Below are 72,089 nucleotides of genomic sequence, written 5' to 3' on the forward strand. Positions count from 1 at the left end.
CTGTTTATTTGGACTTAAGAAATACAATCAGTGGAAGAAATTGACCTTTTAAGGGGTCTTTTATGTCTCATCTGGGTCTGTTATGCATTGCAAAACAATTGTCAGGATGAATGCTGTGTGCTTTCTCTGAATCTAAGCATGCATGCTAAATCAATTCAAAGATATAAATTATTTGTTCCAAAAGCAGTATCCTTACCTTTTTTTCCCCCTTTTTTTCCCCTGACTGAAAAGCAACTGAAATAACACAGATTTTTTCTGACTTATGTGAGGATTATACGGTACATTAACTTTGTTCTTATCCTCTGCAGCAAGGTGAATTTAATCCTTTTAGGGTGTATACAAGGCATGCTTTTAGATCTAATATATGTTGCTTTATTATTCTTGCTGATAATAATGCTATCTATAGTAGGTAGATGGTCATTTCACATCTTCTGCATCTTGTCTGTATTTCCCTGTAGAAAAGAAATGTAAAGCTCTATTGCAGATATTTTCATTCCTACAAGAATCCTTCAAATTCAGTGTATTCTAATATTATTGCAATTAAAGCCATGCAAGGCACTTTACTAATTAAGTTTACTTTTGAATAGATCTGGCCTTAAAGCACAGTTCTTCAAAGAGGAGTCAAATGTAGCACCTGGCAGTCTCCTCTGTTTCAGACATTACTGTCAACTCCAGTCAGTGCTGATGTCCTCATTCCCAGTGACAAAACCCTCTAAGTTCATAATGAAATTTCCATCATGTGACAGTGTCCTTTTAAGCTACATCCCAAATTATGTTAGCTATGGCAACAAGTTGTTAAATGTTTCATAAAAAGATATCAAAACAGAATGCTAATGCAAAATATTTTCTTGATGCAGATGATCTTGAATATGAATCTCACTTGCATGATATCGTGGAGCACACTTCCTGCAGATGCCCTCCCGCTGAGAAATGAGGCATACTGCATCTACTGTTTTGCTGAATGTTCTAATTTCAAATGAATTATAAAAGGGGACAAAGAAGTCCAACTACAGCAAAAATAACCCATTGTTATAAAGACTTTCTCCAGTGTAGTGGCAGGTCTATTTGAAAGAGTAATCATGGGTTCCCTTGGGAATATAGTAACTCTTGCCAAGATACATAGTAGGCCTCAAGGAAGCTGAGAGGACAAACTGTGAAGTGCAGTGACTGCTTATAAAAATAGAAATGTCCTGGGATTCTTAAGAATTATATGAATGTTAGAGGACTTAATAGAGACATGAGCCATTTTGCATACACCATAGAACACAGACTGACCATACCTGTTGTTTTTGGGGGGTTTTAGCATTGCCAAGATCCAAACAAAAGACCAAAAGCTTAGTATTTTACCTATGAAATACATGCAGCTAAGCTGGCATGGTCAGAACATACTGCCAGGCAACTGTAAGCAGTGTTGTTCAGGGGCTTGGGCAATGGGCTGACACTCAGAGAACCTAGGTCTACGTCCAAAAGAAGTTGTTGTCCTGTCAAGCTATTTATGTCTGAATTTCTTCTGTTTCAAAGAGGGAAATAATACTGTTTATCTTGTAAAGTTCTTTGGCTCCTTGGGAGAAAGCGAGATAGTCACGAGCTTAGTGTCTTTATTGAGGTTTTGCATGCAGTTTTTGGTATTTTTATTATTGTTATCAAACACAGCTTGACAAAATTCTCACTCAGTAAGTCAGTTCTTTTAAAGCTAAGGGATTTCATCCTCTTGGAGTCCCCAGCTATATAAATTGGTTATTAGCATTAGGCTGAAGACTGTTCTTATTTGGCATCTGATTCTCCAGACCTCAATTTGTGCAGCTTATAGCAAGGAAATTCTTTCCTCCTAGGAGAAGCTTATTGCTTCCAAGCATGGCTTTGGAGCTTCTTTGCTGTTGGAACTTATGTTCTTATTTGACTTGTTGATACACTTGAAAACTGATGCTCCTCAACAATCATTAACCACTTGCAACTTCTCCAAATCCCTAATCTCCACATAGGTAGCTGACTGGCATAAAGTGTGAGGTATGAATCTCTCAGTGTGAAAATGAGAATTCTAGAAGAATATAAGAGAATAAACATAGAAAGTTAGTTCATAGTTATGTGGGGTTTGTTTGTTTGTTTTTAATGTTAAAAAGCAGTCCAGCATTTTAGAGGCCTTAATTTTGACCCTATTGTGACAGTGTCTCAGAATAAAAGATCCATACAGGTAAGAAAGTGTCCATTGCCTCTTGTCCTGAGGTACAAAAGTGTCTATTGCCCCTTATCCTTTCACTGTGCACCTTTGCAATGGGGCTGTGCCTCCATCTTCTTTACATCCTTGCGTTAGGTAGTTGTGCATGGCCATAAGGTCTACCTTAAGCTTTCTCTTCCTAATGCCGAACAAACATGACTCTTTGAGCTTCTCCTCATAAACCAGGGGCTCCAACTCCCTTTCTATCTTATTGGCTTGTCTCCTGAGCTTGTTGCAGCATGTCAACAACTTTCTTATCTCAGGGAACCCAAAACTCAATCTCAGTACTGCAGAGGCAGTCTCACAGGTGTCAAGTAAATTGGAGTTGTCAGTTGCCATGATCTGTTGTCTACACTCTTGATAACACAATCTGGTACACAGTTAGACTTCTCCACAAGGGCAAATTTTTTCCTTCCATTTTCATGTTTTGTGTTACAGGACTGACAGTTGAAGAGCCTAAATACCCTCCACAACCATAAAATAACCCCCAAACTTTCATAAACTCTAGTCTGCGTGGTGGCTACTGTATAGGGCTTACATGATGCCTTGCTGTTCGCAGACCATTTGAGATGAGTGGGAAGTAGGTGATGTGCTTTAAAAATGCCATGTAAGATTTGATGTAACTAAGAGGCTCTTTCATATTTCATGTACTGCTGATCTCAAGACAAAATGTCATCTGTTTGTTTATGTCAACTACTTAAGAAGAGGTGAATCAAAAATCTCTGGGTCAATCAGTCCAACATGTTATTCTGTTCCTGGCCACAGCACTAACAAGTTCACTTTTTGAGGTGCAGCCTGAAACAGAAACCCTGAGATGCTACAGCACCACACTTGATGCATTTTTAGCCTTGCATTTTATCATACTGCTGTCCTGGTTTTGCTGTGATAAAATTGTAGTCCAGCCATGGGCTGCAGGCTGTTAGCAGTTTCCAGCCAGGACAGCTAAACCAAGTTGTCTCACAGGTGTATCCCAGATCGTAAATGTCACTCATTATAAAAGGAGAAGTTTGCTGAAGTCTGAGGCTCTTCCTCTCGCTTCTCCCTATCCCTAGAAGGGCTTGCTGACCATTCTGCCCCTGAGGACGGTTTTCTTGTACATTCACTGGCCTGAGTGTAACTTTGTGTTCTTTATATTTGCCTTGGTGTCTTGCTTTGCTGTTTAATTAGATCCCTTTACATTTCAACCCACGGGTGTCCTCTCCTTTTCCTGATCCCCCCTCTTGGTAGGGAAGGGGTCACTGGATAAAAGAGCAACTTGTAGAGCTTAGACCCAGATATGGGCTAAACATAGACAACTGCTCAAGCAGTTACAACTTGGAAATGTCAAGTGTTTAGTCAAGCATGAAGCTGAGAGTTGGTCTTGGCATAACTCATGGAATTTGGCAACCAGCAATAAATTCCATTTATAGGATACCTATCTGTAACTAATATATTTAGAGTCAGTATTTTCTAAACCTTAGGATTTCCTGTTCAAATTCCAGTACAAATAACATTTAGAATAGTTTACTGCATTTTATCATAGATGCCTGATTGGCATGGCCACTCTGGTCTCCTTACAGTGTCCTGTGACTACCTCCTTGGCTTCTTTTTATTTATTATTTAAAATTTGTCCAAATGCCTCTTCTACTTCTGTGGTTAATTCATTATTTTTTTTTGTAATAAAACTCCCAAGCTATTATAAGTATTTGGGTAACAAGCTGCACACTTTCCTTGAACATTTCTTTATTATATTTGTAGAGTTACCCTAGAATGTATTCACAGTATCACAGTATCACCAAGGTTGGAAGAGACCTCAAAGATCATCCAGTCCAACCTGTCACCACAGACCTCATGACTAGACCATGGCACCAAGTGCCACATCCAATCCCCTCTTGAACACCTCCAGGGACGGTGACTCCACCACCTCCCTGGGCAGCCCATTCCAATGGCGAACGACTCACAGTGAAGAACTTTCTCCTCACCTCAGATCAGACCAGGGCTCCATCTTATCAAGTATCTTTTCTCTGTGTGACTGCATAGTACATTGAGAGGTATAAGATTAATTACATCAGATATTGTTCCAGGCAAAGTTTTCTTCTAAATCCAGGCAGGAAACTAAAAGAAAGTTTTTATGGTAGTAAGGATCGTATATTATACCATCAAATTTTGTGGTAGTTTGACTCTGGATCCCTATTTGACCATTTTTTTAAAAGCCATCTACATTTTCTTCATTTTAAACTTTTCTGTAATCCAATTAATGCACATCTTTCTCTTTAGCAAGCTTTGTTATTTACTCCCTTTTTAGGTTATTTGTAAATAAATACTAATCACTGAATCTTTCCAACACTCTTAGCACCTGCTGTGCTAACCACTAATGCTTTCTGTCATTATAATCCTATGGGAAAGCTGTATCCATCACTCAAAGCAGTTTAATTTCCTGAATATCTTCTCCTAGACTTTTCAAAAATCCAAGCTAGATTCCCCCTCCCCCCCCCCCCATTTTGTCCTTTCAGCTGATAATTCTTCAAAATCTCTTAATTATTAAGAGGGACATTAGTTTCCACTAGCAAAGCCATCTGACTGCAGAAGTTATTTTATTCTACATATTTAATACTTAGAAATGTGATGTCAAATATTTATACAATACTGAAGTAGCAGCCACAGTTCTGCCACTCCAGAAATTTGCCACGTGTTAGATGTCAGCAAAATGTGACTGTACCTATGTTTGGCACTCAGATGTGGTAACAGATTTTCAAACCATAGCTCTGGCATCAGGTTTGCCTGCATCACTTCTAACTCCGTATCGTTTAGAGTTTGTGTATTCACAGTAACAGTTGGTAGGTTGATCTCTTGTTGTAGCAAGGCACATTTGTGTTCTGCCCTGTTTTTTCTGCACTGTGTACAAGTATCTACATGCCTTCAGTATATGTCCAGTAGAAAAGAATTTTTGCTATTACTAGTAAAGAGACAAAGGCTTTTTATTGACCTAGGAATACAGGGTCTTAGAATTTGTCTGGGCTTGTCTTTGCCTGAGTTGCTTGTAACTTGTTTTAGAAGTGTCTTGATAACAAACACCAGCCTTTTCTATTAACTGGGATAAAGAAAAATGGTTAGTTCCAGTTCTTCTGAGCAAGGTCACCTGCCCCCTGCTTGTTACAGAAGCCTGGAGTTACTGACTTTAGGACCTAGAGGACCATTCAAAGAGTGTGAGTAACATAGGAGAAAAGGGGTAGGCATGGCAAAGATGGTGTATAGCTTCCTGTGGTATTGAGAAGGTTCTTGTGTAGTACTTAGATTACTTAGGATGAGTGCACTGGTATAATTATATCTGTGGGGGAGGGGGAAAAATAGCCCTGAATATCGTGTTTTGATTGCATGTTAAAATGTTAACTGGACTAGCAATAAATTCCTAACTAGGTATTTGAGGTGTGTTCTTATTTTTTTTTTTTCACTGATAAAAATATCTTAGCATAAAACATGAACAAGCTTGTCAAAGGCTCAACAGTATGTACATGCCAAGCTTTGACACTAAGTGGTTGGTTACAAAGGTGCTCCAAGTTTTTTTGTTGTTCCGTTGTTGTTCTCTTTTTTAAACTGAGTCTTAGAAGGATGTATCTTCATTCTTGATGCTAACTCTTAATGGAAAACCCACCTTTACTTTTAGCAAGTGGCAAATGTTATTGTTCAGAAAGCTGCAGTATCCCTAATGAGTAGTATCTGAACCTAATCACTCGATAAATTGCAAGTGCTGTTTTGCTTCTAATACCCCAGCAACTCTATCAGTGTGGTTGCCTCTTTATCTTCATTTCTGTGTTCTTCTGTCTTTGTTTCAGTTATTATAGTCTCATTTGTACTCATTTGAAATCCTTTGATATACAGTCATCATATATCATAGGCAGTTTTGTGAAGTTCAGAAGGTTTTGGTTTTTTTTCCCCTTCTTTATACTACAGTTAATACCTCATTGCAAATGTGATTTCAGATCCTTTGTATTTGCATAGGATGACCTTATCCAATGCTATGGAATTGGTGGGAGTGGAAGGGACTTTCCATCACCAAACAGTCAGAACGATCCCAAATTGCATCATGGAATTGCATCAGTAAGCAAAGGTGCCTTACTGTTGTTATGAATGATTGTTAGTGTGCAGTGGTGATGGAACCCTACTTGAGGATCACAGCAGTTACATGAAGTACCACATGAATGTACAGCAGGTGTTTAGGCATCTCATATGATGGATTGTGTCCCAACAGCCAAATGTGTGCTCTACTGCCCGTGAAGTCATGGGAAAAGAGGAGCTGCAAACACCACTTCAGCTTTTTTTTCTGTTCCTTTGTAAAAGTGGCATCTTGCCCTGTAAAGAGGAATTTCAGCAGTGAGTATTTTTCATCCTAAGGATGCTAAGAGCTTTACATGTGCCCAGTTCCTTGCTTGCTTGCAAGTTTCCCAGTGAGACTATTTGCCAGGCAGATGTAAATACTCAAAGACAAGCAGGAAATGTGATGGTGAAATTGAGGTTGAATTACAAAGACACTGAGTATCTGCTTGTTGGACTTGGAATTGTTGCCCGGTGAGCATGCTGTAGTTGTGGAGACCTTCTAAGTAAATTGTTGCTGCTGTAAAAGAATGCAATGACGCTGCTGGATACAATGTCCTCTTTTAATCAATACTACGTGTGCCTTGTGTTTTGTTTACACTGCCTACACAGATCACATTGAATTTGAACAAAGGAAATACAGCAGCAGACAGAGCTTTGGCTCTAGAAGACTTATGAATGCTGTTACCAAATAAGCCAGGAGCAGCTGCTTGTATTAGTGAACTTTTTGGTGTCCAGCTCTTTCAACAAACTGCTACGGTACTGAAGATGCACAAGTGCACCTCATAGGACTTTTTTCAGTAAATTCTTCTTGTGGCCATACCTGAAGTTATCAAAAGGCAGTGAAAAATTATTGTATAGCCTCAATATTCTGGCCAAAATCTCTGTGCAATGTCATCACTACAGGCAATCCTGTGCCTGCTCTTCCACATGGGTGTTACACCCAAGTATCTCTGGCCACATCCAGCCAGCATGGCAGTCTTGGTTTCATTCAAGTCCCATAACCAAAGGGGTTCTAGCTCCCTGTCAGGGAACCCCAAAGCCCTACCACTTGTGGCTTTAATTGTTATTCTGCAGTTGCAAAAATCATGGCTATATTTAGTTTGTCTGAAACACCGCTGAGAGGCTGGGTGACCTGCCAGTAAAGTGTGCTATCCTCTGTAGGAAACTTATCTGCTTCTACAGTGGTGTAACAGTCCAGTGGAAAAATTTCTAGTTAACTCTACTAGGAATGGGAAGATCACTACCATCTGTGTTATGTGAGTGGGATGGGCAGAGGTTCCAACTCAGTTCACTCATCGAGTCATTTACAGGGATAGACAGAGTTTCTCCTTTGGCCAAACCAAATGGCCAGAATCCCTGACGTATAGTCAGTTTCAGGCTTCAACAGAGTTTAAATCTGGGTATCAGGACCTGCTGCATCAATCACCATTAGTGTTTGTCCAGTGGGAGTTAGCTGAGACTTGAATATATTGAAGTGTTGTGCATATGTAAACATTAGGGAGATGATTAACAGTGGTATTGCTTTTGCAAAGAGAATGAGGAACTCTTTCTTATAAAATGAACTTCCTCCAACTATTCTGCAGGACTTGTTTCATCTTCCACTTTGAGAGCTGCAAGAGTCAGAGTTATTTTAGGTTTGTCACAAATTAGCAGGGAATTATGCTCTCCCTTGTTAGTATGGAAACTAATGGATTAGGCCAGGTTCTGTGCTGGTGTTAATTGCTCCATCTCTATTTGAAGTCAATGGCACTAAATTATTTCCTGATAACAGAGGACTCAACCTTTAATTTTTCTTTTGACACAGGCATTGGTTATGCAGAGTTGGAAATCTCATTTGTGAAGTTTTATAGAGTAGGGCTGAGCTGCTTTGTATTCTAACACCAGAGCTCTTATCTTGTATCCTTTTCTGTGGCTCTCACCCTCAAGTACAACCTCCCATTTCTATTCTAGCCTGATACAATTTCTGAAAAAAAATGAGCAAGCCTTTCAGGAAGGAGGGAGTGTCTCTTCCCCTCATCTTTTGTCTCAGCCCTCTCCAGCTTTCTTCATCACATCTCTATTTCTAGTGTGCAATCTTCTGTACTCTTACTCAAATTTTCCATTTTCTTTATTTTTCCTTTTTCTCTGGTTCTGTTTCAGAAACCTTACCAGTGCCACATTCTCTACTTTGTTGCTGCATGATTAGAGATTTATTTCTAGTTATTATTTTGCTATGTGAATCGTTTCAAGAATATCCATCACCTAGAATTGCATCTAGTCATTTAGGGGATTTCCATTCCTGTCCATTTCCTTCTACCCTTTCTCCATCCATCATAGCCACAGTGATTCAAATAGCTTGTTGATAAGAATTAAATCTTTCCCCTACTTATACATACCCAGATGGAAATGTTTGCTTTAAATAGGTCAGGCATTTCACTGATACCTGATTATCAAAGGTGTATTTATTTATTTATTATCTGGCTATAAAGTAATGAAGAATATAATACTTTGTTTGCTATCTACACAGGGACACTTTCTACCTTAAAAATTTCAGTTTAATTAGGAAATTCCATTTTATCTGCCAAATCCTTGTAGTTCTTTGAGACTTTTTAACAGATTAATAGCTGACTAATTATAATAATGGTGTTAATATAAGCAGTTTTGTAAAAGTAGTGGAGAACTGAAGCTCCATAAGGGTTTGGCTGGGACATTCTTATGTAGGGCACTGAACTGTTACCTGCTTAATGAAAATATGTTGAGTTTGAATAACAGGATAGAAAAACACAATTCCAAGGGGAGACAAATTTTCGATCATTTCATGATCCCATTTATAGCAAAGGCCTGTAACCAATTTTATTGACACAGGATAAAGGAGAAGATGCTGAAGGGAGTATATTCTGCCATGCAGAGGGAAGGACAGGAAGTTTAAGTAGGAGGTGGACATAGGCATGGAAACTTACTTCTTGCTTTACTGTTCTTTCCATTTCTGAAGAGAAATAGGACCTGGTGCAGTGAATTTGATCAATAGCTGTGGTATATCATCCATTGTTTAATCAACAGAAGTAGTAAAAGGTGGCCAATGTGATATCAAACTTTCAAATGGAACAGAAAGAATCCTAAGAAACTGAGGGTCAGTGAATCTGGATTTTGTCCTAGACAAAACATGTAGGTTCATATTTTAGGCTGTTTAGCTGAATCTAAATGCCAGTATGGGTTTTTTTTAAAATATTAAATAAATGTTAAGGATTCTCCTAAGGAGATTGTAGAAAGGCAAAGTTCTTCATAACAACCAGATAAATACACTTTATAGAGAATTATGTGCAGCCTGTATGCTAGAGTTAGTAGAGAAATGGTTACCTGAAAGAATATCACTCTATAGGGACAACTCCTAGGGTCTTCTAAAGTCAATAGCATATCAGTAGGCAGGATCAAGCTAATATTATTGAACAAATGAAACTGTCACAGGGGAAAAAAAGTCCCCTTGTAGGTCATCGACTGTTTAAAAGATATGAAACATAGGGTAGGAGTACATGCGTGGTTGTGACAATAGAAGTTACAAGTGAGATCCAAGTACTATGTAGCATATTTTAAAATGTCTTCATAAGGGATAAACAGGTAAATAGCAAAGTTTGTATGTGATTCAACATTATTTCACAGAGACAAATCTGAAGCTGGTTGCCAGGAGGTGCAGAAAACCCTTATGCTACCCGGCTGATAGAGTGACAAAAGTGCAGAGAAATTCAGTCATAAATGCAAAGCAATGTAAATGAGTAAAAGTAGCCCATGATAACATACAGGTAATTAGGGCTAAAGCCATTATGAATACCCAAGAAAGAGAAAAGTTCTTAATTTTTCAGAAACAGCCTGTAAGATGAAAGTAGAACTTCTCATTAGATCTCAGTGCTCAAGAGAATCTGAAGTGAAACTCAAGTTCTGACTGCATTTCTTTGACTAATCTTAAAGATGAGTATGCAGCATCTTACAGAGATATTGTCAGTTACTCTCCACTGATACACTCATGAAGCTGGAAAGGAATTTTTTCTCTAATAACAGTTCAGCTCCAAGGACAGAGAAGAAGCTTGTCAAAGCTGCACAAGCAGCAGCTGGGCTTCAAACTTCACTGACTTCCAGTAGAGCTGAAGTGCCATATAAACATATGTGTCTTTATTTATCTCCTCCCCCCAGCCACCTACACACAAACTAGCCTAGTTTCTTATCCACACTGAGTGGGCAGAGAATGGGAAAATAGCTCCTGGGAGCTGCTCCTGCGCTTTCCTTGCAAGAAAGGGGGAAGTCTTGATTGCTCCTAAGGTGCTCTGACTGCATCTGCTGAGTAGCAAAACAAGAATCTGCCCTGCACATCCTGCTTCTAGCACAAGTGAAAACCTAGGTCAAGCACCTGGGTGTCAGCACAGCCACAAATATCACCCTCCCCTGACAATCAGCTAATGGGTATAGCTGGGATTTAGCACTTTTCCTCCTCCCACCTTATCCCCACCCCCAGACCATTGGATTTCAAATGGATGAATTAGCTTCCCCTAGTTAAACAACTTCAAATTTCTAGTGAAGCAATATGGAAGCCTTATTCAAAGTTACTCACTGGCTTTCTGTACTATGAGAACATGGGTTTGCCTACCAAAATGTATTTATGCCTACCTAAAGCTGATTAAATAGTAGGCGGTTTATCTGGAATTTCTGGAAAAGAAGATTTCATTTGATCTAAACCAATTGTATTCAACACACAATACATTAAGTATTCTTTTAAATGATGAAATGATATCAATGAGATCAAAGGACACTGCAAAATGTTGCATGAAAATCGGTGTTTTGATTTGGAAATATCTTGCCATTTCCCCCCAATACTTTTAGAATGTAGAAACTGAATGATTATCCAATGTTATTAAATATTTTGCTCAGGAAAAGAAAGCAGTGGTTGTAAAACCTCAACTATAATTCAAACAGTATCTCTCATCCTCAGAATCTACCATTAATAATAATTTTTAGAAGCTGAGACTTTATTCCAAGTTTCCACCTTGGGGGAGTTTTCTTTTTATCTTGGCATTGCAAACCTTTGAAAAGAAGCATTTCGAATGGAAGGCATGACAGATCTTTTAAATGGAATATGCAGCTACTGAGCTCCACATTATAATTACTGTCATGCTGAAGAAGGTTAAATATTTATGAAGAATGTGCTTTTTATCATTCAGTCTAATTTTTAAACCTGAATTTTCTAATTGCATTGAAATGCCAATAATCAAGGGGGGGGTGGGGGGGTTCATTCTTGGAAGGCAAAAGAGTTTTGCCAGTCTCATTTATTTGTGAAGTGTGACCGATGGAAGGATATAAACAAAATCTGTGGAGTTTCTTCATATTGTATCAAAAAGAAACTGAAAACAGCTTTGCTAAATAACTTCTTAGGTAATGCCTAGCTGATTTTATTTCATTTTATTTTTTTCCCCTAGAAATTAGAAATCTGGTTTCCTTCCTGCGTGTAGATTGAGTTTTATGTTTGGTCCCTTGGGTTTATTTTTGTTTTCCTTCCCAAGTTTAGTTAGTTAAACATCACAATGAAAATTAATCTTGCATTCTTCCTAGCCTAGATTGCCACATTGAGAGAATACAATAAACACCTGAAAATTTTCATACCAAAATTTGCTGCATGACCTAAATTTGTCTGATGCTCGAACGTAATATTAAGTCCGTTGAAAATGTGATCCAGATTCTGGTTGTATCAGTGCTATTACAGATACCTTTCACCTTTTTTTTACTGTTCTGTAACAATAAAATAACATAATACAAATAAGCAAAAGTATTTCTCTTTAATAATTTATTGCACATCAAGCCCTACCATTTTCATATAATAGTTTTATTATATAGGAGAAATGTCTGAAGAGATTTACTGGAAAACTTAACCTAAAGGATGCATAGATTTTGATTTTATAGTTAAGCTTTTAACAACTTTTTTAATCTATAATTTGAATTGAAGGTTTGTTATTGGGAAAGACAGTGGGTTCTAGGCATCTGATACTCTATCTAACTCATGACCTCAACTCTGCTCACACAGGAACTAGGAGGCATTTAGATGGTTTTTGCATCACTCAATAGTTCTTCAAGTGTAATTCATAAAGTGAATTTTGTGCATTTATTCTTTATCCAAGAATAAATGTCTAAAGAACGTCAGATTAGCCAGCCCCTCCTAATATTTCATTCATTCCATTGACTAGAAAGGGACTCTGACATAGTTCACTCAGCCACATTTAAAGTTGTATGAAACCAGTGCAACCTGCCCCAGCTTTGTCCCTCAGTTGTGTGAAACTTATGCCCTTGTCCTCAGGAGGAGATGCTAGGTCCTGCTTCCAGGAGAGCTGGAAGGACCTTCCCTAGAGTCACAGAAGGCAGCACTCCATAGAGCAAGTGTTCCCTGGTGGGTGCAACTTTCTACTAACAGCATGTGGCAGCTGTTCTGAAAGATCTAAGGTCTCATGCATTAGAGAATGTGTAAGTTCCTTTCAGGGAAGTGAGGCAAGCATTTACATCCTAAGTAGGCCTGGATTTTCACAGCTTCCAGAAGACATCCTAAGGGCTATAAGCATCTTCTTGGTGTCAATAAATTTGGGCCCCCAAGCATTTTGCATTTAAAACAGATGTTCTGCTTTTTCTTGTTACAATTTAAGTGACTGCTTAGAATAAAAACAAAAACAACCAACCAAGATGACATTAATTGGCATTTACAGAATGCATTTTCTTCTATCCAAGCTATAAAGCTGGGAATATGGACTTTGAGAATTTGTTAGGAATTCAGTATTGACTATCTATCAGTTATGTTCTGTTGGCAACCTGAACGCGTAGAGTTAAATCAGGGGAAATGACAACAAGGTTGTTAAAGGCCTGAGAGGGTAGAACAATGACACAGAAAAGGCAGCCTAAGGTATACAACTTCAAAGAATTTTAGGTATGAGTTGCTGCTGGACTATTGGGAGACAAACTGGCTCTGTGTAGGCTGGAATGGGGTACTCTTTCCTAAGGCTATGCCTGGTTCAGCAGAGATCTGAAACTTCAAAGATTAGAAAGTGGGAGGGGGCATGAATAGATTAGGAAAGGCTGTAAGGGGTGAATCAGTGGGAAGCTGTCAGACTGCAAGAGACAGTGAAACATCTTGTAGTGACTTGAGTAGGGTGTTGTCTTTTGTTGTTGTTTTTCTTTTTGTTTTGCTTTACCTCCAGGACTGAGGTTAGCTCAGTTGAAGGGAAAATCAATGCTCTCACATAGTTCTCGAGATGTTCCTGCCTTTCAAGATTTTGTTTTGCTTTTTTTGTTTTGCAGCAGTGATCACTGTGTCATACAGCTAACAAATCTGTAGATATGTTTGAGAAAACAGTTATGACCAACATTTTATTGGGACTCAGATCAAGCATGGGAGAGGTTAAGCTGTGGATAGACAGGATTAAGGTCTAGGAAGTCTAGGAAGGTCTAGGAAGAGTTTCAGATATCTGTTAAGCTGTGAGGCTGACAGTCATTATTGTTTCTTTAGCGTTAGGTAAAACCAAACCAAACCAAACCAAAACCAAACCAACAAAAGCATATAAATCTGGATTCTTCTAGGGATCAGACTCAGAAAGGCAGACTGAGGACCAGCAAGATGATGACAGACAGTTTAGATTGTGTCTGTTTTGTCCAACGTGACCTTGTATGGAAGTTAGTGGTGTTGGGTAACACATGATACTAAAATTTTATGTTGTTTAGTCTTTGTTATCTATTAATTTTATTTTTTTAACCCATTCTTTATCCAGTAAAAGAAAGTCTCTTGAAAAGATGTTCTGCATCCTTTTCTGCTTTGTATTTGCAATGCATAAAGGATTAACTTTGAACTCTGTTTACAGTGTTTACTGTATTTATTGCTGATCATCTTCCAGGAGGTGCAAATGCCTTTGTGGCTTTTTGGCTCCTTTAATTTTGAGCAGAACAAGTGTCCATGGGACCATAAATGCTGAACTAGGTTGCTACAATCAGAAAAGTGTAGGCAGAATAAAATAAAACTCTACTGAGCTAATACTCTTTTAGCTTAAAAAGTGCTACCCAAGTCTCTCTGTTCTTCAAAGCAATTCCAGTGTCCTCAAATTGTAGGCATTATAGGCAAAGTATAGAATGTTTGAGGAATTCAGAAGAGAGAAAGGTTTAGCATTTGAGTGGAGTCCTTTTTATATCTCTAGCAAGCACCTCATCTGGGCTCTTGAACTCCAGCTACATTGCTTGAAAACCTACTGATTTGAAAGGCCCTAGGAGTTGGGGGGAAAGTGGAATAGTGACAGCGTTAGAAAGATATGATTTAAGGGGTCTAATTTACAGGATCCAGAGCAAAGCTGTTTTCTTCCCAAAATGTCTTTGTGGGGATCCTTAGGAGAGAGAATTCCCATAATGTCTCCAGAATCCAAATCTGTTTTCATACTTAAGTGCTCATGCAGTTTCAAGGAGCAATGGTGAGTTACCTGCAGATTTTTTTATTCTATTTTGGAATGTTGCCTGCCAACATTAATGCAAGCATGTTCTAAATTACACTTAGAAGAAAGTATAGCACAAAACCTCCTCAGCATTGTATGACTAATTTTGCAAGTAAAGCTATGAAGATTTTTGTTATACATCATCTGAAATAATGTTGTCAAGGGCTTTTAGATGTTGTTTAAATCCTGTAGGTGTTCTTTGCCTCCAATCAGGGAGAAAAGCAATGGAATAACTTTTGCAAACAGTACTGCAAAAGGTATGGCACAGTGCATTGCTTACTTCTTGAATGAAGACATAGAATCATAGGCATGGAGGGACATCTTCCTAGGAAGTATATAAGCTTTTAAATGATTTGATGCCAGTTCACTTAGGTGAAAAATTAATTTTCATTCTGGTGCTTACCACAAAAGTCAAGAAGAATAAGACTTTGTATATTTTATGGGACCATTAACTATAGAATGGCAACTTACGTTTCCTATATTTAACCTTCAGAACAGCAAACTACAGCCAGATCTGTTCAATTACTCTCAATGATTTAAAGGAATGCTGTTACCTCCTGCAAATGAAATATCAATACAAGCACTTCAAAAATATTGAAAAGCTTGATCCTTGCAGCAGCTTATTATTTTATTTACAAACATTTTATTTTACTATATTTTATCTATTTGTTTGCTATTTAGTTGGCTTTGTCAGAAAAGAATGCAGTGCTATCTTTAGCTTAACTTAGTTAAATCTATAAATCTAATGAAAATACTAGTTGACCTCACTGCTGCAGCACCTTCTTCTTCCTGCCTGCTATACTCTTCTCCTCATGATTTCTACAGAAGCAGGCAGAAGCAGGGCAGTATAGTCCCTTTTGTCCTTACATCAAGGTTCACCTAAATCTACATTTTGCTTTCCTGAAACTTTGGGTTTATTTTCCAGTCAAGACAAGTGGTCTTAGCATGCACTCAGTAAGAACAGCACCACCATGTCTTAGTGAGACCATAACTCCATGATTTTGAGAGAAAAACTTCATTGAGGTATGCACTAAATTGGAAGGAATGACTTAAAATGTCAGCTTGTTGTGGGATAGCTACTAAAGACTAGTTCTGAAATTTGTGATAACTTTTCACCTTTTCTCCTTGAGCTAACTTGCATTTGATGGTAACATCTTTTGTCAGGAGAGATTCCGTTTGACGACACCTCTTGATATAGACCAAACTGAGGAAAAGTAGTTAGAGAGTCCACAATATTCCTCTGGGCATGTTATAGACAGAGCTGGTTCTCTTTCTTCCATGAACATCTATATGAATTATATAGTAAGAAAAAAGAGCAAAAGCTTAGCAGCTCTACTATGTCCTCTGCTGCAACTGGCATCTGAGCATATTCATGGCCTTGATCTGCAGTTTCTGGAAGTCTTTGTTCACCACGTGCATCATGTGAGAGACCTCTTATCAGATCAGCATGATCTTTCAGATCGATGCTTTTCATCCAGTAGAGGGTAGTGACTGTGGTTGCTCCTGATTTTCAAACTAGCATTTTAACCTGCTTTCTCCCAGACATTGTCCAAGAAGTTAAAAAGTTGTTAGGAGACATTTAGTAGATGCCTTTCAAAGGATTGGTGATGTTCTTATGGTCCATATCTGAAACCTATCTGTACTTGTCTGCTTTGTCCTATTGCTGTATTGCTTGCCTGCAAATTGGCATTTGAGATAGTAATAACTCCTGCATATTCTTTTGGTTTTGTTTTGAAGTATGAAATAAAGGAGGAAGCTGGCATTTCTTTTATATGAGGTTCTCAATACACTAAAAAAAAGGCAAAAATCCCTGATAACTTCTTTAATGATAGACGAGCTCTGAGAAAAGCAGAAGAAAGAAATCTGTTTTCATTCATTAGCTGTCTCTCTCTTGAACTTGAGTTACAGGTGTCAAAATATGGATAGCTTAGTAGACTTTTTTAGGGATAAGAAAGAAAAATAACTTGACTGACTCTAAATCTTTAGTCTGGCCTGCAGAGCAAACCATCAGTGAACGGTAACTACTGAGACTTTCTGAGTCCTTCTGCTGCGTTTAACTTCATTGTCTTTTTAGTGATAAATTGTAAAGCAACATATCAAGTTAGCAGATTATTGACTGTCCTGCTGGAAAATCTGTAGAGCAGGCATGGTTTTAAATTAGCTCTGTAAAAGAGTGAACATGTCAAATCTGTGCAAGGAAAGTTTGCATAGCATGCATTGGATTGACAGGCAGTAATGAAATACTGAAATGTGCTTTATTTGGGTGGAGGAGATTTTATGAGACACGAGCTGTTCTCACGAACAATTGGAGCCTAGCTAATTTCTGCATGATTTCTTGTTCTTTGAAAGATACCTGGCTCTAGTCAAGACAGATCACAGAATCACAGGATCACCAAGGTTGGAAGAGACCTCAAAGATCATCGGGTCCAACCCGTCACCACAGACCTCATGACTAAACCATGGCACCAAGTGCCACATCCAATCCCCTCTTGAACACCTATTCAAGGGAATATTCAAGGGAAGACTTCAGTCTCATTTTTATAAAGTTCTTTACATTATTTCAAAGGGATTATGGAACAACTACAGATACATATTTATTTTTTCAAGTTCCCTTCTCAATGATAAACAAGTATATGATAAGAAAATGAGTCAGCTTTAATGAATCTATATTGATTTAACTGAGTTGAGAGCTTGGTTTACCATCTGGAAAAGTCTAGTGTACGTCTTATGTCTGTGTATTTTAAGTAATGATTTGAATGTCTTCCATTATGTCACTTCTTATAATCCTAAATTTGTATGATATGATTGCAACTGTTCTGCAGAAAGTAGAGCTTTCTTCTCTGCCCTCTGACTGGTTTTCTTTTTAACTTCTGCCTAAGAAGAAATCAAGACTTCAGAAAAGTTTTGGGTATGCTCCAGAGATCTTATCACTGGGGATGGCACAGGCAGAAAACTGATCAGCTAGACACTGAAATGATTTTCCTTTAAGTGTTAGGTGTCTTGAAAGATTGCAAGGTTTTATTTTCATCCCTTCACTGTATAGATACTTAAAATCTAGCATTTTTTGCTACAGGTGTGGGCTCCATATTTTTCTTTGGTTATTTTTTTCCAGAAGGTATAGCCCATTTTCTTGTGGCAGTATTCACAAAGCCTTCTGGAGGCTAGCAGAGCCACAGCATTCAAGTCCAGTATCTGCAGCAGAAACCAGAATTGTGCAGATACATTTGTCTGTAGAGTTTGTTTGATACATTCCCTGCTTGCCAAGTTAAGAACAAGTTTTCACAGACTGATTTTACAGATAAGAATGGGAAATTTATCAGGGTCATTAATGGTATTTAATGTAGTCTATGTAGAATTCTCCTCTGAGAGGTACAGAGCAAGCCTGATATTAAATATAGTAACAACTACATGTTCACCAGCAAGGGGAAAAGGCAGCATTCCTGCTGTCTCAGTACCTAAGAAGATAGGATTGCATAATGTAGTTATGTCTGTGGTCCTATTGTACTGTCTCCTTTTCTTCAGATGATATGGATAGAGGGCACTAGGTTTAATCAGTGTGTCTGAGAGCAGAGCGAGGTAACAATCTTGCTTATTAGAAAAAGATTTTCCTGATTATTAGAATTTTGGATAAAGATGATCAGGAATTGTATATGCTTTTAGATTAGGAAAGAGGGGTTTTTTTTTGGGTCATTCTTTTTTCTGGTTGATTGTACCCACCACTACTGTAAATAATAAGCTGCGTCACAGATCTCTTGTGAACTTGGCTGAGGGTGATACTAAAGCTCTCCTTTGAAACAAGAATATTGTCTTAGATCCTCTACCCTTTGTTGGAAGAAAAAGATATTAAGGATTGAATGGAAAAGTAAATGGAACTCATTGAGAGATTAATATTTTGTGTGCTGTGGGGAATTCTGCACTTCTGCTGTGTCCTCACAGGCAGGTTTGGGGGTCGTTTATCACCCATTCCTCACCTAGAATGCCTGATACTATTACATCTAACATCAGTCAAGAGTTAAAGTTAGCTTGGGGAATTAATTTAATTCAAACTGTTTTTATCAAGAGCATTTGTCAGTTCACAGGTTGGTCTGAAGAAGAATCTTCAATGGGTGAAGACAGGGTGTGCTGCAAAACCCAAGCCCACAAACAAACTATAAACCCAAACCAAAACCTTGAAAAAAAACAAAAACTCAACACATCAGTTCCCTCTTCCAGTTCACAGGATAACTGCCCACAAAGTTGTAATAGTCCTAAGGCAGTACAAATAAAAGGCAGGAATATCCCTAGGTGATAAAATACCTGAAGACATCTGTAGTTTAATAGACTAATTTCTGGTTGCAGAGTAGGAGTGAAAGACTTTCTCACACTCAGGTCTGGTCAGGGTTTTTTGTGTTTGCAGAACTGTATGATGACCTGAACCAGGGACCTGATGCAGCTGAAAAAACAGGTTTTGTTTGGATTCTTTTTGAGCTGAATCCACTCCTGTTCTGGCACAGCTCTGACCAGCTTTGGCCAGATTAAGCAGTACCTCTGAGTATTCAACTGTGACTTCTGTCTGCTGAAATCACACTCTGAATCACTGGCTTGGGGAGAAAGAAATTTAGGGGCATCATCCCCCAGCAAGTAGTTATTACTAGACAATCAAACACAAGAGATAATGGTCTGTCTGTCAAAGAAGTGGCCACTGAGGTCCTTCAGTTAGCAGGAACAATGCCAAAGCTTTCTCCTGAATAAGGTAATGAAGAGTTTAGCAGCAATATCAGTGTAATGTATTCCTGATGCCTGCGCCAGGCGCATTGTCCTCCCAGCTGGTTCAGCAGAACTGTTTATAAGGCAAGTAGTTATGTAGGTGGAGAAGAGAGCTGATTCTACTAAGCTGCTTTCTCCTTGATGCTTAAATTGTTATTTCCAGTATACTCACAGCTAAACAGACCAGTTCAAGGCTGGCAACCTGGAGCACAGGACAAGAAAAAGTATCTTGTGGTGACAGATTTGAGGCAGTAAACTCTTGTGCTTGTGATAAGGTGGAGGGAACGTGCCACAACTCTGGAGGTCTCTACAGAGGCTGTGACTCCTGTTTCACCCTTGCTCTGAGAACAGGAAAGGCTTTCCTTTTCACTTTCCTGAGCTGTCAAACCCTATTCAACTTCACGGGCAGTTAATTCACTTGCTAAAATCCATTTTTCATGCATTGCCCTGTTTGTAAGGGATAGCAAATCTTTTCCTTTATTTACCCTGTTTCACATTTAACCAGCATCCAGGAGGCTGCAGGGAAAAACAATCTTGTATGACTTGGAGAGAAAAAAAAAGGAACATCTGAGGCAGTTCAACTTTTACATTATTTTATTTCTGGTATATGAATGTCTGAGCATTATCTTGTTCAAGTTTATGAAAAAAAAACCACACCAGGATTTCAACCCTAATTTGACGTTAAATAATTAACTTAGAAAACCAATGCCAACATCATATGTGTGATATTCAATACATAGCTACATTCAATAATAAATATCTTATGGAATTTTGTATAATTGAAGCCCACACAAGAATAAGGAAGCTGCCAAAAGTAGTATCATATCCAGTTGGCTTAGTCAACAAGAAACCAACTGGTCCACAGATGCTCTTTTTTTCTATGAGAAAATATCCTCTTTTGCAAGTCTCCTGTCTGCAAAATGTTTAGTATGAACTCTCCTCCTCCTGCAGGCTGTAAATCATTTATTCATCAAGCCCTTTTATTTGAAGCAGATGGAAAAACTTGGTACAAATTTAAAAACAAAAAAGGGGAAGATTAGACACTTAGGTGAATAGTCAGTGTAATTGCATTATACTGCTGTGACTTCTGGAGAAGGCCTTAAGGCACAGGGATCGGCTAATACTCGGATAGACTTGGATGCCTTTTCTCTCTTTGGGTGATACAGGCAGAACTGGGCAAGAAGCTGTTTTTCCTGAGTGCTTATACATTATGTGCAAGGATGTGAACACAGGGAATGAGGCTATGAAAAGATGTTCCTCTGTATCCAGTGCTCCCTTACTATCCACTTCTAGTGTCGTTGTCTGTTTGTGCTGCTGTCTAGCCCTGGTCTCAGCCAATGTGACAGTCAAAATAGACTAGGTGTTCTATTTCTGCAGAATATGTCTTTTTTTTCTCTCCCTCTCATTCCTCTTGCAGAATAACCCCCATGTTCAGGCAAAAAAAAAAAAAAGGATGGGACACAAAACTAAACAAGACATGGTATGGTTCCAATTGCTTTTATGCCAGCATGTGTACACTTACGTTACCTTTGGTTTAGCTACATTCCAATGATTTATTTATTTTAATCTGACTATATAAGATGATTTGTATCTCTGCTCTTTGTGCTTCACCCAAATTCACATGAAGAAGGCACCATTCCTACATGGGTCAAGAGAATGGTTCTTTGACTGTTTTAGCTGCTTCAAAAGAAACACTGCTGCCATTCCTGGAATGGGTGAAAGTCTCATAATACCGCCAGTAACATAACTGCTACTCTAGCAACAGCAAATATATGTTCCTTTGAGTGTATATTTCTATGTACCAAATGCATTAGATAACTACTTGCACGTGACAGTGTGACAGTGATGGCAGTCTGTGTAGTGTAATGCAATTACACAGACCAAATATGCTGAATTTTATTCAAAGTTTAAAATGCAACAGAGCAAACGTACACAAAGTATGTGTTAGACCTCGTAATGCTGTGATTCCCCATTCATTTGAACAGTGTCACTTAAAAATTCTATCAGACCATCAATCTATTTTCTTATAAAATGTTGATATAATAAATGATAGCATGGATGTGACACAGCAACATACTGGAAAGGAATGAGGAATTTCACAACATTCAGTAATGGCAGATATCCTGAGAAGTCTGCCTGGTGTTTAAAATGCTGCAAGAACTCTCCCTTTGGAAATTGTAATCTGGACTGAACTGTATTGAGCCCAGGAAGATGTCCTGATCCTTTTTGTTGAAATACTGCTGGACTGATTGATTGAAAACCAAAGAGAGGAAAGGAGGGTATGTTAGTTGTTCTTCTGTTATCTTTGAACATGGACAGCTTCCAGTTTTGCTAACGCTCATCTAAATTAAGAAGAATTTTGCCATTCACTTCAGAGCAGTCCTTTGCTCAAGCCAAAGTGCCTTCATAATCAAAGCTATGTGTCTGAGTTGTATATATATGTTTTAAAATTTATTTATATTGAGGGATCCCTCAGGTACCTGGTGCTTGGGGTTTCACTCTTAAACTGTATTTTGGCAGAGCATAATGTCAACAGCAACTAAAAAGATGATGTCATTATGACAGGATTATTGACTTGGAAGTTAATTGAAGACATTGCTTTCACAGACAACGCAAAGTGATATCCAAGCCAAAAATTTCATGTCCCTTATCATTAAAATAAAAATATTCTCAGACCAATGAGACCAGCTGTTCCTATGCATCCAGCTGCTCCCCACCCTGACTTGCATATTTTATATATCCCAGAAGGCATTTAAAATCTGCAGCATCACTGTTGAGTTTATTGCACTATTAACTTTAAAACTGCATCAACTGTTGTGTGGTAGTTAAGTATCAAATTTACTATGGATGGGTTAGTGCTCAAGAAAAGAGAGTACTGCTGCTCTTTGCTAATATTTTAGGAGTCATAATTTCAACTGGTTTTGGTAAGGCAAATATTAATATAAGGGGGGTTTATTTTTTTTTTTCACTCAGGTATTTGCATGGCTTCCACCTGCAACTGGTCTTTCCAATGCAATAGCAAAATGAAGGAACTGGCATAGAACATGCAATCTTTCCAGCATAACTAGGCATTTATGCAGTGCCATATGAAAAACAGGGTTAAGAATGAGAAAAGAATAATGTCACAGTTGTAGGGGCACATACTTGCAACTGCTTCCAGCTGGTATATATCTAGTAGCAAGGTCAACACACTCTGTTGACATATGTTAGTTTACTACTTTTGCCTTATTGTACTTTTATTACTTTATTAATGTATTTGAGAGCATCTGCTAATGTACTCCTGCAAATCTCCATTCACATTGTAAGCTAACTTAAGACTTTCAACTCACAGACTTCAAAAAAGAGAAAGGAGAAGAGATATTCCCCTAAGAAGTATTTTTGATGTAGAGCCTCTTACTTAAGGGGTGTATGTGGCAACTTTCTTAAATGTTTGGCCAGCCATGCTAGATAAAGCAGAGGATAAGTGGAAATATGCCTTACCCCATCTTACTTCTCCCTGTTGTTGATGGTAACAGGGAAAAAAAAATCCTGGCCTTCTGCAGAAGCTGGGTCTGAAAATTTGTTGACAAGGAGAGATGAAATGATCATCTTTAAGCCCCAAAGTAACAGTTTTAATCTAAAATATCCTGTGGTGGTAAGTCACACACTCTTCACTGACTGTGTTGATAATACTACCACACTCCTAATGCAAATAGGCTCAAGCAAGATTTAAATAAAGGATGGATTTTTTTTGTCTGAGATGTTCCAAAACAATGTTGATTTATTCAAGCACAGTGGATGTTATTTCACCTAAGACATTAGGAAAAAGGATCATACAGCACCAGCAGTAGATAGATGTAGCAATATTCTTGATGAAGTAATAACTTCTGTGTTTTTTCCCTTGGAGAAATTATTCCCTTTCTATACTCTTTCAGTAGTGTTCATGGAATAATCATTACAGTTTAAACTTTGTCCTCTGCAGGTGCAATATCTGGCTTTCAAACACTCACACTAATCTGTGTTGTGAAGGCAAAGGGCAAGACTTAGTCGTGCAGTGCCTCCCTGATTAATGACTTGATTGGCATTTCTTGTACTCAAGGGGAGAGGTGGACTTTGCATTGGCCATTGAATTTCCATAAAGTGTATTTATTTTATGTTTGCAAGAGTGATCATAGGCTTGGCTAGCTGCCCTGAGGAAACAGACCTCCGGAGCAACACTCAGGTGGTTGTACTTTAAACCTGAGATGGTAGAGTTTTACAGAAATAAACACCTGTATTGCCTAACACTGGAAAGGTATTTCCTGGGACTTTTTGCTTCTATGAATATAAGTTCAAACCTTGCTATTAGTGCTTCTGCAGTCCCAGTCAGAATGTGCTTCAGCCTCTTTCATTTTCTCTTCACTTGCTGCTGTTGGCTTTTGTTGGTGCTTAGCACTTCTTTAGAAATATTCTAGCAAATATATTTCAATACAGTAATGCATGTGTTGAAAGTGAATGCTGCTCTTGTTAAACACACTTAGAACCCTAGTTTTATGTATTGTAACTTTTGAACTTAAGGCATCTATGGCAGGTAAATATTACCATTAGTATTAGTGTGGGCGTGATTTATTGTCCATCATCATAGTTGACACATAGCTAGCTGTGCAGCTTCCAGGATAAGGTACCTGTCCAGTCACGCCATGCCTGCACAAGGCACACATTTGACACGACAGCCTGTGAGCAACTTTGAACTTAGAGCATGAGTCCCATGAACTCCTAACCCTACAAAGAATATGCTACGAGGTCCTAGCACTAACACAGTAATAGTGACCCAAGGGCTCACGCTCTACTTCTCAACCCACATTGGGCAGGGGGGGAACATGTATATGTGTCTTGCTTAGGGACAGGCAAGATATTGGTATGAAGTAGCATTATAAATCTGTCTAGAAGTATTGTCAGCACCAACATCAGGTGTCAGTATCACCCTGGCACTCACAATTCAACGCTTACATCCTGTGCTGCTCTGTATCAACTTCTGCAGTAGACCTTGATGCAGTCCTGCCTTCTTGCTGCTCTTGCTCTTGATCACATTCCCTGGCAGTAATTCTCTTTTTCCAGCAACAAGATAGTGAAAGTGGTGTGCTTAGTCTAGACTGTAGGAAAGCACCAGTGAAGGAGGGGCTACAGTACGGTGCAGGAAACTTCTTCTCTGGGACAAAATCCCTTAGGTCCAGATGGCTCCTACAGAGATCGCAAGGTATAGAAAGAAAAAGGGAAAAAGAGTGCCCCACTCCACACAACCCTTCTGATTTTCCCTTGTCTAAAACTTTAACAGGAGCATGACTGTACTAGGGTCCTGTTGCGTTTGGCATCTGCCTCATGTAAGAGTTGGCATTATTGCCACCAGCAACTTTGCCTCTTTGTTGTATATTCTTGGTCAGCAAGGGACTGTGCAGCCACAACCCAGTAACGAATGTTCTCCAATCAACTCACTGGGCTACACTTAAATTCTTAAGTAACAGTAAACTGGAATCTAAACTGGAGTTCAATCCTAAATTCTGGTCTTGGAAACTAGAAACTGATGAAGAAAAGAGAAAGGAAAGATGCAATTCGGAAAATATTTTATTGAGTACAATACCATTTCATTGTAGGCTTTTGTCAAAGGTCTGCTTTATAAAACACCACCAACCTCTCTGAGGCTGAATACAGCTTGGGCAGGTACACAAGGAGTAGGAGAGAGAGAGAGACAGCATCTGCAAATTTTCATGCAAACAGCATAATACAGGAGATTTGCATCCAGACGGAACCTTGTGGTAGTGCCCAAGTTTGCACCATCTCACCAGAAAAAAAAAAGGAATCTACATTTAAGTTTTATAAAGGACTGTAACAATCAGTTACAAATTCAATTTTACAGGGTGCTGCCCACTGCCCATTTAACAGCTAAACTCAAGATCATAAAAGGAGAAGTAGGAGCTCACAATGAAAGTACCATAGCAAGCCTTGTGTGGCAACAGGATAAACTCTTAACTCCAGAAACTGATGGCTAATAAGACATCCTAACTACTGCAGACAAGGAGAGCTGTAACTGTTACCAACATACCAATATCTAACTTCCATTTTTAGCAGATGGAAGACCATAAAGTTCCTGGACCTGGGGTTAATCCCACAACACACGTCTAATCAAGACTTGGCATCATGGTTCTTGGAAGGAGATTAAATGAGTAGCAGTCCATGGGCAATTTTCAGTTGCATGAAGCATCTGCTCAGTTCATAGGAAACAGCATTAGATGGGGTACAAGTGTGATAATATTTATATGATTGAAGTTGTTGCTATTTGGAATGCAGACCAACTAATTTTTCTGATGCAAGTGCTCGTTTTCAGTGATGGCAAAGCATAAATGTGCCATAAAATGTAGGAACAGTCGTAAGCAACCTTGAAAATGACCCTATATTGCTTAAATTCTTCTCTCAACCCTCCTCCTTTACGAAGCATATATACATTCAAAGACTGTAGGAAGTTTTCAGGTTGACCATATTTCTGCAGCTAGCTGGATTTTATGAGTTGGTCCCCACAGAATCTTTAAAAATCTGCCGTGAAACCTGCACTGTACTGCCAAAGAATTTGAGGAGCACTTGTTGTAACAGCAAACATGAAGGTAACTACAGCAATTAATGTGCCATATTACACACAGATTTCCATTGTCCTTTGGGTGAGCATGTCCCAACATGTGTAAGTACCACCACATTACCAGGAAATACTTTTGTAGTGCGGGATGGAACAATTTGCTAACTACAACAATATCTTCAAGTGAAAAAGAAATGATTAAACCTAATTTTAAAGCAAGGGGGGGAAAAAAAGGGTGGGGGAATGTATAGTTTAGAATATTCATTAGCAATTAGAGGAGCAAAATCCAAACCAGTACAGGAAGGCCAAAGTATTCAAACAATTCTGAAGGGCTCTGCTGAAATGAATTTTTCACTCCTTAGAAAGACGATGCATTCTCGAGACAGCCTCTTCTGCAGTGAAATAATTTAGTTTCTTTCATATAGACACGTCACCCACAATGTTAACAACCATGAAAAACAATACAAAATGCTTTCAAATTTAACAAGTAGAAAAATATAACTAGTATATATGGCAATTGTGAATCTAATACTGTACAGAAGTATTTATGGGTTTGGTTTTGTTTGTTTTTGTTTTTTTTTTTTACAAATAAATTATAGCTTAAATGCCCTTTTGTAAAATTTCTAACTGTACACCGGAGCGAAGGTTCTGAGGCTCCCCACTAGTGCCAGTCAAATGTTCTGCCCACGAGCTCAAAAAATTTCTTGTTGGGCTCGTGGAAATATTCGTGCAGTTTCTGGAGTAACCAGGTATCTACCTGCGGGTGCGCTCGTCCTTTCGACTCGTGCAAACAGCGCTCTCTGCCACTGTCCCGGAGGCAGTAGAAGCCTTTAGTCTTATTGAAATAAAAGTTTGAGGCGTTTATCTGCGGCGACAACTTCAAAAATCTCTCTACCTTCTCTATTTCTGGGAAGGGGTCTTTGATTAGTTTATCCCCATCTACAATGTGGATGTGATCAAGAGGAAAATACTTCAGCCAGTTTTGCATGTGAATGTAGTACAAGCTTCTGTTTATTGCCTTGTAGTCCACATTGAGTTCACCACCTTTAATCAGGAACTGTTCAATGGATGGGTAGGGCTTGTGCTTCTGCATGTGATTGTAGAACACTTGGGTGTAATCTGATAGTACTCTCTCGCTTGGGTCTCTTAAAATGAGGAGTAGTCTCATTGATTGGTTCATGTTATAAAGTCTTTCAGGCACTTTAGGTGATGTGAAATACGCTGGAGTTTTTTCCACGGTGATCTGATGGGGATAAGAGAATGGCATTTGATTAATATACCACTGCAATCCATTTCTGTAATGATCTTCCCAGTCAAAGAAGTGAACTTCACTTTCTGCTGCCGCAATATCTGGATGGAGACTCAACATCTCTAACAAAGCTCTCGTTCCACCTTTTCTCACTCCAATGATGATAGTCTGTGGCAGCTGCTGGCATGATCCATTAGAATGAATGTTTTCCTTGAAGTCATTTTTTGGAGAAGTTTTCTTTAAAAGCTCTCTCTGAACAGGCTGAGAAGTCGTCTCAGCCTTCGAATTTATAGCCGGTCTGGAAGGCACTATCTGAGGTTGAACAATAAGCAACACAGCTCCCAGCAGAAAAGCTGCCATGACAGAAGTTCTTAGTCTGGTTTCACTCAGGCAGGTAATGGGGCATAGAGTGATTTCCACCGAGAACAACCTTTAAAAGTTGCTTTTGTTTTGCTGAGTGGATGTGTATTTCTCAAAGAGAAACTTTGCTGGAAGAGGGAAAAGAAAAAGCAGCATGTTATTTCATACTTAAGACTTGTCACTGCTAAAGCCACACTGCAAGAATCTTTTGCTTTTCACAACTGAACAAATTTCTTTAGCTTTCCCAACTCTAGGCTCATAGATCATTTGGTATCATTAAATTCCATAACAGACAGGCACATACAATGATGCCATGAGAAAATGATTTCCAGTCATCTGAAGCTTTCTGTTGCACCCAAGATTCAGCCAGAGTTTATTATTTTTTAAAATATGATTTTATTGGAGTTGAGCCACAATCACAAGAGAATTAAGTGGGTTTTTATCTTCAAGGGCAGGCTTATCTTAGAAAGAAGACATAAAAAGGAAAAGGTATGGACTGGACCAAAAGAGCATTCCTAAAAGCAGAGGATCTTGTGGGAGTTACAGCCTCCTAAAGGACCATATGACAGCAACCTTTGAAGCAAAGCCTCCTGCGAAAGAGGCTGATGCAATTTAGATAGAGTTGCCCAACTGTGGGAAGGTAGAAGTCCCAACTGGGACTCCTAGGAAGAAGTTAGGAAGAGCTCTGAGTGAGTAAGCAGATCAAGAAATAGTTGAGATTTTTTTATCATTTTAAAATGAAGTTAACATTTACTTTGTGCTTAGAATTTCTAAGCACAGAGTCAGGCAGTGCATGCTCTGGCCCTGCAGAAAGGTATGGTGATGAAACCACAAACTACAGCATTGCTGCATCAACAATATGCCGAAAGAGCAGTGGTTCCAGTCATGGTACTCAGGAAAGAAAATACCAAATGGACACTTGTGAAGGTCATTTGGAGTTAGCCAGCAAGTTGCTGCAATGCAAACTAACTTTACACTTTACCAGAAGACTACTAAACAGCACCACTGAACTCTGTCTAAAGGTCAGGATTTTTTAATGCAGTGTCTGAAGTGAAATCTTAATGGTCTCACACATGGCATAGCTGTTAGGTTGTCATGTAGGCTGTGTATAAAAGCTCCTTGTATTAAGGTGCCTTCTAAAGACTTTATAATCTCAGTGGAGGGCTGTGGTTTAAGTATGATTTTTGGCATTGTCTGACTCCCTTTAGAAGGGGAAGCCACGATGGCAGAGCACCTGAGTGCTGTGCTTTAGAAGGCTATTGTAATTATGAATTTAAGCTTGGAACAGTGTGTACTGTACCGGCTAACAAGGGCTCAAATATGAAATTACATATGAACAACCTAAGGAAATGCAAGTCTAGGTTTTGGAAAGTCTCCAGAGCACCTAAAAAGAAACTAATGACTTTTCCACAGTAAGCTAAGCCCTAGTGTGACAAGGACTAATGATGTGTTTCTAAATGATCTAGAAAGTTCTATTTGATGGCTTTGCAGTTACAGAGGTCACGACTCCATCCTGAATGGTGCAGTTCTGCTTCCTGATGTTTGCTACTGATGATTACTTTTATGCTTTCCTATTTTTTTCTCTAATCACTTTTAAAGTGCTAGAAGGCAGCGATATTGTTAGGAAGCAGAAATCAAGGTTGGGAGGAAACTGTCATGATAAATGTGAAGTCAGAAGTGTGTGCTTCCCTGTATGCCTGACAGGCTTTGAGCCCATGGACAGACCTTGTCTTAGATAGAAGGTCATGCTCGGGGCTGTCCTGTGACATCTGATGTGAGGCAACTTTGCAGTAGAATTTCTTGTTCTTTCATTTTGGCGACTGTGAAGTTTTATCTGGGTGAAAGAGCTTCAGTTTGGCTGTTGTCACTAATTTTCTCTCTCCCTGTCCTCACCATTCCTGTTAATCTTTTGAAGCTTAATCTACTTTAGTTTTAACAAGAAATAATCTTAACTATTGGCCCCAAACTGAGTGATGGGGTGTCATTGGGTATATATAGGTAAATTCATAGTGGATGTCCCCACTGATCTCTGCTGTCACCATATCCAGCAGCAATGGGATAAAATGGTGTAGCACCAGCCAGACTGGATCAGGGATTGATGGGCAGCTCAGTACATAAGAGCAACAAAATATCAACTCTTGCTGAATTTTAAGGTCACAGATTAAAGGAAGAGCTACTTACTTCACAGTATATTTTAAGAATCACAAGCTCCAGAAATAGTTAGCCTGACAAGTTAACACCTTACTGGAAAAGCATAATAGGATTCCAGTGAAGAACAGGTTGAAGTGTTGTTGCAAGGAGTTAGGTTAAAGCCAATGGTAGGAACTCTCTTTCTTAGCAGTTAGACTGAATTACGCTGTGCTCATTGCCACATTCTGCAACAGGCTGTCTCTGGCAAGATTAACTTCTAGCTGCTGGTCTCAAACACTAGCGACACCACACTGCTGGGATTTGTTGTATATTTTAAAAGGAGCTATACATGCCAGTTCATTGGGACTGCTTGGGTTTGATTTATACTTTGCATACTACTCAGCTGCTAACTTTTTTTTATCCAAGCCTTCCTGTGGCTGTGCAGCATAAGCATATTTAGAGGAAATGAAAGACACAGCAAGGTCCCTTCACTGTAGCTCTACTCTTGTTTTGGCTGGCATTGCCCTTTCAAAACAGACTTGTGGCATATTACAGGTGTAGTACTGAGGTCCTCCAATTCAACTTTTTGAGCCTTAGTGTTGCTCTTCCTCAGTCTCTTCCCATTCTTAACTCATATTTTGATTGCTATTCCCAAGTAAACAAAACCAACTGTTTTCTGTTGCAACCTAAGATCTCAGAATAAGATGGGAGTATCTACTCTTTCAGATAGAGAATTTCATTGCTCCTCCCCGGCTATTTGTTCAGGTGTGTGTCAGGTGTTCTTGCGCTGCAGAACGCTGCTACGCTATCTGTAGCATTTACTGGCTTTACGCACACCCAACGAACCATATCGGCAATTATGCCCATCAAACTACCTAGATGCATTGCTGTTTTGCTTGCCTTTTATTACCATTCTCTTGTTTCTCTCAAGCTGTACAGGTTTGATATCTGGATAATTTTGTTGTTGTTGTGTTAGACTAACACAACACAATAGACATGAGTGTGCTTCTAAATTCAGCACAAAACATATGTTGTGTGGGCAAAGCGGTGTCCAGGAATAAACCAGCATATAAACTGGTTGTCATTCAGCTTTCTTATGTCCTCTTTAACACTTTAGGCAGATCTGCAGTTTGGTGGCTAGAACCGTATCAGTTTATACAGAATGATGCAAATGTGTATTCCATAGCTTTGTAATTCCTGAGTCTGAAAACCTGTTTCAACAATAATAAGCATTCACTGAAGAGTTTATAGCAGCCACTCTGCCAAATTACTTTTGTGCTTTAAGAATTCTCTTCAATGCCTCCGCAAGTCATGCAGAGCATACATGACTTCACTCAATGGCTTTGTATTCCAGATTAGTACAAAAATTCAACTGACAGTCATTACTATTGTATTTGCTACAAATAAATGAGCAGGTTGGTAAAAGAAACACAGTTTATGTTAAATGGTGCTTTGAAGATTATACCAAGACTTTTCAAAAAGTCTGATTGCCTTTGCTTAATCTTTTCTTCAGCTTTCTCCAATTAATTAGGAAAATGTGTTATCCCGTTTATTCAACAAGATTTAACATGGACAGTGCCAATCAAATCAGCTTTCACAAGAAAAACCTCTTCCAAAGTAATAGTAACTTGGAAATAAATGGAAGCCTTTCTCAGTAAATGCAGTATGAGGGCCACAGATGCTGTGTTTCATAGGGTTTTGAGCACATCACAGTGCTCTTTGAAACATGTCACTGTTTTACAACTTCTGACTGTCTCTTACCACATTACCACATCATTTTAATGCTTTGGGATGTTTATCTTCACTCAGTGTCATGTCCTGAACTCCCTAGATTATATAATTGTTAGTTTAATTGTCATTAACAAAATAAGGCAGCTTTTGCATGGACTGATGACTTCATTTTTGCTGACGGTGGGATAGAGCTGGATTTAGATCTGAACTTTCATAAGAACCTCTGAGTCAGCTGTCAAAGCAGGTAGTAGGGAACATAAGGAGTGTCTGTAGGGCAGTCAGCAAGCATCAGGTAGAGTCTGCTGGCAAAGCTGACTGGGGGATACTTCACAAAAAAATCCCACAGAAACACATTGAGAGGTTTAGCAGAGCTAATGGACAAATTACTGTCAGGACAGGGAGAGGGAAGACCACATCCTTCCCGTGAATGTGCTGGTGACTTCACCTTCATTAAAGAGAAGCTGTGTTTTTATGATTCTCTAGGGATTGAGGATAATCTGGTTAAGCTTCAGGGGTCCTCACTTTCTCTCCTTGGAGAGCTGAAGCACTTAACTGGAGAGATCTTTTCTGAGACATCTCAAAAAACAGTCTGGCCTGAATGAGAACCACAGATAATAGAATTTTCAGTATTCAGTCAAGCTAAGAGGGCCAGCAAGAAGACCTCCACTCTGGACTTCCGGAGGGCGGACTTCAGGTTGCTCAAGGAAACAATTCAGAGGGTTCCTTGGGAGAAAACCCTTAAAAATAAAGGGGTCCAGGAGGGCTGGACCTGCTTCAAGAAAGAGCTGATGAAGGCTCAGGAGCAGGCTGTGCCAATGTGCCGGAAGAGGAGCCGCCGGGGCAGACGGCCAGCCTGGCTGTGTAATGAACTTTTAATTGAACTAAGGGAAAAAAAGAGGGTGTATCATCTTTGGAAGAAAGGTGAGGCAACCCATGGAATGTTTAAAGAGGTTGCTAGGGCATGTAGGAGGAAAATTAGGGAGGCAAAAGCATATTTGGAACTTAAACTGGCCTCTGATGTGAAGGACAACAAAAAGTCCTTCTATAAATATATTAATAGCAAGAGGAAGGGCAGGGACAACCTCCACTCCTTGGTTGACATAGAAGGAAATGTTGTAACACAGGATGAGGAAAAGGCAGAGGTACTTAACACCTTCTTTACCTCAGTTTTTACTACCTGGAAAGAACGTCTACCAGACAGCTGGCCTGCAGAACTGGCAGAGGGAGCCAGGGAGCTGCATGGTTTCCCTTTGTTCCATGAGCAAGTGATAGGAGCTCTCCTCAGCAGCTTGGACCCCCACAAGTCCATGGGACCAGATGGGATCCATCCTAGGGTGCTGAGAGAGCTGGCAGATGAGCTGGCCAAACCACTCTCCATTATTTTTCATCAGTCCTGGCTCACTGGAGAGATCCCAGCTGACTGGAAGCTGGCCAACGTGGTACCCATCCACAAGAAGGGCCGGTTGGATGAGCCAGGGAATTACAGGCCTGTCAGCCTGACCTCAGTACCAGGAAAGATTATGGAGCAGGTCATCCTGAGTGCAATCACGCAACACTTAGAGGATGGCCAAGGGATCAGGCCCAGCCAGCATGGGTTTAGGAAGGGCAGGTCCTGCCTGACCAACCTGATCTCCTTCTATGATCAGGTGACCCGCCTGGTGGATGTGGGGAGGCCTGTGGATGTAGTCTACCTGGACCTCAGCAAGGCCTTTGACACCGTTCCCCATAGCAAGCTCCTGGCCAAGCTGTCAGCCCATGGCTTGGATGGGACCACACTGCGATGGGTTAGGAACTGGCTGGAGGGCCGAGCCCAGAGAGTGGTAGTGAATGGTGCCACATCCAGCTGGCAGCCAGTCACCAGTGGTGTGCCCCAGGGATCAGTGCTGGGCCCCATGCTCTTTAACATCTTTATTGATGATCTGGACGAGGGCATCGAGTCCATCATCAGTAAATTTGCTGACGACACCAAGCTGGGGGCAGGAGTTGATCTGCTGGAGGGTAGAGAGGCTCTGCAGAGGGACCTCGACAGGCTGGGCAGTTGGGCAGAGTCCAACGGCATGAGATTTAACACATCCAAGTGCCGGGTTCTGCACATTGGCCACAGCAACCCCATGCAGAGCTACAGGCTGGGGTCAGAGTGGCTGGAGAGCAGTCAGGCTGAGAGGGACCTGGGGGTGCTGGTCGACGGTAGACTGAACATGAGCCTGCAGTGTGCCCAGGCAGCCAAGAGGGCCAATGGCATCCTGGCCTGCATCAGGAACAGTGTGGCCAGCAGGAGCAGGGAGGTCATTCTGCCCCTGTACACTGCACTGGTTAGGCCGCACCTCGAGTACTGTGTCCAGTTCTGGGCCCCTCAGTTTAGGAAGGATGTTGACTTGCTGGAGCGAGTCCAGAGAAGAGCAACAAAGTTGGTGAGGGGTTTGGAACATAAGCCCTACGAGGAGAGGCTGAGGGAGCTGGGGTTGCTTAGCCTGGAGAAGAGGAGACTCAGGGGTGACCTTATTACTCTCTACAACTACCTGAAGGGAGGTTGTAGACAGACAGATGTTGGTCTCTTCTCCCAGGCAAGCAGTACCAGAACAAGAGGACACAGTCTCAGGCTGTGCCAGGGGAGGTTCAGGCTGGATGTTAGAAAAAAGTTCTATACAGAAAGAGTGATTGCACATTGGAATGGGCTGCCTGGGGAGGTGGTGGAGTCGCCGTCACTGGAGGTTTTTGGGAGAAGACTTGACAGGGTGCTTGGTGCTGTGGGTTAGTTGCTTGGGTGGTGTTGGATTGGTGATGGGTTGGACGCGATGATCTTGAAGGTCTCTTCCAACCTGGTTTATTCTATGTATTCTATTCTATGTATTCTAAAGATCAGTTGCTAACGTCCGACTCTAGAGGGAGATTAGAGCTGAAAATCTGAGGGAGGCATCCTGCTTTTCTTGGGTCCATTTATCTTTGCAGATGTGATAGAACCTCAGGACAGTTTGTGGACTGTAACTTCCTTTGCACCTATTTGGGCAGTCAGTACTGCAAAGTATAAGACTAACATTGCTGGCTCATGTACAATCACAATGCAACCCACAAATCCACTGTGCTGGCCTCATATTACAGTTAAAAAAATAATTATATATATATATAAAACATTCCATACCTGAGCTAACCAACTCCACAAACAACTTTCTAAAGGGATGAAAAGTCTGTGATCTGAGCATTTGTATTCCATGATGTGTTTAATGAAACTGAACGAGATCAATGGTAGCATACTTGTAACTCTTTAAGAACTCATTGATATGAACAGTGTGTGTTCCCATCCTTCAAGAACAGATTGTGTCTGCCATAGGATACACTCCTTAGTTGTTTATATGAGCTCCTTTGAGTGACACTTTGTACCCAGTTAGTGTGAAACTCTCTAGTACAGCTAGCACTTAAAGCAGAGTCAAGAGCAGGAAAAGGAACAATTTTTGTTGTTGCTGTTAAATATCTGACCTAGTTGATGAAATATTTTTCCTTGGAAATGTATTCTGCATTTTGGTTTTTTTCCTCTATTAAACTGTCTCACAATGCCCTCTTCATGAGGAACTGCTTCCCCCCTCCTCCCCTCCTCTTTTTTTAAATCATATTTTAACAAAAGTTTTTGACAACATGTGCCAATGAAATGCTTAAGTTCTAGTTTCCAGTAATTAACTACAAGTAATTGCCCACTTTAGTGAGTGCTACAGAGAAAAGTGTATCAAATGAAATAGAACTACATACTACTGAAGCCATAAATCTCTAAGGGCATAAACTATAGATCACCTCATGATACATATATAAAAGTCATCTGTGCATTAAAAGGGGAGGTGAAAAGATAAGTAACTGTATGAATTTGTATTACAGTGCCTAAATGATATAGTCTGGGTACATTTCCTTAATTAGATTAAAAAAATGCTGCCCAACCAATAGATATTAAACCCTGGCTTTAAGTTTTACAGTTAGAATGTTAAGAAATCCAATCATAATTGCAGTGCTGTTAGAGCTGATAGACAATATATCATCTTAAGACTTCAGAAACATACTCTAAAAAGTCTCTAAATTTTGTTTAGGTAAACTTAACAAGCTGAGGAAGGCTGACTTGGTAGGAAGTATTTTTGGCTGAAACCTGCTATGCTTCTGCACATGCTGTGATAAATACAGTTTATACAAATTAGCTAGGTCACCAGTTCATGACTTTTAAAGAAGCAGTTCAGCTCCAGTGTGAGCAATAAAGCAGCAAATTTATAATAGGTTGTAGTTATATATAACATGCCCTTTTTTTCTTAAGGTCAGAAGGGAGCAATGCAATCTTTCATGCCATGAGATCATAAAAATTTTTAGAAGAGAGAATACCCTAGATTTCAGAGGACCTCATGCAGGTAAAAATAAAATGGGACATTAAAGTAGAATAAAAATAAACTTGAAAAGCTCAGGATGTACAGAAATTTTTGTACTGAATGCTACTATGGAATCTCCCTACCACCTTCTAGCAATCTTTTAGTACCTGTCAAAACTCTCTTTTTTCCCCAGAAGAGAAAGGACACACTGTATCACTGTCTTCTCTATCCTCCCAGAAACCCAAATGTTCAGCTAAAAATCCAGGAATTACTTCCCACCCCAAGTAAAATGGGTCACATTCTAATTAAGAAGCAGAAATCTATTGCACAGTTAATAGAGTTGCTTCCTAATTCATCTAAGCTGTCCCCAAGAAAACAACCTGTGTGAAAGGATGGCTTTGTCCTGTCTTGCTCCCTTTCTGTACAAAGGCTCACCTTAACTAGATGTATTGAAAAAGAGAACACAGCAGATGAAGCAGCCTCATTCTCCTTTCCTCTGCCAAGCAATTCCTTACCACTCTCTGTAGCTGTGGGCCCCAATTCAAATACCAGTAAGACATTTAAAACAACAAAAATCAAAGAAACAAAACTCCCAAACCTCCAAATAATCTCTTGGTTCATAATCCAAGCTGATTTCTGTGTCTTCTAGTCTCCTGCCTTCAGTATAATACTGGAGCAGAGTGCACACTGGTGAGGTCATCACTGTATTAGACTTAGCTAAACCAATCAATTTACTAAGTGAAGCACTACATGGTGACCTGGAGGGAACCCTTATGCTCTAGAGTAAGAAGTGAGGTGACCCAGCAGGATCTTCCATTTTGGACTACCCAGGCATACTCTAAGTTTTCTTTTTTCAAATTGTCAAAACTTTTCAGGAAAATCTACTAGCTTGACATATTTTTGGTCTGATAGCTTCTTGGGTCTGAGCAGCATTATAGAAGAGGACAGGGGGAGATCCCATGCTAGTCAGGCTATTAAAAACATTTCTGGCTTCCTCTAATGAAAAGCAGAAGCGTTATATGCATCCATACATGCATATATATTGGAATACATATGAATTGGAATACTGTTTTCCACCCACTTGTTTTTTATGTGATGTCTGTGGAAGCATATGGCTATTCAGAATAACTAAAGTAGTACCCTGACAAACAGGGAACATGGACTAGAATGTGGCAATGCTGGGCTCAGAATTTGCTCTGTCAAATTAGTTCCTCTCCATTGCAGCAGCTCTCTTTGCTTCAGATGCATAATCTTGCTGCTGACCTACTGGAGGCATTCCTTCAGCTTTCCAAAAAGAAAAAAAAAAACCAACCAACCACACCAAAACTAAAACAAAATAGGGTGGATACTAAAAGGGTGGATATGCAAGAGATAACTAAAGCTGATGTCAGTAACTACGCTCTTACTGATAGGTGCTCATGTCTGAGCAATACGGGAAATGCACTTGTTCAAGAGTGCAAGAAATGCTGGCAGGTGGAAGTCATAATAGTTATTATAAATATATATATATATTTGCATATTAAGTTTGCTAGCCAGACAACATACACTGAATTGAACCTGTTCTTCTAAATGCTCCGCTTGCCATATATACTGCAGAGGCTCTCGGTGGGAGCTGGCAATGAATGGGTGTCTCGTGCCAGAAGGATGATGCCTGCAGACACTCCATACCCATGCCATTCAAGCCTGGTATTCACACAACTTCCCAGATTAATATTTCCCTCCCCAGCATCCAGAGAGGTACATTCTCGGCACAGGGTAAGCCCCCAGCCTAACACAGAGAGGAAAGAGACTTTTATTTTTCTAATTCCCAGTCCACCTGCCTGTGCTCTTTCCTGATCTTTCCAATGGCTGGCAGACAAGTCCAAAGCAGAACTCTTCCAGCTGAGGACTGCCATTCCTCCCTCTTGGCATCTTTTTGCCCCCTAAATATTTGAACCTCTTACACCGTAATTCATGGAAAACACTCGGAGAATGGCAGTAACCAAGCTTTCCTGTACTGTTCTAAGGAGCCAGTCCTTCAAAACAGAAGCAAGCTCGAGTTAAGGTTTGTGCTCTCCTACCAGCCCCCAGATCGCTCTGCCTTCCAGATCTGCGCTGCTTGCCAGGCTCCAGCTCCGCACGCTGCGTCCAGCCGGCTCCAGCGCCCAGCGTGGGAACGGACCAGAGATGCTCAGCGGAGCTTTTGCAAGTTGCTCCGCTGGCAGGCAGGAGCCCTGAGCTCTGCCACCCCCTTCCACTGGCGTTGCATCCCCTTGTATTTAGCCACACGGGAAACAAGGAGGCAAAGTGCCCAGAGGACAAACCTGAACGCACCTACAGTGCAGGTGCTGCCGACCGCTTCTGTCCCCCTTCTCCCTTCTTTTATCTCCCGACAGAGATGCCTCCGAGAGTCCGACTCGGAGAGTAAAGCGGGTGCGAGGTCACTGCCCCGCGTCCCTGCAGGGGCCGTGGCCTGTCCACTATGACAGGTCTGTCCCGGGCAGCCGGACACGCTGCTCAGCCTCGCAACGCCGCTCGCCTCCCGCAGACGCGGCGCTCCTACCTGCTGGCAGCAGGTGCCGGGCGCGGAGGCGGGCGGCAGCACCGGGTGCCAGCACCCCTGTACCCCTGGTGCGGCGGGTGGCAGCGCACTGGCACCGGCTTCCACCCCAAACTTCCTGCGACCAGCACCCACCGCTTCCCTGCCGGCACCCCAAGCACCTCCGCACCTCGCAGCACTCACCGCCGGGACGCGGAGCCGTGGGGCAGCGCCCACCCCGCTGTTCCATGGGCGCCCGCGGCAGCGGAGCCGGGGGAAGCGCTCCCGGCGGCGGTGTGCGGGGAGCGGGAAGCAAGCGAGCGAGCGCCCGCTGCCGCCCGCCTCTCACCCGCTTCTCGCCCGCCTGGCCGAGACGCAGGCGGCGCCCGGCGCCAGCTTGTTTGTGCGGCCCCGCCCCGCGTCGCGTCACGGACAGGCCCCGCCCGGCCGCGGCGTGAGGTGAGGGAGGCGGCCCGGGCCCGGGCGGCGAGGCCTCGGTGCGCACGGGGGTGTGTATACCAGTAATTCACGCAAATAACGTTACAGGCGTCGGGGAATGAATTGCTAACTACAGAAGACGACGTTCCTCTCCCCGCCTGGTTGATTGTCTCCTTCCCGTACCTCCAAAAATAACACCTAGGAGAGGTCTTGCGAGTGAAAGACTGGATAGCACTTGTGTTTACTTTTGTTTGTGTTGGCTGGACTTTACAAGGTGGCCTGCTCTGACAGGGGAGTTGGGCTAGTAGATCTCTCGAGGTCCCTTCCAACCCCTAACATTCTGTGATTCTGGGATTTTTCTCCCCCTGAAAAGCTTTTTGTTCAGCTACAAGAATTTAAAGCAGGATGGATGTCTGTAGAGTGACACAGAAGAAATACTGAGTCCAGGAGAGAGCCACTAAGAGGATGAGGGAACAGGTATCTTACGAGGAGAGGCTGAGACCTTTAGTCTGTAGAAGAGGAGACTGAAAGAATGTCATTAATGCTTATATCTAAAGGATGGATGTAAGGATGGATCCAGACTCTTCTCAGCAGTGACAGGACAAGGGACACTGGACACAAACTGAAAGACTGGGGAAAAAAAATCTCCGCTTTGAGAGTGGCAGAACTTTGGAACAGGCAGCTTGGAGGGGTGGTGGGATCTGCATCTCTGGAGGCATTCAAAACCTGCCTGGATGTGATTGTGAGTGATACGCTCGAAGTGATGGAGCTTTAGCAAAGGTTTGGACTAGGTGATCTTCAGAGGTCTCTTCCGAGACCCGTCATTCTGTCATTCTGTAAAATTTGAAGAGCAGCAGGGAAAAGGCTTTCTGGGGATTTATTGTAAGTGATTTAGTGAAATAAAACCTGATCTATGGGTGGGTTGGTTTGTTTGTTTCATTTTGTCATTGTTTGTTTTTTTGTTTTCAAGATAAAATGCATTAAAAGCAACATTAACAATACTGCATCTTCATCCATTATTTCAACAGCCAAACTCTGGAAATTTACTGGGAGTGAAAAGCAGGCTCAAACACAACAACAACAACAAAAGTCAAGCAAATCAAAGCAAAACAACCCTTCCCTAAAATAGATTGGTTTGATTTTGATCAGTTTAGCTCCACCACAGCCTGGGCACTTCACAGATATCTGAAAGAAGAGGAGTGTTCCCAAAGAAGGTGGATTAGCACTGTTTGTACACAGATTTTAGTACCCTTTGCCTGAAGAGGTGACTTAGTTAATCATAGGTCAGCACTTCCCTGACTGGAGCTGGGTAGCAGCCAGGAACCTTTTCTGCAGCTGAGGGTTGGTTTAAGACTTCCTGATTTTTTTTCTATTTATTTTTTTGTGTGTGTGTGCCAAGCTTTTACTTATTTTCTTTAGTTTTGTAGCTTTGCTTGGAAAGAATAATAGCTTGTTCATAGCTTGCTTTGAGAGCTGCAGTTCTCCAGTGGAACATGATTATATTGATTTAGGGTTTGATGTTTAAATTTCCATCCACATTGGTGGAGCTGTTTGCACAAGCACTGCAGGACCAGGTTCTCACTGTACACATGCACCAGCCAGTTTTTTTCCATCTCTCAGCTAGAAATTATTGCTGCTGTGGTTGCTGTATGTGGACTGGGAAGTTGGCATGATCTGGACCGAAGCATCTGAGAGGGGTCTTTTAAAATAATCAGCGTATGAGAAAGTCTTCAATCCCTTTTTCAGCCTTTTACAGGATGTTGATTAATATTCCTGCTGAAAGTGGACTAATGAGAAGTTTGCAGGATACTATTGGCATTGCTGCAGCTTACTCACTGTTCATTCACTCCTTGAGTGCAGGTCAGTGGGAATGTCAGGTCACACTTCCTGTACCAAAAACCAGCTTAGTGCACTAATGCTATGCAAAAATTCTCACTTATTGGATATTTTTTGATCCTTTCCCTTCAGCCTTGGCCTGTACCGATAAAACAGGAGCCATAGCCATCAGATACAAATGGAATTCTTGTTTCTAACCATGACTTCTATTGAAGGATGCAGAACAAATAGGCTGTGTTTATTTAAGTATCACCAGCAATTTCAAATGGATTACAGGAAGCAGGGGTGCGTGTGGAGTTATTTTGTTTACAACTGTTTGTCTGCCTCCAGCCTTGAATAGGCATCCTTTTGTAGGGCTAAATTAATTAGTAAAATAAATACATAATAGAAAATGTAGAGAATGAAAAGCATCCAGTTATGTTTTCAAAACAGTTTAACTCAATAGAATCTTGTCCAAGATTTTCCAGAAACAAATACAAGTACTTAGGGAAAAATAGGATGCTATAACTATAAATATCTTTTATTTTATGTTTTTGCATGTTTCATATTTAGGATGGTTCCCATATTTAAGTTTACTAAATCATTTCAGTGCAATTTCTTTAGCACCAGTAGACAAGTGCAAGTACTTTAATTTTCTTAAGATTAAAAGTCAATATTTTGCAAGTGTGTTTACTAAAAAAATAACTCTGTCTTTTTACTTGTATTTTGGTGTGGTTTATTTTATAAGCCTGAGTGTGTAGGAAAGAAATACTTCCACTTGATTAGCCTTGGTGTTTAACCCTGCTGTTGATGGCATGACAGTGGGTTTTGATTTTCTTGCAGACAGGTCAAAACCAAAAAGCTTAGATGCAGTTCAGTGGCTACAGACCCAAGCAATGCAGTCATAAGGGATCACTGTGTCTTCTGTGTGATTTCTAGATCAGATACCGTAATATCCATTTCACATTTAATATCCAGTCTTGATACAAAAGACCTGAAAGATGAAAAACTCACAATTTCTTTAGGTAGTTTGTTCCAATCATGAACCATCTTTGGTGTCCAAATAATAACAGAAAGCGTCAGTACACCTTTTAATCTGGAAGTATCTATCTGTAGCTTCAAGCCATTGCTTTATATTACTATCTTCTCTGGTAGATTAAAGATAAGTTTTGCCCCAAATTTCTAATTAAACATTTCTCTCTCTCTCTCCCTCCTTCCCCCCATATATATACACAAAACCAAGTGATCTCTTTCAGTGTCTTCTCAAGGAAGTTTAAATTTGTTTTTTCTTAACTCTTCACAAATTTTAATCAGTGAGTGCAATACTGCTGCTTAACGTCCACAACGGAAACATTTTCACAGTGCTTTGGTAATGAATCCCAATTGCCAATAAGAGTTCAGGATCTATTGGTTACTCAGTTCTTAAACTATTTCAAGTACTTTTCATTGACATGTAATCCTTATTTTAAATTAAAATCTTCTGAGCTATTCAGTCTGATGTCTTATGAAAGTCAAGGCCTGTTCTGCCTGTGTGCTTCTCTTTATCAAGCAAATTTGTCATTTACTCAAAACAGATTTGGTTGATATGATGGTGGTAATGTCTCTTCAACTGTGGGAAAACTGGTAAGAGATAGTACACTAAATGTGCACGTGCTGCATTGTTATTTGGTTAACTGAGTAATATCTAAGTAAGTAAAAGGAAATGAGAATTCTTAAAGCCAGAAGAATAAGAAAGGAAATTGAAATTACCAATGCAGTCTTACCTATATTCGTTTACACTTCCGTCATTAGTCTGAAAGGGAGGATGTGAAAAATGGGATGACTGATTTTACCAAAACTTTAGCATATCCTGGATGAATGGTGTGTGTCGTACATTCTGAAGGGAGGAATGTTCTGCCCATGCAGTAAATGAAGTGAGAACCTGCTTAGAGGAAACAGTTCTGTTGGAGGAGGTGTCAACTGATTCAGAGCCAGGGTTAGATAATTTAAGGACAAGGCTGGGCTCAAGAGACAGGAAGGCATCAGAGGTGGTGGGATGTCTGCACAGTGGGAAGGGAGGAGGTCACACCCTACCAGAGGCAATGTGGCTCCTGGGACGGACCACAGAGCAGCTCTGCCAGTGCTGGAGGTGGTCTTTGCTGCTGGCTCATCTCAGGAGTTGTTTGAAGCTGTTTCCAGCACAGCCTGGAGAGCACTAGTTTCATTCTGCCATAAGCATCAAGGAGGGAACTGCTTCTCAGCAGGATTTGAGAACTTTCTTTCAAACCCTGTGCCATCACTCCACTGTTTCTCACAGCAGCTGTTTTGGAAATGCAGAGGTGGAAGATAGCTGAAAGAGCAAAGACATGAAAATTAGCTAGCTGTGGAAATACTTAGAGCTTTCTCTGTATGGTCTGTGCTGGAGCTGCCTGTTGCACAACAGAGTTTACATTTGTCAGGTTGAAGTAACACAGTTGTGACTTAAGCAATTCAGGACAATTTAAGCTCATAGATTTCTAGATTTGTCACTAGGAAATACTCAAGGGAAAACAGGGAGGAAGTGGTAGTGTAATCCAACCAGCTAAGGGATTTCAGGGGTTGAGTTATAAAAGACATTTAAATGGATGTTATTTTAAATTCAGGAAATAACAGGTATGTTACTTCAGGTCTAAAATGTAAAGACAGGTCTGATTCAGGGCTTGAAAGTGAAGGCATGAGAAAGTCACTATTCTTATGTGAAAAGCAAAGGAAATAAAAAGGAAGGGAAAGTATGGAAAGATGTATGTGGTTGGGAGTGTGAGGTTACAAACTGGCCTTTGCTCAGGTGAAATGCATTTAAAGTTTTACCCTTTCCTACACATTCTGTTTTTCTTTTATCCCCAATGACCAACACTTAGAAGCTGTTTGAGTTGGATATGGTGGCGTGGCTTCTGATGGAAGTAACAAGTCAATATAAACCCACCTTCACTTTCTAAGCAGTTTGGTCCCCCACTTGCTGAGTAAGGCAGAGCTGCTTGTTGGGCCTGCTATCATTGTTGATGGAGCTGTGGCTTAACAGAAATGCCCCCAAATGTCTTGAGTGGTAAGATCTTGTAGTGTACAAGATAGAACTGTCAGATGTGAAAGAAGCCCAGAGGTAGAATTTGATTAGTGTTGGCAGAAGAGACTGCATGTCTTTGGTCTGAGAAAGGTCCTTCTCTGGAAGAAAAGGCTGTCTGTGTTGTCCAGAGAGGAGCTGTCTCTCAGATGGAAGAGGAGTGGCTTGGTTGTTTATGGTAGAAGGTACAACTGAAATAAGGAAACAAACTGTGGGAATGAGACAATAATTCTAAATGTTTAGCAGATATGGGCAAATACACAAAAGACCAAACTCTAAACCTTTTGAAAGGTGAGTTTGCTTCTGTCAAATGTCCAGTGCTGCTGATAACAAGCTTTACTATTAAAGCTTCTCAGAGGCAGCATCTAGTTATGGCAATGCTGAGGAGATGTAATATTATGGTCATGGTTGGGAGCCACCTTTATTCTTTCTCTGGTCCAGCATCTTAAATGCACATCGTAGATTAAGCAATAAAACACAGGGAAAACAAACAAAACAAAGCAGATGGAAAGGAACTGTGTGCGAGGGAGCAGACTGCTGGTAGGAACAATACTGAAGGAGGTGCAAGGAAAATCTAAAAAGCCCAGTCTCATGAAAAATATTTCCAGGGGAGACTTATTTACAGAGAATAAGTGAGGACTTGCTCTGTAGGTGAGTTGATGAAAGCTAGGTGGAAGTGGGCCATGCAGGAGGGAACACTGCAGTGAAAAGGGAGGATGAATTGTAATTATGAGATAATATTGAACCTTCCTGGAGAAATAAATAATGATTAATCTGAAGATTCTCCACAGCTTGGCCTCATAGCACAGTTTAGATTTTTATTTAAAATGATCTTTTTGAAGCATGTGGTGCTGCCATGGCCTTTGAATATGTTTTCTTTAGGCAAACATTCTCAGGTTGGCACTTTAAGCTGCAGGAGTTGAGCATTGAGGAGCACTGAGGTTTATACTGCTCTAAGTAAGAAGCCTGTCAAAATCCTGCAGTTCAGGATAAACATTTAAGACTTTCTCTTTCTCTAACTGAAGTGCTGTTTGCAGTAAGAAACAGAGATTATTAGCCAGTGATGCAGGGCTCAAGATGATGGCTTTTACCTGATCTGAAGAATGTTTGGTTTAACAAAGTAAAGGGGGGTAAAAAAGATTAGTAGTAAATTGACAGTGGGTGAGATCCAAGTTCCAGAAGGTGTGTCAGGCTCATTACAGCTTTGCAAGTAATTAAGCTTTTTCCTTTGAGAATGTAGAGTACCCCTTTCAGGTAAGGTATTGCTATATGAAGAGAAGGGGATAGTTGTTGCAGTGTAATCTTCCTGAAAACTCTGTGGGTGACAAGAGCTCTGGGCAAGGGGCAGAGGTGCGTCCGGAGTACTTGATGCTGTGCAGGTTTGCCCACCCTTCTGTTCAGGGTGACATCCTAAGGCTAGCAGAGCTTTGTATGGACAGCAGAGCTTGGCAGGTACTGAAAAGGCAGGTCTGGCTTCCCCCTTCCCCACCAGCCTGCTTCTAGACTCATTCACTGGGCAACTGAGTTTGCTAAAGCAGCAGAAGGCTGCCAGTGCCACCAGTAAAGTGAATCGTTTTCTATTGGTTTCATGTGAGCGTCTTCACTGAAGCCATGCCCCAGGACAAGAGTGTGTGGCTGAGAACTGGTGAGAAAAGGTTAGGATCCCTATTTTAGCCACTGAAAATGGGAGGGGGAAAAAGTTAATGTGAGTAGGAGCTGCTTGCAGTACACAGGCGCTTTCACTCAGGGTAGGTGACAGCAGTCTGTGCATCTGAGCCCTGTTGTGCAGTTTCAAAACCAGAAAAAGCCCTGAAGATGGTGAGGGGAGGCAGGGTAAAGAACTGACTGGAGTTGCCTTCCCATTCAAGCATTATTATGCTTCCAGACTTGTAATTTCAGACATCTCTCAATGTCAAGAAGCCTCTTGTGTTATTTAGGTTTATTACACGTTTAGCCTGAGAGATAGAAGATATTTTTTCTACTCACAGCCATGTACAAATATAAGGAAATAGCCAGAAGGTCTCCATAAAGCAAGTTAATTCTTGTCTCAATCTTCTGGCTACTCTAAATTAAGAATGCCTGGCCTCAGATTATTATAAGAGAAAGATATTCATACTCTTGAGAATGGCAGTTTCCATCTCAGTTTTTAGTGGGCATTGCTGTGATTGAGAGCACTGTTCTGCGTTTCTTCTGCCCCCATTTTTTTGTTCTCTACCTGCCACTTGATGGAATATATTATACTAGATTTTTTGGTGTGTCTGCATGTACTTACTGCTCTCTTCATAAGCAAATCCCTATCATGCTAATGCTACATGGTCTGTGAGAACTTAATAATAAGAGGCAAGAGCTTATCTGCATACTCAAAGTGTACTCTACTGGCTTTCTTGCTTAGGTGAAGGAAAGACTTTCTGTTGAATTTATGCTTTGCAACTCAAATACAAACCTGCATGAGGTAATAGGTACAGACATATTTCTTCTAGTACTGCAGTATATTGTTGAGGACTAGACTTCACCCAGCCTTTAGTGTGTGACAGTGGCAGGGGACAGAGAATCGAAATGTGTGCGTACACAACACACTCCCAGACGGAGCCTGACAGCACTGCAGTGAGAGGCACTTGGCTCACAGTCGAATTGTCTGGGATGTCTGCTGGCTTTAAAGGGATTAAAAGTAGGTAAGGCTGTGGCCCACTTTCACACAATCAGCAGGAGGTGAAACACACTGTTTTCAGAAGCACTGGGGAGTGATGGGACACTTTTAAGCCATCCTTCCCGTAGACAGTGTGATGTGTTTACCAGCTCAGGGCCAAGACTAGGACCCACTGTGTAGTCATCTATCCCCTGGGTTTACACAACAGGAAAAATTTCTTTTGATTGTGGGGGTCTTTGCTTATTTCAAATAGAATGTAACATCATTAAATGAACTGGGAGCCTGAAACAAGCTGTTATTGCTCTTAACTCTAAATAAAAAGGGCTTAAGGTATTTGTGATAGCTACAGTAGAACTATGGTTACCTTAGATGAAAAGAACATGTCCAGACACAGAGATGCTTTGTAGTCTTATTGGACATGGTGCTCAAGGTGAATGCTTTCACCTTCCAGATGATATCCAGTATAACTGTGTTCCTTTAAGGACACTGTTGCTTTTAAAAGATTTCTTATTTCTTAATCCTGTGGTGGCTTCTGACCCTTAAGGCTCAACTCTACTACTCTGATTCAAAGCATTACCTAAGTTTGCAAGTGATTCTATGGAAATCTACTGACCTTGCAGAGAAAGGTACATTTAACAAAGAAAAAGAAAGCTTGATCCAAGCTTTCATTAAATACCACTCATGTGTGACATGGGCTGGTCTGTGTTTGTCTTTGTTGCATGTAACTAGCTGCCACTAAGATCATTAGGATTTCCAGGCACAGACCAACTGGATTATGAAAACTGAGTTCCAGATACAGAGTGAAGTCCGAGGAAATTAGATGACCTGTGTTACAGACATAATACCAGTTCAGTGCAAAATATTTATTGCTCCAAATTATCGTTGTAAGAGTAATAAAATGAAGCCATATTTGTAGGCTTCACAGTGATATATTTTTATGAGCTTAGAGCTACTGTTTGTATAAATTCAATAGAGAAGCTGTTTGGACTTGTTTCAAATTTCTTTAGCTACAGGGGAAGAACATTTATTCCCTATTTCACTTGTTAGAAAGACTGAAAAGCAAATCTTTTATCTGTTTACTGGAAAATACAGCTTTAATGAAACTCATTACCTTTCTGAATCTGGCTGTGCAAGTTGTATAAGGGTGGAATCAGGTTTCCTAGACATTGAAGAACAGCACTGACACCAGTTCTCTATGGACCTTTGAAGAAGGTACAATGAAAACTGGTTGGATAGTTTCAGCTGAAATACCCAAATCATATAATCAAGTCAGAATATTTAGAATGAGAATGAGTTTTGCTGGAGATGAAGGAAATAAGTTTGCAAAATCCTGCCTAGACCGTTGTGCTATCCGGGCTTGATTTTTCCCCCCTAGTTACTCAGCATCCTGGGGCTGGCTGAATTCGTGGGCTCTTTAGATCATCCTGGCTTGCTGATTGCAAGAGAGTCCATTAGCCAGGAATCCAGCCCTCAGCATTGTTAAACGTTGAACTGCAGTTGATACAAACCTCAGTGGCAGAGTTCCTCTATGGAGTGGAAGAGGAACCCAAACCTGATACTGTTTCATGCCCACTTAGGAGTAACACTGGACCATTCTGGTCTAATTCAGCTCTTGATCTGAATCCCTCTTGGACCAATTTCAACATGGTTTGGATTGTTAGAGGTGGTAGTGCCCTTGAGGTGTGCACTGATGGGTTCCTGGGATCTGAAGTGGAGATGTCCATAAATTCTTGGAGAAGCCATATCATCTGGGCTGCTTCAGTTCTTTCAGAGACAGAAAAGAAAGTCGATCCTTACTTCATCCTTAAAGAAAAAAATGTTTGGCTTTCCTCTTAATGGAAATTAGAATGTAAATTGGTGTCTTATTGATTACAAATAAAAAATGTGAAAAAAATATATAATTCATTTAGTGCAAGAATAACCTGCAACATTTCTTATAAGCTGTCTTTCTGCCCTGCAGTTGTTATCCTTCCTTCTCTGATGTCTCAATTTGATGATCAGCGCAGAAAAAGGGTGAAAGTGCATTGTAATTAAAGGCTTGGAATGTTTATATGGACAAAATTTTTTTCAAAGGAAAAGTAGTTTGTTTTGTGTCTCCTATCTTTTCTTTCTCTCCTTCAAAGAAAGAGACACAAGATATGTTGCATTTCTTATAAGACAGGCTGCTCAAATAGCTGTGTATATATGAACAGTAACCAGTTTACCCCAAGACAATGTTCCAGAAGATCTGGCAGGTTTAAAATTCAGCCCCCTTTTTGGCTCTTGTGTCTCTGTGTAAACACCTTGTAACCTTTCCTTCCCCCTGCTGTTTCTCCATTACAGATAAGAAAGCATCATTCCTAGTTCAGGGATAGCGACCAGTGTCATAGATTCATCAAGAGCCTTGCCTTAGCAGCTACCAGCAGTTAAAGATATCTATGACTGACTAGTATGAAGCCTTATACCTCTCAACACAGTTACAGACCTACAGTTTGAATAATTGTGTTTCATCTGCTTTTCAATTCCAATTTTGCAGACAAAAGGAATTAATTTTGTCCTCACACTGCAGCAGAGCCATAGTGAGGGAACAGTGACAAATCAGGTAAATATACCTAAATACTGTGAATTGCTACTTCTGCTCTGAAGAGGAGGGGGATGAGTTTCAGAGCTGTGGAGTGAGCAGGAGGTACAGCTCAGAGGTGCTGGAAGGAGACAGCATAAGTGTGTGGGCATCAGGGATGATGAGGGACCAGTCCTTTTAGCAGAGATCTGCCATGAGTTATCCAGATTTTACTACTGTTGAGGGTACAAGCTTCTACCTCCTTGTAATTAATCCTCCTAATCACAAAATGGGTTGGTGAAAGGGACTATAAAATAAAAAGAATTGCAATTTTATTAACTACCATCTTTTTACCAATTCTTTGCTTTATAGGGTGTCATCACTAACATGATTTTCTATCTAGATCATAGGATAGTTCAGGTTGGGGAGAATCTCAGGTCATCTTCTCCAGCTTGACCAAAGTCAGAGCATATTTACCTGCCATATTCTTTGACTAATTGTTACATGTTTCATTACTGCTTACAATTTACAGCTATCAAGTCAGTGCAAATGTCTTGAGCAGAGTGAGCTGCATCTACCTTAACTCATTTGGCATTCTGTCACCTCCTTGTTTTCTGTGATTTCCTCTTCATTGGAATATTTTCAGGTGTAATCAGTTCTCAGCCTTGGCTTCATATATTGCTAGCCTTTATTAAAGCATCCTCCTTTGTGACAGGAAACATTTCTGGCATGTTAGTCTACCATGTTTCTTTCTTAAAACCCTCTTTAGGCATTTTTCATCAAAAAGTCTTTTATGCTTAAAATGTTCATCATTAGGACTGGTAAATCTTTAGCCATAGAGCTAAAATCTGCTTCCATTTATCACTCAGAATGTCTGAGATTTTGTAAGAATATTAGATGTAATTACTTCTAATTTCTAACAAGGATATATTCTGTGATTTACATTTTCTAGACTGATGTTTCTGTCCATGTGTCCTGGAATGTACTGGAGTATATTTCATTAGTAAAATATGCCCAGCCAATATATCTCTATATAAATAATTGTACATATAAATACTTAGATTTTATGTAAATAGCCACATAGTGAATAATGTGACTAAAAGACATGGGGTTTGAATTAAAAAGATTAAATCTCACTTGTTTAAAAACTTTTCAAGAAAGAATTTTTCCTGTTTGTGAGCATCAGCTCACAGAGTCTTTGTTCTAAATCAAGTTAAAAGAAAAATAAGCAAAAATGATCTGGAGTTAGTTAAAGTGTATTTTTAAGCAGTCTCACTATAAAAAGCTGTTTTAAAAAGCCTCCATTAATGAGGTGCAGCTTGATTAGAAAGTTGCTTTAAACTCCTTTCCTCTTTTCAGTTCTCTGGGAGAACAGCAGAAAGAACTGTTCAGTTACATTGTGTAGAACTCATTAATAAAAGAGTGCTAATGCACATTGGCTACCCCAGTAAGCTATGTCTTATATAAGTCTGATTCAACTAGACAAATGACCTGTTTTTAAAAGGAGATGGAAACATTTGCAGTAAACCTCTGGGCTGTCAGATGTGCAGAGGGGATATAGCTACTACAGAAAAGATGTTTATTCAAATTCTTCAGACACAGAAGGTCAAACAAGCCTAGTTAAAAGCCGGGAAAAGAAAATCAGCCTTTGGGACTGATCCTTGTCTCAGTGCATAGGCTAAATGTCCCACCTGTCCTCTTGAGATGTCAGTGGTCTCTGGGCAGGATTGGTCAATCACTCCTGGAGTGGAGCAGAAGTAATCTGTAATGACTACACACCTGCTGTGCAGAAGGGGTTGATCTGTTCCCTCAGATGTGTACCTTTTCTAGTTCTAGTGGAAATCAGCTCCTTCTGATGGAAATAAGCTCCTTTGTTATGCAATACACACGGGAGAGGTGCAGCAGCAGAGAAGATTCTGTATTTCTGTTGGAGGGATGGAAGACTCCCAGTACACTTATTTCAACAGTCACTAATTACAGAGGAAGAAACCAATTTTATGCATTAGTGATATCTGTAGACTCCATGATATGCAAATATCTTTCAGATAGAATTGGTCATGTACTCAAGCAATTGCTTTACAATATTTTTTTTTCAACTTGGCTAGCAGTCCAGAACAAAGGAACAAAAACCTACAAAACCCTAAAGCTCAGTTCTGATTGCTTTTGCCTAGACCCATTTTGACCATGTCTAGATAGCTTTTGAGTATCTCCAAGGAAGGAGACTTCATAACCTCTCTGAGCAACTTGTCACTCTCACAATAAAAAAGTGTTTCCCAAGGGAACCTCCTGTGTATCAGTTTGTGCCTGTTGCCTTTGGTCCGGTCACTTGGCACCACTAAAAAGAATCTTCTTTGCACCCTTCCTCCAGGTATTTATATATCTTGATAAGGTTCTCTCTCTTCTCCAGTCCCTTCATTATCTTAGTAGTCTTTCTTAGGACTTTCTTCAGTCTGTCCATGTTCTCTTTTGTACTGGGGAGCCCAGAACCAGCTGCAGCGTTCCAGGTGTGACCTTACCAGTGCTGAGTAGAGGGTAGGAATCACCTTGACTTGCTGGCAATACTTTGACCTGCTGACACCCCATGATAGGTGCCTTGTAAGCAGTGCCTAACTTACCTGTGGGAAGAGGGATAGGAAAATGCTGTTTTCAGTCTTTTTATGCTCATGTTATGCTCTGCATCTACTGTTTCCCTCATGCTGACATGTTCCCCGCATTTCTCATCTTTAAACGATGCTGAAGATAGCAGAGTTTCAGGTTTTGTTGAGTCATCTCATATCTAAGGAAAAGCAGAGGAAGCATTTTTCTTAGGCCTTTCTAGAGAACAGGAGAATAACTAAGTGGAATCCTTCCATTCCTTTCTTCTACAAATACCTTCCAATGCTCCCATCTTCCAAAGTGCAGTCACATTGCAGAGTAGAGGCCTAATATCTGATCTTCATGTTTATGTGGTTCTCCTTCAACTCCAGGCTCGTAAATACACTCCTACACTTAGGTGAGGTCATGGCTAAATGAAATCAATCAATTTCATATACTTCCCTGGTTAGCTGCTTGGGATGCAGAAGTTCAGCATTCTATAGATTTGCTGTTAAGGTCAACAGGCTTATCTAGTGGTTGGAGAGATTTGTGTGGAAAAAGGCCCTTTGTTTGTCATCTTTGTACTCCCTAGAACCATTCCAGGGCTGTTGGAGGTCTAGAGGGACCTTACAGGCTGGCTAAGTCTCACCTGAACTTCAGAATTTAAAAATCAAGTACGTAGTAGAAGCCAGTAATAGTCAATGCAAAAATAGGCACTTCTGGAGAAGAGGTCCTGTCTTTCTGCACCACAGGCACGAAGTTGTAGACAGGAATTGCCCTTTGCTTGTGGAAGGAACCTACAGAAGGAGTCTATAATACTGTCTTTCTCTGCCTAACCTTCAGAAATTATGCTTAGAGAAACTGTACCCTAACAGAAGATGTTACTTTTTTTTCCAGTCATAGCATTCCCTATGGTGGATCAATTGAGCTGATTGCATGCCAGAGGATGGAGATTGCTCCACCCATATGTGACTGTAGGTAGGCCACCCGAAGAAGACAAAGTGATTTTGCATGTACCCAGAGAGATGCAGGCAATACAGTTTTGGGTGTGCAGCACAGAAGAAAGGGAGTAGTTTAGATCTAGTGCCCAAAGCAAGATTAAATGAATGTGAATCTTTACCTGTACCTCCTTAGTTATAATCAAGGAATTACAATGTCCAGCTAACACTTAAATTAGTATTTCTGAATTGATATGATTGATTGGTGAAGAAATTGAGGTCCTTCTTTTTCAGCTGACTCTATTTGACTTAGAGCTCTCCATCCCTATTTTCCCAGCTGACATTTCCTGCAGACTACCTTGAATACCAGTGGTAAAGCTATCTGCAGTTTCTACCAGTAGCTGTATGACTGTGTGCTACTGTTGTGTGAATATGAATTTGACCCAAAGGCATTTGTCATTTCTTGGTGGCTTTTTAGGAATGCAGCATAGAAATGCAAGTATGTGAAGAGTTGCAGTAAACAGTGCAATTTACTCTACTAAGAGGAGGTACCAACAAAGTGTTATGAAATCCTCCTAGCCTAGTTTAATCTTTCTCCTGTGTTCTCCCACACACTCTTCAGAACCAGTTAAGTGACATGAAGAATATCACACATTTTTTATAACAGATGGGGGACATCACTTTTATGGATTTGAACAATTCATTAGAAGTCAAGTTCTGTTAAGATTCATCATGCTGTCGTTTTTTTGACATCTTGTCCAGGCTGATCCTAGTCTAAGTAAGGGGACCGCAAAAGTCTTTCACTGGTCCACCAGGTGATGTATGGAAAGGATCTTTACCATCCAGGATTATTTCTGTACTTGACAGACAAAGCTTTGTTTAAGGTAAATGTAAGTTTTGCTCCTTCTCTTCCTAGTTCTGGTGCCTGTGCGTGAAGGAGGAGACAGGCCACATCCTTTCAGGTGTTGCTGAGATGTGTTTCAATCCTCAGTATTCCCCACATTAATAGACAGATTTGGGCAAAATAGATCACTGCATGTGCTCTTATGGCAGTGAGAACTGTCTCTGGAAGGAGTAAGGTTTGGTCAGGGCTAGGAAGGATTGTCAAGTGGATTAAGGGATGGGGCATCACAGGCTGTATGTGCCAATCTATTCTAGTCTAGTCTAGTCTAGTCTACTTCTAGTCTAGTCTATTCTACTTCTATTCTACTTCTATTCTATTCTATTCTATTCTATTCTATTCTATTCTATTCTATTCTATTCTATTCTATTCTATTCTATTCTATTCTATTCTATTCTGTTCTGTTCTGTTCTGTTCTGTTCTATTCTGTTCTATTCTATTCTATTCTATTCTATTCCAAACAGGTTGTTTCTGTCTGTCCTCTTCTATGTCACCACTTCTCTCCAGAGACCCATCATCCTTTTTGGTATCATAGTGTCACTAAGGTTGGAAGAGACCTCAAAGATCATTGAGTCCAACCTGTCACCACAGACCTCATGACTCGACCATGGCACCAAATGCCACATCCAGTCCCCTCTTGAACACCTTCAGGGATGGTGACTCCACCACCTCCCTGGGCAGCCATAACCAGTTCCTTTCCACTGTAACCAGCAATGTATCCATAGCATGATCAGAATGTTATGGCACATACTTGACAAGGCATGTCTTCTGTGTGTTCATGTATGTAGTTTGGGTGTCCCAAACTGTTGGGACAGGCTGTTATATTATCGGGGGCATGCCTGTTTCATGAGGAAAGTGACAGATATATATAAAAGTAGACACTGTTCATGTGACTTGGCACATGCTTGCAAACAGATGTGAATGATGGCAGGCATCTGCAGTTTGATTACAGGATGAGTGCATATTTGTTTGTGTGACAGGACGAACCAGAGTGAATAAAGTCACATACCTTCACCAGAGCTTTATTAATATGGGAAGTTGGACACCCCTATTCTCGGTCACTCATGACATGTCATCTTCACATCACAGGCATTTGTGTAATAATAATCCCTTTCCTGAAGTGTTGCCAGAAACTATAGATACAGTTGCTGAGGAAGAAGTGTTGTGATTTAAGACCAGACTCACAGTTCAGTGACTAAATGTACTGGATGCCAAACTAATCGCAGATGTGATTTCACAAATTATACAACTTCTCTGGGAAAGAAGTCAGAAGGAGGGCATGGTAGTGGTTCCAGCTGTGTGGTACATAGTCATGAGGCAGAACAGTGAGGTTACTTTTCATTCTTGAGTTACTCTGGACACCAATAGTTACAGCATTGGGTAAAGAACATTTATTTTGTGAGTGATTTGCTCACATGCCCTCAACACCCAAGAAGTAGCTGGCACTGGTGCTCACAATCAGTGCATCTCAAAGGCTTTCCATGAAGGCACTCTCACAATGCTTGACAGGCTGTTTACACTCAATGTACTCCTCTGTTTTTAGAACCAAGTTACTCTCTCATCCTATAGGGTTATCTAAAGGTCATATGCTAACAACTCTTGTCAACTAATTCCCCCCTATGCCAGCCACCACAAGGAGGCACTTTTTAGGCTTTACTTGTTTAACGCTGAAGTTAGTGAGAAGTTCCATTGTCTGATCCAAAGAAACAGTGCTAAAATCTAATGTCACAGTATCACAGTATCACCAAGGTTGGAAGAGACCTCAAAGATCCTTTAAACTTGCACGAAAACTCCACCAGGGTACAGCAAATCCAAGTGCTATGTCTGCAAGTACATTTCCCAGCTTATTAATATACTAATAAGCTTGCATATACAGGCACTACACATATTTATATTGCTGTAAAGAAATACAGCTGGACAATTTGTTTCAATTTACTAACTGATTTTATTTTCTTTGAGTTTCAGTGGCATTTAGCTGTGTCTCTGCTGATCAGCATGATGTTTAGCTGCATGCAGTATTATATTTTATTTTGGTTCCAAGTATGTTCTTGAATTAGCATGATGATACAGATGGATTCTTGTCTCAGAGCCATATGATTGATTTCATCTCTGATATTCTGCTCCATCAACATGCAAGGAATTAGTCCTGACATCAAAGGGCAATCTGTTTACATTGGGAGTGCAAAGTATCAGTGCTAAGCAATGCAAAACAGATTGAAAAAGAGAATGGCATTGCCACTGCATTTTTAAACAAAAACAAAACACAAAACTTATTAGGAAAGCCATACACTCCCTTCTGTAAAGCAATTATCTTAATTGCTGAGAACATAAGAACATCTGTAATGAGTCAAACCAAAGGTCTTATTATACTGTTCGGCGTGTACACTGGTGGTCAATTTAGGATGCTAGAGATATGAATAGGACAAGCAGATGGTGATATACTTTCTCTCTTGCAGCCTTTCCAAAACAAAGATTTTAGAGGATTTCCAGGAAAGAACCAGCAGTAATCATGGTAAATTGAGATGGGTTATAATTGTTCAGCCACTCAGAAAAGATTTTTTTTTGTCAGCTACTGGGAACATGAGTGCTTGCAGCCCAGAAGGCCAACTGTATCCTATGCTGCATCAAAAGAAGCATGGCCAGTAGATCAAGGGAGTTGGTTCTACCCCTCTACTCTCTGTAACAGGTCCAGCAAAACACCTTCCCTAGTTGGCTCACTCACCACTGTGTCAGAAATTTCTCTTCCATATACTCCAGGAACCTCCTAGACATTCCTTTGCTTGATCTGCCTGTGACTGTAGGCAGGCCAGCCAAAGGAATTCCAAGTGTGCACATGTGGGAAAAAGTGGTGTGACCTGTAGATGGTTTAATCCTGCTTTGCACCCTGTGAGATGGATTGGCTGCCATGGTGCTGGTCTTTGTGCTTGTAGACATGGTGGTGCTCATGGTGACACTTAACTGCAAATCTTGTTCCTGGTGTAAGTGGAAATGATTCTACAGGTCCTGTTCTGGCTACCGGATAGTTCTCTGTATGTACAAGTGAAGGGGCCTGTAGCTCTGGGCAAGTCTCACTGTGAGGCAGCTACTCCATGGCTAAATCCCAGCCTGACCCAGGAGGGGAAGGGTGCTTGGAGAAATAGTGGAAGTTCTCTGCCTTGGGCTCTCATAGGAACATGTAGCCAGGGCTCTGCAGGACTAGGGGCTACCTGCAGGTGGTCATGGGAAGAGACAGAATAGACTTGGAGTTTCTTTCTGAGATGCTTCCCATTTTCTCTCTTTTCTCTCTGAGGCTGTATCCAATTCAGCCTTGAGTGAGACCTGCTGTGGTTGCTTTGCCCTCATTACATTAGAGTTGCCCAGGGAGCAACAAGCACCTTGGAGTGCTGCTGAGTGAGGAATTCCCTGTCTATAAACCAGGTGATGTAGGGAATTTCCCTGTTCCACGTCTGATCTCAGCTGTTCATGAGATGCAGGGAGTGCAATTCTGGGGGGTGTAACATCAAAGGAAATGCAGCAGAGTTGTTCCTTCCTTCCGTATGTGAAAACATCTGAACTGTACCTTTAAAGCCCTTGCATTAAAACAAGGTCTCCTACTTAGTGTAGCTAACAGTTCAGATCATAATATGATCAGTCAAACAAATGATTTTTAAAAGCTTTCCTGTCTAATGTGATCTAGGGAAGTGCATTAGCCAACTAAATATATTGTTGATTTGTTTTTCCATTAACAATGAGTGATTTCTCTGCAAGTGACCTACGGTACTACTTTCTGGGAATAAAGCAATATTGACAAAGAGAAGGGAATCTAAAGGAAATATTTTTTTGTCTTTGGAGAAAACTCGTACACAAACCCAGGGCAGTCATGTTCTGCTGGCTTCATATCCTTGGGAGTGACATGCCTTTGTAGCTTTGTCTTCCTTTATCTCCAGGTCAAAGGAGTCACGCTGTACATTACAACAGCAGTACTGTTTTCATTTTCTCAACATCTATGTTCAGGCTATGCCTTTAAAAAGGGGGGGAAAAAATGAAAAAGACAAATTCATCTTGTGACTGCCTGCTCTGTGACATGTTATATAATTTGATGTATATTTATTTCTATCCCTCCATTGCAAAGAATGATAGTTTTCACCCAAAGAAAACAAGACATTCATTCTCATTTGTTTAGGGATCCAAGATGTATCTGAACAAACAATTTGCTTGCACTGTTTGCCTCAAGATTGAGAACAGGAAATACAGATCTGGGATGGAGAATATGACAAAGCATTTGGCGCTGGAGCTAATCTTTTTTAATCAAGGTTGTGCCGTGATAGAACGCGCCTGAAATTTTCATGCATTTATGCTTTTCTGATGTGTTAAGAAGTAAGGATACATCCACTGTGTGCATTTATATTCAGTAGATTTGTTAGTATGCAGACTTTTGCAAGATAATCAAGAGCTCACTTAGGAAGCATTGCAGTAATAAATTTCTTAGAGAAGGTGTTCCTTAGCGCATTTGATTTGTGTTATTTCAGCGATGAATCCCTCTGAATTAAGCTTTAACTACAGTTACACATTTACCTTTAGTTGTGAGAAAGAAAAGAAATGGGTAAGTTGGAGGTGTTGGTTTTTTTTTTTAAATGAATGTGATGATGAGGTCACCAAGTCTATGATAATGGAAAAAAAATTGCCCCTAAAATTTACCATTTAGAGGAAAAATGTTAGAAATTGTGCAAAACTGTTAGTAAAATTATTGCGTCTTGTAATGTGACTTCTCCATCTTCTTACTTCAAGTTCTTCTTGCAAAGTAGTAAGCCAAAGGTCTAAATCTAACCTTTTTAAGACATATTGCCCCCTCTACACTCCTTATTCAGGTATGATTTTAGTCTCACAAATGGACTAAATGTGAGATTTTCATCACACATAATTGTAGCCTTCTAAAATTAAGGCTACATTGGTAGAGAAGACCTATACTAAAGGGAAACTTTATGCACTTTTGATAGTTGTCTTAACATGGGTTGAGTCAGACAGGTAGTTGCTTAGATGTCACATTTGTTGTGGTTTATTGGTTGCAGAACAACAGGGTCAGTTTGGGCATTAATCCTAGCTGCAGGCTCTGACCACCAAAAGAACATTTGTTCCATTTGATAGGATTCTAACCTGCAGTGGGTTCAAAGCCCTTTCTACCTAGGGATGTCCTTGGTGAATAAAGTTAGACCTACTTCAATCTTTGAAGTTGTGATAAGTGCGTATCTAAATGCCACTGATCAAGTAAGCCTATGCCAAGTATAATTTGTAGCAATATTTATTCCCTTCCTCCCACCTTCCGTTGAAGCTCAGCAGATTAAATATTGAGACTGTTACTGCGTTTTTGCTAGAAAATTAAACAATGTCAAGGAATATTTTTAGCCTCGATGCCAAGCGATATGCTCTGCCCATGATCTTAAGCTTAAGCTCTTTCCCTCTTAAACAGAGTAGCAAACTGCCTGTTGGAAAAGGTCCTTGGCTTGTGTAAAATACCCAGCCTTAGATGAGGATTACTTGGGAGACTACTAGCTGGCCCTGGTCAAAACTGTGCTATTGATGATTCAGATGGAATGGAGAACAACATTTTTGTGTCAAGAACATTCCCTGGTGTTGCTCATTTTACTAATACCCTTGTTGTCTGTGGTGATGGAGGACATATAAGTACTTTAATAAGAGGAGCTTGTTTATCCTTGCCTTGGCAAGTAGAGCTGTGTGAACCTCTTATTTGCAAAATGAAACCCTGAGGAACGTAATCCAAATGATGATATATTGATTAAAATCTTTCTTCAGTCTTTACTGTGGCACCAGAAGTCATTAAGTATAGCTTGGAGTGCTCCACAGTCTGGGAGCTTTTCCATTTTACAATGAGAAGGAAGTCTTCAAGACACTGGAAAAATAAATAGAAAGATGTGCAGTGTCACTGCTCACATCCTCTGGGATGATGAGCACTGTTGATGAAGAAAGAGGAGACTATAAGAGAGCAAGTAGGAAATTGTGCTTCCCCTGCTCCCTTCCCCCGGCCCCGGCTTCTGCTTCTCTTTAGCTTAGAAGAATCTTGAAGTGAACAAAAGCTGGACTGCAGCCATTATAGAGTGGTTGGAGTGATGATGCTGGAAGGATATATAGATGCCAAGCTCTTGTTGAACTTACCTAGTCTGTACCACACAGAGCTGAACCAATATGAAATGTGTACCTTTTAGTCTTTGTTCTTTCCCAATACAAGTATATATCAGCAAACAGTATTGGAAAATAGGATTTCCTTGAGAAAATTCATTTGACACCCTGGTGACTATTTGTTAATGATGCTGGAAGAAAGGGATAGATGTAAGGAGGACAGTGGGGACAAGCTCATATCCCTTCCTCAGATGGTATTTAAGACACCCAGGGCTGATAAGAGTAAAGACATGTCTGAAGTTGTTTAGTGGCTCTTACTGGATTTTTCAAGGTTTCACTCTGAATGAACCTGAAATGCAGTCAGAACTTGTTTGCAATTGAAACTGACAACCAGCTCTGCCAACAGCCTGAGCTGCTTCAAACAAACAGCACCAGTTTATAGGTTCATAAATATCAGATGCAGTGCTCTGAAAACTGTATGGAGCGGTCCAAATGCCATGGTGGCAGCTGAGCAAAGAGTAAGAGTAATGGGGAAAAAAATTCCAACTGCTTGTGTTTGTGGGAAAGAATCTCTCAGGCAGCAAAACCAGAAGACAACATAAGCATAGTTTTGTCTATAAAACATTAAAGAATACATACAATTTACTCCACACCTGAATTTCTCTTGTTCCAAGAGAATGAGATGACTCCCTGATAATAAAGCTTCTTATAGCTCATGAAATAGAGCAGGCAGCCAACACATTAGGGTGTCAATAAGTACTTATTCCAAGAAGGAATACATTTTTCACAGGCTCAGTGCTTATTTTCAGTCTTGTTAATAACACAAGCAATATGCCTTTCATTGGCTGTGCAGCAGAGCTGAAAACAAGAGCAGATTGTGCATCGAGGCACAATTCAAGGTAGGAGGGGTAGAGGAATGGTTGGGTTGTGCCTAGTATTGAATATTGCTTTAGCAGGCCTTGCTTCTATGACTACTGCTGCTGCTGTCACTTTGGTGTGGCCTTTTCTTCTGCCTTGATACTTGAAGTAGTAGATTGGGATATCAAAATATGTGGAAAAATCTTCTTTCTCTGTTGTGACCTTGCTGAGTAAGAGTTGTCTGGCTTCTTCCATACCTAACTGCTTTCACATCACAACTTTTGTAGGTTAAAAGTTTACAAGCTTATCTAAGAAAAAGTTAGAACCTGGAGGGTTTTTATTTGTTTGGTTGGTTTTGTTGCTATGAAGTACCATTTCATGCAATAATTTTCACTGTTTTTATTGTCTCTGGCTCACTGCAGTTTACATTCTCAATGTAAGTGCATCTCTCTTCAGATAAATACTTTGCTGGTCACATTTAAATTAAAAGAAGGGAAAAGAGACAATGGTGATAAACTGAGAATGTGAGGTCTTTGGGATGCAAGTTTTGTTGGCCCCAGGTTAATGTTAAGATGTGTATGGGCTTGTAATAGAAGGCTGAACTGAGATTCAAGGGTTTGATTGGGCTCTGATGGGGTTTCCTGAAGAGTTCTCAGTACATTTTTTTGGGGGGCAGGTGTGTGTGTGTTTGGTTTGGCTCTGGTTTTGTTTGGTTTTTAGGTTTTATTTGCAAAGTAATAAGGTGTGCCCAAGTTCAATAGCTATGCCAGAACTCAGGGGTAGATTTTGCATCTTGGCTTTCAGTTAAATTTCTGAAATCCTGAAAGTTGAATAACCTCAGATCTAAGGTCACTACTTGCATACACTTTGTAGGCATGTGTTTTCTTAAGATTGCACTTAGAAGGGAAGGTGCATACATTTGCTGGCATTTGTGTTACTTGAGTTGTTCAGTTTTGTGGGAACTGGCACAGTAACCTGGCACGTTGGGAGTCATTGGGAAATGGGTTAATTTTGGAGACAGAGAGTCTGAGAAAGGGTGAGGGAGAAACCATGTCCTGTTTTGCAGACAGTGGAAGTTACTCTGAATTACTTCCCCTGTTAAAGTTCTTCAGTCTGGTGAGATTCATGGGTGTCATAAACCGAAGTATGCTGCACTCAGCATGCCTTCACTGTAGTCTATGGGGCTATTCAGTTTGAATAAAGGCAAGTGACTGATTTTGTGTAACTCATATGCAATTATAGCACTGAAGGTAAGAGTAGGACTGTAAATAATCAAAGTAAATGAGAAGGCAGAATGCTCTTGAGCTTTCCTCACCTAACAACACAGAAGTGAAGGGTAAGGGTAAAGCAGTTTGCACTACCTGAGGAAACTTATTAACTTATTCATTGAGAAGCAGAAGCGAGTGAAAGGGCACCTTCCACATCAGTATTTGAAGCAGGTTGTAATAGCATTTTTAATGAGGATGAGACCTAGGCAGAAAGAAGGCTTCATCTTTCTTGAGAAATCATCAAGCAGGATTGCATGGCTCATCACATAGTGCAAAGACAGACTTTCAGGCAGGAGGTAAGTTTGCATGACTCCTTGCAGAGATGCAGACGCTAGTGCCAGGCACAGCTATTTGTCACTGTGCTGCATGTCACTGCCTCCTTCTAACGAGTTGATCTTAGCAGGAGACAATGTTTGCCCATCTAAAGTAGGACTGCTATTTTGGGCAGCACTTAGACCCTATCCTGGGTCACATAGTTGTGTCCTAGTCCAGCCTGCCAGCTCTAATGTGGTCCTGCCAATGTCTTAACAGTGTGATCCAAGAGTTCTTTGGCATCCTGTTAGAGCTCTGAGCTGCCTGTGAAGTGTAGATAATTTTCCCACTGTATAGTCAGTCATTCACGTTGTTAAAATATTACCTAAATATTGTTAAAAGCAGTCTATATAGCAAAAGTATGAATAAGAAATAATCTCATGATAAATACCAGTTACTATTCTAGCAGTGGTTTCAAATTTTACTATTGTGAATGTGTGTTTTAAAATGTTTCTTTGCATTCCTGTATAAGAATTGAGCAAGTGTCAGGATTGGATCCCCATGCTCATTATTGCCCCATGCATAAATGAGGAAGGAGGTGAGGAGACAGGGAGAGTGGGAGATTGTAAGGTAGGAAGATAGCTATCAACACATCACATCAAATGGGTAGTTGAGGGGTTCCTAAACTATGGTGCCTCAGTCACAAGTGAACTTTGGGTCATTTATAGATATTTAAACAGCCCCCAACCACTGTATTTTCAATAAATTCTGATATCACAGCCTCCCAATGATCTGTGAGATATTTGCTATGGCCTGTGAAGAATTCTGACACATAACAATAATCTCTTATCAACTGGCCTCATACTTGAAATTTCTGGTCTTCTTGGAGCCACTGCATCAGACAATAGACTAGATTATAAAAGAAATACTGGAATGAGCAACTGGAAGTAATGCACTTAAAAAGCAATTTCTTCTTAACAGCAAACAGTTAAGGTTTTCCCTCAAGTGCAAGTGTTTTCAACTCTTTGCTGTTTTCTTCCCATCTGATTTAATTCTGGGTGATTTAATTATGTAATCAAATGCCCAATTCTTCAATATTTTGTGAAGACTAGATACCTGGCTCTAGAAATACCTGCTGAAGAAGAGCTCATCTGGCTAATTAAATGCACAGTTACCAAGTGTCCTGGGGATTATTTGGATTTGCAAAGTGTTTGTCCTAAAGTAATCAAACAAAGAATAGGACAAAGTAATGAGCTTGCACTGCATGAGAATTTGCTTTCTGCAGTTTAATGTTTTGCTTGTAAGCTGGCTAAAAATTTTCCAATCAAAAGGCATATAGGCACATATATAAATGAGCATGTATTTATTGTGTGTGTGTGTGTGTATATATATATGGTTTATGAAACTGGAAGGGTTTCTTATGCCAGTCCACATGTCAACTATGGGACAGTGTACGAGACAATGAAGTGTCCCGCAATCACTGTATCAAAAGGTTGATTTTTGTCCCTTGCCTGATTTCTTTAGCAATCAGACATCAGGTTTTGGGTTTTTTTAGACCTTTTGCACAAAACTGCTAATACTAAAAAAATACATTAAAAAAAAGAGCACAATTTCTTCTTTTCAGGTGCTCTGTGTTAAAACATCTGCTGTTGCTCAGCTACTACAGCACTATTTGTTCATTCCTGTTCCATTTCTTCACCTTCCCCCCCCCAACATTATGCAGCAATCAAGTATCTAACAAATAAGGTGGCTGCTTCAGGGTTCATAAGTGAATTAAACCCTCTGTGCTGTCACCTTCATATGGTGGTTACTTTGAGCTTTTCACTTGTAGCTCACACATGTCACAGGATGAGTTTTGCTCAACTTGCCTTTCATTTAAATTTATGGTGCACATCAGGATTCAGAGGCATTTGTCATTTCCTGTACACCTTAAGCAAAGAAAATGCAATGCTGCTAAGGAGTGTTGAGTGTGCAGTGAACTTTCCAGCAGGCATTGAGTCAGAGCAGCCTGTAGTTTCACTAGGTTTCAATCTTGGTTTCTTGCATAATGGAAACCTCATTGCCCAATGGAACAACGTGGTGGTGCATCTGTGTGTGGATGTCTATGCACAGATTAATTTCTGATTTAATTCTACTGACAGTGTCAGACTCACACTATGGATGAATTTGACTTCGTACAGTGTAGCCTTTCAACATTTTCCTTGTTAATTTTAATGGAAGTGCCATGATACCTTGCATTGTCTTCCTGCACTATAACTATGCATTGAAACAATAAAACATAGCATTACAGGGTTCAACAACTAAGATTTGCATGTCTATCCCACATATGCAGAAGATGTTGACATTTCACTGTGATTGCTTGGGGAAAATTTGATAGCATATGAATAACTGCAGGATTTCATTCTTCCATTGCATTTCAAGCTTTTTGTGTGAAATAATGTTAAAAAAAATCAATTAGGTTACAGATTTGAGCAAATGTAGAATACAAAAAAGGAAAGTCATGTTAATATTTATATTTTAACCAATATATTTTGTTCTTGGGTCAAAACATGAGGAGCTGCCAAACTGAGTTCTATTGATTTTTCTCCCTTTGACTTTAAACCAGAGCTTTTCGCTTTCTCAAAGTTAAATATATGGCACTGACAAACTCTGTGACACTCCCACTGTGAGCTCTGCAAAGTAGTGTCTTTTATAGATTGCAAGGGCATGGAGGACTTCCTTCTGTAACCTCTTCAGTTTCCCTTAACTCAGGGATTAGGGTGAGCTCTGGGCTCAGCTTTGCCGTTTTTAAAATCATTGCCCACGCTGCCTACATTTTATACTCTTTGCAGAGGAGTAAATGGAAGGCAATGAATATTCTGACCATTTTCCTATAGAGTTTAGATCAATACTGGAGCCAGATGAACTATGAATATCTGTCTCATGGGAATTGCACTTTCATGCCTTTAGGACAGCAACAGCTATCACACAACCAGCGCATTCACTCGCTAGCTGGATAATGGTCTTTGCCGTTAAACCTGTCCATTTCCTTCTAAACCATCCCCTAGAACTTTATTTTTTCAGGTTCATTCCAGCACCATGTAAACCAGTTTAGCTGCAGCAGCTTGCCAGGTAAGCAGCAGTCACTCAGTCCAAAAGTCTGTCAGTGCTGTCTGCTACTAAGTGCTACAAATTACACTGTGGTAGTGAAAGGCACTTACGAACTTTAAGACCTTTTTTTTCTTTTCAGTGCAAATTCTATCAATTGTTTATTTAATTTTTCATCTATGGAACTGATAACAGTGCTGGCTATAGACCCAGGTAGAGCAGGAGCATAGGGAAGCTAATTTCATTTTGTGAAGTATGGCTGGTTTTAGGCAGCGTGTGTATGATAACATCTTCCTCGGGAGGAAAAAGGAGGGGGAAAAAAGGTGCAGTAGTACAGAATGACTAATCACGGAGAAATCAGTGTTCTGTCATCCTTCTCTAAGAGGGACCTGACATGGTTTGTGCAATCCAGCATCCAAAACCAAATTCTCAGTATTTATTTTCCAGTATCTCCCCTGATGACTGAATGAGTAACAATCACACGAACAAAGAGCAATCTGTTTGCTTTATAAACGACGCAGTTTCAGGCACTTATGAAATAATGAAAGCTAACACCTCACAGCGCTACCAAAAGAATATGACGAGCTAAGTTTGTGAGCAGCGTGTGAGAAGGGAAAAAGTAAACTGTAGATTGCACATCAATTCCTATTGTAAAATTGAATACTATTTGCTTAGTAGTGGTGATTCATGAGACCCTGGAGCTGTGCATACCTGAGATGCGTGACACTTGTGCAAAATATCTGTACCACAGTTAAATGAGGCATGAGGAGTTTTTTTCCTCCATCTTTTTCTCTGCTTTTATGTGTTCTACATTTGCTCACAAAGGCAGCTCACACTCTGTCATGCTGCAGGCTCATGTACTGCATGAAGTAACACACAGGACTCCATTTGTATCGAGCTACAGTTTTCCATCTCTTTAAAACAGATGCTTACATAGCTGCTCCTACTGCATCTCTGCTAAAAATTATTTTTATGGAGTGAGCTTATTGCTGACACCTTGTTCATCTTTTAGTGTCTTCCCTTCAGCAAGTTGTGTGCCTTCCTCTGGTTTTCATGCAGAGTATTACAGTGCTGATTCCCATTCCTTCCTCCATTACAACTTCTAAAAATAATCAGCCATAAAGGTAGCTATTGAGCTTTATTGTTACCAGCACAGTGAGATTAATAGTGGTGAATATACTGTACCTCAGTGAAAGGATGCCTTAAATTGTTTGACACATCTCCCAGGACAGTTGGGGAGTTCTGAGAAGCCCTAGTGTTTCCTGTTACTCCTTCCATGGTAGTATGGGTCTGCATTGATTTTTCCAGTAGTCTGTGCCAAACAGGAACAATTTAGCTCATTGGGAGGTAATAAAGTAATCTTTACAAGCAATGCATGTAGTGAAGTGGGTCAGAAACCGGATTTGTGTTTGTGGGGGAGAAAGGATGTAGTTTAGTAGCTTTCAGTAAAATTCTAAATAAAATTAAAAAAAACCCCACACAAACAAACACAAAACAAACCAAACAAACCCCACCAAAACTGACTGATAGGATTTGGGACCACTGAAGGATTTAGTTTTTTGTTTATCACCTGCTTTCCTTTTCAAGAAAGTTCAATTTATTACTATTAATTGAATATAGTTCAAATATTTAATGTCAACCTTTTCACAGAATCATAAAGGTTGGAAAAGACCTCTAAGATCAAGTCCTACCATCAACCCAACACCACCATGCCCACTAATCACTACCATTTCCTTTGCTTCTCTGTGATTTTTAGAGGAATACCACACACCTTAACATGAAAGAACAATGAAGGCAGCATGAAATGTTTGTCACATTGCTAAAATTATTTCCCATGGGAAATAAGTTCCCATTCCAGGAGTGCTTTGAGAAAGTTGAGACTACTTTTTTCCTTCCCCTCCCCCCCCATCTTCTTCCCATTAAAAATGTAATTGAAACAAACCTGTTCAGAATACTTGTGTTCTCAATGAAATTAATTTCCAATGGCTGTGATCAGTGCTGGAGACTGTGCAAGGAATCTAGGTTTTGAAATGCAGCATCTAGGTCCCAGGCTATACCACTTTCTTCCTCAGGCACAGTATGAATCTAAAAATTATGTGCACATGCCATCATACTCTTTCTAGCTTTCAACCTTGGCTTCAAGGAAATGTACATAGAAAAGACAGCATGCCTGACCTGGGCTTGTGTCTTCAGTGCTCCAGTGGCTATGTGACTATCTGCTCTCTTTCTTTTTATTGGCTTATTGTTGAGAGCAAAATGTATCAAAATTGCCACTAAGTAAAGGGTTTGCCTTCTGTTCCAGAGCTGCTTTTTTCTTGTTTCTTTTTTGTTTCTGTTTGTGAAGGGTCAGCACTTCTAAAAATAATTTTAGGACAACTTAAAATGGAAACTGCTAAGTGAAAAGTCTTCAGGTGAGCAATTCGTTTCCTAAGAAAACAGGAACACAGGAATATCTTCAGACATTAGTTTCTAAAAGCCATAAATCCTTCTGTTCTCTCAAGATATGATTAAGGTTAGTTTTATTGACAGTGATAGCAGATTATTACAAGATACCTGTGACTCTGCTTTTCATGAGCTTCTTGAGTTATATTAATTCCTCTTTTGTCACAGAAATATAGATAGATAGATATATGACAAGACTGCACTGCCTGTGCCAGTGTAATTGTCATGGTCAGATGGCTTTCTGGTTTTGAAAGGAGCAAGAGAGTCAGTCAACTCAAGAAGTCTGACTGTGAAGAAGGAACAGCATTAATCAATTTTCTGAATCTCCTTTCTGATGCCAATAGAAGCTACTCCATAAATGCCATGCCTAGAAAATTGTGTGTAAAGCCTCCTAAAAGAAAAGTGTCTGTGGCATAAATATCTTCTCCATATCTTATGCCTTATTAAGGGTTTTGAGTGTCCAGTCAGCATGGGAGACCCAAAGTAGCCTTCTGAGATGCTCCAGAGGCTCAAAAGGGGGAAAAAACCCCAAACAAAAAAACCCCCACAGAGGAATGGGAGTTCTGCACAGAATTTTCCACTGGTTATAGATCTCTGTGTAGTTCCTGGGTCATGCCTCCCACGTGGAATCCTGCTCTGGGATATTATTTGGTTCCTTCATGGATTCTTAGGGAGTTTCTTTTTCCTTTTTGTTTTGTATTTTTTCTAAAGCAACTTATTTTATGGGCCCTCCGTGTAATACATGTGTAAGCTTTGTTATTTAGTTGCATAGCTCTAGTCTCAGTTTCTGCCAGACTTAAAGACATGGCTGAAAAGCATACTGTGGTTGTGATTTGTTATTAGTCATGTGCTGTTGGAGTGTATTAATTACCTGAACTTTTCAAGTAAATTGAGAAGATTTTATAATTCTTGTCAGGCATGGAGGCTATGAAGAGATAAGATATGGGTGAAAGGCAGCTCTCCTACAAACAAATGTCCAGTACTACTGGCATGTTTGTTTCCATTTAGACACAAAATCCTTCTATAGCACAAAGCCTTTACAGATCAATTTGGCTCTGGAAATGACTAAGCAAAAGCCTTCTATGTCTCCTCAGTCTATATCAATCACCTGATTACAGAAAATAGCTTGTATTAAGTGGTCCATGGTAGATGCCAAATGTTCAGTTAAAGATCAAAGCTTCAGCTGGTGTGTGTAGACATGATTACATTTAATCTACTGAATATGCATCGTTGTACTTCAATAGAGGTCTGGTTTAAGTATCTGTAAGCACACTGGAGCCTGCAAAAGAGACAGAAAATCATCATTACTTTTTTTTCTTCTAGGAGATGTCTGATAATATTGCAGACTCTGAGATCTGTGAAGCCACCTACTGGTAAGTTTTTTGTAATGGCCTTGGCCATGCTGTTCTAATTTTTGCCAGAGTGCTTGGGACAAGTTGTTGGTGGTGGGTTTTTTTAAAGTCTTTTACACTTGTAAGCATTACCAACTTCTACAAGTAGCAAAGCCTTGAAGGACCTGGTTCATCCAGAATTTCTGTGGAACTGATGTCCTTTCTCAGTTGAAGGGTGAATTCTGTCTGAATACTTCTGAGGAAAAAAGGAATTACGTTCAAGTCAAATTCTTCCACTGCTAATTCATATCCTGCTGATTTAGGCAGTAGGGATTCATTGGCTGCTCTTGATGTATGACAGTAAAGTCTATTACACTGCTCAATAGTAAGATAAATGCAAATAATGATGATGGTGGAATTCATGGCTGGTTTTTATCAAAGCACCTCTATGCATTTGCAAATCTTATGTCAAGCTTCACAATTAATTGGTTGCATATGAACAAGCTATGATAAAAGGAAGGGGACAGAGAAGGTTGGCAGCATGCTTCACAAGAGCCTTCAGGTGTTTGAACTTCTAGCCATTATTTCCTAAGTCTCCATCCAGCACCAGAGAGCTGATGGGAAACTTCCCATAACTCCACAACAGATGTGTTACTGCTGACTGACTGCACAATGTGGTTTGCTCTTAACCTTTTTGCTCAAAGGGATGGGTGTAAAACAAACTCATCATTGGTTTTGTAAAATATTTTAACATCTTAATACCTTTGTTCCAAAAAGGAAAGGGTATACATATGTGTGAGTAATTTTGCACATGACCTGATGTGAAGTCATGCATGGGGTTTTGGGTTTGATTCTAAGGTAATTAAAGATTAAAAATTAGCTTGGGGAACAGAAGCCTCTTGCAGGAATCCAGTTAAAGTTAGTTCCTATGACCAACACAGAGCTCACATCAGTCCTATTTAGAAGTAATAAATGTAAAGACAATAATAAGCATAACAAAAAATTCCTCTTACTTGGGAATCGTTATCTTACCTAGCAAATAGACTGATTAAATCAGCACTTACTGAGCTTATCAAGCAGCTGCTTCTGAAACAGATATTTTACTGATCAAATTGTAATATTTTTTGCCCATGTAAATAAAATTTGACTGATAGAAAAGGAAATAGCTCTGTGGAAATCCACTGAAATATCACCACTGAAGTCAGATGGATGTGTCAATGTTCAGGAGAAGGTAGAGATGACAAGAGGCCTTTTCTTTCTAATACCTCTTTCTGCTGCCTTGTGCTCTTCACCCATCATTTTGTCCTGCAGTACTTGGCCTGGATTCTGAAGAGGAGTTTGGTCAGAGGAACCATTCCATGGGAAACATACTTTAGCGGTGTATTTCTATATTTGAAATAGTGAAAAATCAGTTGTATTTACCAATTGGCAGCAGAGTTTGCTTCCACTTTAACTAGTTTTTAACGTGCTTGGGAACTGGTTGCTGATGTGGGGCTGATATTCCTGAAGGAGAGAACAACAGAGATGTGGGAAGGCCCAGGCAGAGCTGCTGCCAGAAACAATAGAACCACATTGCTGCTGCAGTTTGTACAGATAATTAGCTCTGTTGAGAAGCAAGTGTCACACTGTGCTAACATGGCTACCTTTGTTCTGCAGCTTAAACTATCTCATTTAGACCTGACTTAGGTGCTTTTTAATACCTAATGTTTCTTTATCCCTGGAATATGTCGAGGTAAAATGACTCATTCTGCAGTGCTAATCGTTTCTGGCAAGTTATGGTCAGTGTTAATCAGTGACACATAGCAGATGCTCTGTGATGGTATCATCTTGCTCTTACTTGTATTCACCTGTTCAGCGGAAAACATCTGACCTGCAAAGTGATGCCCCAGCTCTGTCAATGCACATATGGAGCATTGCTCTGAGCTGTTCATTCCTCAACTAGAATGTGTCCAGCGGTGGTGTAACTCTTTTAGGAGATGTTAGCAAAGAGCAGGCTAAGTCCTAAGCCACTAACTGAAACAAGATCTCCTTGGACTGGGACTGTTCTTTTGTCCCCAAGGACTGGAAGAGGAACACTGCAGTCTTGGGTATATACTTGTCAATTTGCACAGTAAATGAGGAGTATTGGCTCACTTTGTCTTTTCTTGAATTGTCCTATGTTGGTCTTTCTATTATTAGGAGGACTATGACAGCCATTGAAATTTTGGCTTCAGAACTAAACTAGTTTTGGACACAAGCACTGTGGAAACCAGGGGCATGTGGAGGTTGTATGGTTGTCTCCGGCGCTTATGTGTTGAAGCTCGTTAAGGTTTGCTTTGCTTTGCTGTACATGCACCAAGTCTTGATATGAGTACCACATTTGTGATGCTGTGCTAGAAAAAGTCAGTAATATGTGTGTAGAGGAGAAAGAGCACATCACTTGGCAAGGCACAGTTAGGCAGTGAACTCTGATAGAAAAATGGTAGCTGTTAATTGGATATAATGAGGTGAATGCCTAAGGGAAGATACCCTCCCCAAACGAGTAAGTTGAGAGGCCAATCCTTGTCGTCAGGGAAGTTCTGAGTGTATTAGTACCTGTGTAAAACATGAGCACACAAGGGAAATTAATCATATGACTGAAAGTGGTTTGAAAGTGTCCTGTCTCTGGGTGTGCTATGCTGAGTTCATGTGCAGCACAGTGAGATAAATTTGTTTGAAGTTACTAAAGTAAGAGGAAATTTTTGAAACATCATCAGTCTATAATGACCTAGATGACAATGGGGAGGTTAAAAATAAGAAATGCATTTTTGCATTTCAGGGAAATGAGAGTGGCCTTCCTTTGGGAATCAGGGAAAAAAAATTGAATGCAAGAAAGAGAATTTCCAATTTTAGACCTGATTATCCTCTCCTCTTGCAACCTTGCACAGTCATTAACATTTCTGCAAAGGAATGTGAAGTGCTATTGTTCAGGTTTGGTAAGGCTACCGGTCACACCCTGATTTCCCTGGTGTGAGTCTGTCCAGGACAGTACAACAGAGACTCCAGTTCTCACCTTCTGGCTTTAGATTTGTTTTGAATGTTCCCCTTTCGAGGGAGAAGATGTAACAGCTTTTGTCAAGAGGACCACAACTTCACAGGTGACTGAGAAGGGTTACATGATAGAAAACTGGATAGGTGGGTTTTCCATAACATTATTTTTAGAGGTTGTTTAAAATACTTGCAAAGAAAACTACTTATGAAAAGGAAAATAGAAAGGACAGTTCCCAGGATACTCTGCACTCTGTTTTAGTGAAGGATACTGAAGTAGACAGTTTTCTTAGATAAATGACAGTAGAAAGGCTCAGAAAGTAGTGTTTAAGTAGTGGAAATATGTGGTGTTAGAAATAGTCAGGATATTCCTTCTCATGGCT

The 72,089-nt window shown here is 40.3% G+C and overlaps 1 protein-coding gene across 8 annotated transcripts; it reads right to left on the minus strand.

Moving 5' to 3' along the window:
- Positions 1-26,338: 26,338 nt before the first annotated feature.
- On the minus strand, positions 26,339-38,780 carry HS3ST1 (heparan sulfate-glucosamine 3-sulfotransferase 1). Of its 8 annotated transcripts, none has more exons than XM_054172308.1 (2): positions 38,625-38,780; positions 26,339-27,832 (listed from the first exon to the last, which is right to left on the minus strand). In XM_054172308.1, exon 2 carries the CDS (start codon positions 27,702-27,704, stop codon positions 26,757-26,759), a length of 948 nt encoding a protein of 315 aa, XP_054028283.1. In that variant the 5' UTR covers positions 27,705-27,832; positions 38,625-38,780; the 3' UTR covers positions 26,339-26,756. The 8 variants fall into 8 exon arrangements, with proteins under 8 accessions (XP_054028283.1, XP_054028288.1, XP_054028291.1 ...); XM_054172313.1 differs by having other exon boundaries at positions 38,611-38,780; XM_054172316.1 differs by lacking the exon at positions 38,625-38,780 and adding an exon at positions 38,577-38,595.
- Positions 38,781-72,089: the final 33,309 nt, after the last annotated feature.

This window comes from Dryobates pubescens, chromosome 23 (genome assembly GCF_014839835.1).
Source record: "Dryobates pubescens isolate bDryPub1 chromosome 23, bDryPub1.pri, whole genome shotgun sequence".
In the NCBI taxonomy this organism is placed as follows: Eukaryota; Metazoa; Chordata; class Aves; order Piciformes; family Picidae; genus Dryobates; species Dryobates pubescens.

Excerpts from the sequence above, each read along its gene's own strand:
- HS3ST1 (XM_054172308.1), bottom strand. The coding sequence starts at position 27,704 with ATGGCAGCTTTTCTGCTGGGAGCTGTGTTGCTTATTGTTCAACCTCAG.